The sequence below is a fragment of the Dendrobates tinctorius genome, unplaced genomic scaffold, assembly GCF_039654945.1.
Source record: "Dendrobates tinctorius isolate UK_male_01 unplaced genomic scaffold, ASM3965494v1 ptg000059l, whole genome shotgun sequence".
In the NCBI taxonomy this organism is placed as follows: domain Eukaryota; kingdom Metazoa; phylum Chordata; class Amphibia; order Anura; family Dendrobatidae; genus Dendrobates; species Dendrobates tinctorius.
Genome location: NW_027361727.1, coordinates 18,364,810 through 18,425,757, shown reverse-complemented (window position 1 = coordinate 18,425,757; position 60,948 = coordinate 18,364,810). Strand labels below are relative to the sequence as shown.

The 60,948-nt window shown below is 44.6% G+C and overlaps 2 protein-coding genes across 3 annotated transcripts; one reads left to right on the top strand and one right to left on the bottom strand.

The window, feature by feature from the left end:
- Positions 1 to 5,766: 5,766 nt before the first annotated feature.
- Positions 5,767 to 24,030, top strand: CTSF (cathepsin F). The gene is made up of 14 exons (XM_073578489.1): positions 5,767 to 6,112; positions 7,618 to 7,731; positions 10,414 to 10,495; positions 10,589 to 10,650; positions 10,734 to 10,809; positions 11,891 to 12,004; positions 12,819 to 12,964; positions 13,311 to 13,407; positions 14,644 to 14,724; positions 16,994 to 17,113; positions 17,986 to 18,050; positions 18,859 to 18,949; positions 19,182 to 19,240; positions 19,708 to 24,030. The coding sequence occupies exons 1-14, from the start codon at positions 5,906 to 5,908 to the stop codon at positions 19,780 to 19,782; spliced, it is 1,389 nt and encodes a 462-aa protein (XP_073434590.1). The 5' UTR covers positions 5,767 to 5,905; the 3' UTR covers positions 19,783 to 24,030.
- A 3,077-nt stretch (positions 24,031 to 27,107) lies between these two features.
- On the bottom strand, positions 27,108 to 39,322 carry LOC141092383 (uncharacterized). 2 transcript variants are annotated; one of them, XM_073578490.1, is made up of 2 exons: positions 38,411 to 39,322; positions 27,108 to 30,549 (listed from the first exon to the last, which is right to left on the bottom strand). In XM_073578490.1, the coding sequence occupies exons 1-2, from the start codon at positions 38,870 to 38,872 to the stop codon at positions 30,385 to 30,387; spliced, it is 627 nt and encodes a 208-aa protein (XP_073434591.1). In that variant the 5' UTR covers positions 38,873 to 39,322; the 3' UTR covers positions 27,108 to 30,384. The 2 variants fall into 2 exon arrangements, with proteins under 2 accessions (XP_073434591.1, XP_073434592.1); XM_073578491.1 differs by lacking the exon at positions 27,108 to 30,549 and adding an exon at positions 32,420 to 35,198 and having other exon boundaries at positions 38,411 to 39,317.
- Positions 39,323 to 60,948: the final 21,626 nt, after the last annotated feature.

Genomic DNA, 60,948 nt, shown 5'->3' with positions numbered 1-60,948 from the left:
ACAGCTCATTAGGACTTTTGCCAGGACCAACAGGGACTCGGAGAAATTCTTGCCACACCTCCTGTTTGCCTATCGAGAGGTGCCCCAAGAATCCACGGGGTTCTCCCCGTTCGAGCTGGTATACTGGAGACGGGTAAGGGGACCCCTAGACTTAGTGCTGGAACACTGGGAAGGGGAGGGCCTCATAGAAGGGGTACCTATTGTACCCTATGTGCTGGAATTCCGGGACCGCCTACAGGAGCTGACCCAGGTTGTACGTGAGAACCTGCAGGCGACACAGCGGCGCCAGCGCGTATGGTACGATCGGAGGGCCAGAGAGCGCACTTTGGAAATAGGACAGAAGGTCCTGGTGTTAGAGCCCACTAAGAAGAATAAGTTTCAAGCTGCATGGCAGGGGCCCTACCAGGTAGTGGGGAAAAAATAGCCGACACAACCTATAATGTCGCCGATTGTGACGACCCCAGGGTTATCCGCATGCTCCACGTGAATATGCTTAAGCCCTACCGGGAGCGCCCTGAAGAGGTAGTGGCCATCTGTGCACCTGAAGCAGAGGATTTAGCCGGACTTCCCTTGCCGGATGTCTTAGGGGAAAGGACTCAGTCTAAAACATGGGACCAGGTACACTTGGGTGAAGACCTAGGCCCCCGGGAGAGACAGCAGGCGGAGGCGTTGTTGAGGCTGCGACAGAGGATGTTTTCAGAGAGACCGGGGTACACTCGCCTGGCACAACACAAGGTTGAGACCCAGGATCAGACCCCCCTGCGACAAAACCCCTTCCGCGTCCCTGAGTCTGTACGAGAGGGGATGCAACAAGAGATACAAGAGATGTTGCGTTTAGGGGTCATTGAAGAGTCAGATAGTCCCTGGGCATCCACCGTAGTGTTAGTGCCCAAGAAGGATGGGAGTACACGGTTTTGTGTAGACTATCGTAAGCTCAATGAGAAAACAGTGACGGATGCATACCCCATGCCGCGTGTGGATGAGTTGTTAGACTGGCTGGCGGGGGCAAAGTATTTGACCACCATCGATCTATGCAAAGGTGTTGTGAGTTCATTTTCCCCTTCACCGTCGATGTCTGATGAACTCCCTCTTCTGGTGAAGGAAGGTAGTGAGGCTGATTACCAAACACCTGATCTGGTAGATGATGACTGGGTAACAGGAACTGCTGACTGGATATAAGGCAGCCGACGCCCTTCTGAGTCGCTGGTGATTTCTCTGCTGGATTCATGGAGACCAGTCTGATTCCTGCTTCCCAAAGATAAGTTTTTTGCTCTGCTATTGAACTTATTAGTTTTGTTTTGTTTACCTTGTTTCTTGGAGTTCAGTAATCCCCGGTCGGGGGTGTGCTGAGTTCCATTTTTGTCTCTGATCAGTTTCTCTCTTTGCTCTGTCTTCAGAATTTACCTGAGTGCTGATATAGTCATTTTGAAGTCCTAGCGACTTCAGGGCCTGTTTTTCCTATCAGACGGTTGGGACATTTTTTGGTAGGGCTTTTTGCGGATTGCAGACACCAGCTTTTCTAACCTGTCCTTTTTAGTTAGCTTGGGCCCCATCGTTTGCTCAACCTATCTTTCTATCTGTGTTAGTGTTTTCATCTTGCTTCACCGTCATTATATGTTGGGGGCTGCCTATTGCTTTGGGGTCTGCTCTGGGGCAGTTTAGATTTCCCCTTTCTTTCTTTAGGCCTATTTAGTTCTCCGTCTGTGATCGAGGGGTCTAGGGCATCGTAGGAACCCCCCACGGCTACTGTTAGTTGTTGTGGATAGGATCAGGGGTCTGCAATCCGATAGCTACCAACCTCTCCGGTTTTCTGGACTTAGCTTGTATTTTTGTTTTTTCCTCCTTCGGTGACTCATTCATAACACAAAGGCTACTGGCAGATTTCCCTTAGTCCTGACGCTATTCCCAAGTCGGCATTTGTCAACCCGTTCGGCTTATTCCAGTTTCGAGTTATGCCATTCGGGATGAAGAATGCCCTGGCGACCTTCCAAAGGCTGGCTGACCGGCTTCTGGATGGTCTCCAGGACTATGCTTGTGCCTACCTGGACGACATCGCCATCTACAGTGCGACATGGGAAGAGCATCTAAATCACCTAGCGACAGTATTGGACAGGATCCACCAGGCCGGAATCACCCTGAACCCAAACAAGTGTCACGTGGGCAAAGCAGAGGTTCAGTATTTAGGGCATTGGGTGGGAAGTGGGAAACTGCGACCAGAACCAGCCAAGATTGAGGCCATAGCCAAATGGCCCATCCCACGCACTAAAACTCAGGTCATGGCGTTTCTAGGGACAGCGGGGTATTATAGGAAATTCATTCCCAATTACAGCAGCGTAGCCAAGCCCCTCACTGATTTGACCCATAAGAACCAACCCTGCCAGGTAACCTGGTCCTCAGAGTGTGAGGAAGCCTTCCGCCAACTAAAGGACGCCCTCACCAATACCCCTGTATTGGCCGCACCCGATCCAACTAAACGTTTCCTTGTTCACACAGACGATTCTATGTTTGGATTGGGGTCAGTACTGAGCCAAGTCGGGCCGGACGGCCAAGAACACCCGGTAGCTTACCTGAGTCGGAAACTACTGCCCCGTGAAGTAAGCTATGCGGCCATCGAGAAGGAGTGCCTGGCGGTAGAATGGGCACTCAAGAAATTGCAACCATATTTGTATGGACGACAGTTTTCCCTCCTAACGGACCATAATCCCCTAGTCTGGCTTAATCGGGCCTCAGGAGACAACGCCAGATTGCTGCGGTGGAGTTTAGCCCTACAACCTCTGGACTTCACCATCCACCACAGACCCGGCAAACAAAACGGTAACGCCGATGGACTAAGTCGACAAACGGAACTTGTACCAACCCCATAAACTTCGGTCATCCCCAAACCGATCCGTTGAGGATCAGACTGTGTATGCCGATCGCGTCGCTGAAAAGGGGAGCCGTGTTACAGAACCACTCAGCACCCAGAATACGTTGTGCAGTTATATGTATGTATAATAGGTTCCATGTGAGATGCATGTTCCTAATGCATCAGCCCACAGGCTGCGCCCCTGGGCAGAGGGGACACAATATTCTCCTTTTGTCTTCCCTCCCCCCACCTTTGTAATTACCACAGTAAACATCGGCAGGCTCTGGCCACCTGCGGCTTTTGTAATGCATGTCTGGCCTGCCGCTTTTCTATTGGCCTGCCCTCTGTATCTGTGTGATATATTCTGTGTCCTGTGAGTAAAGTGTTGTCAGACTGGAAATACATGGAGAAGCAGTGATCTTTTATATGCGTCCATGTAACCAAGGAATTCCAGCCAGCGTCATTCATTCAGACTCCAGCCAACGCAGAGCGGACCTCCGAAAACACGGGGTGGTACTGAAAGAGGTACTCCAGCTTGGTAGACCCTGTTACAGCCGCTAATTCACGGCGCTGTGGAGAAAGTGAATAGCGCCCCCCAGTGTCGGATTTTCTCCGGGGTCTCGGCTGCCGGGGTAGCCGTTATTAACCCTATAACGGCGACCGCAAAAAAAAGAAGCCGCGATTGTGCATTAAATTTCTCTTTCCTCTGATGTGATCGCACATCAGAGGAGAAAGAGGGTCCCCGATCCCCCCCGGTACCTCTCCATGGTCCTCTGTCCCCTCCTGGAGATCCTGCGTCCCGCCGACGTCCTCCGGTGGGCGCCGCCATCTTGGATCCGGAGAAAATGGTGGGTGCATGCGCAGTGCGCCCGCCGGGAATCTGCAGGCTCCGGCTGGCAGATTCCATTCATTCATTTTGATCACGATGATAAACCATGATCGTGATCAAAATAAACAAAATAGTACATAACCCCCCCGTTTATCACCCCCTTAGTTAGGCCAACATAACGAAATAAAGAAAATATTTTTTTTTTCAGTTTTCCATTAGGGTTAGGGTTATGGTTGGGCTAGGGTTAGGGTTGGGCTAGGGTTAGGGTCGGCTAGGGTTAGGGTTGGGCTAGGGTTAGGGTTGGACTAGGGTTAGGGCTAGGGTTAGGGCTCGGGTTAGGGCTAGGGTTAGAATTAGGGTTAGGGCGAACTAGGATTAGGGTTAGAATTAGGATTAGGGTTGGGATTAGGGTTAGGGTTGGGATTAGGGTTAGGGGTGTGTTGGGGTTAGGGTTGGAGCAAGAATTGAGGGGTTTCCACTATTTACCAACTTTGGGTGTCTAAAAGTTGGGTCTAAAAAAATCACTTTTGTGGAAATAAAAAAGACTTTTTATTTTTACGGCTCAGGTTTATAAACTTCTGTGAAGCGCTTGGGCGTTCAAAGTGCTCACCACACAACTAGATAAGTTCCTTAGGGGGTCTAATTTCCAAAATGGAGTCACTTGTGAGGGGTTTTCACTGTTTAGGCCCATCAGGGGCTCTGCAAACGCAACATGACGCCCGCAGACCATTCCATCAAAGTCTGCATTCCAAAATGGCACTCCTTCCCTTCCAAGCTCTCCCATGCGCCCAAACAGTGGTTCTCCCCCACATATGGGGTATCGGCCTACTCAGGACAAATCGCACAACAACTGTGGGGGTATGATTTCTCCTGTTACCCTTGTAAAAATAAAAATTTGGGGACGAAGAGATCATTTTTGTGGAAAAAAAATGGATTTCTTATTTTCACGGCTCTACGTTATAAACTTCTGTGAAGCACTTGAAGGTTCAAAGTGCTCACCACACATCTAGATAAGTTCCTTAATGGGTCTAGTTTCCAAAATGGGGGTCACTTGTTGGAGGTTTCCACTGTTTAGGCACATCAGGGGCTCTCCGAACGCAACATGGCATCCGATCTCAATTCCAGCCAATTCTGCGTTGAAAAAGTCAAACGGCGCTCCATCCCTTGCGAGCTCTGCCGTGCGCTGAAAAAGTGGTTTACCCCCACATATGGGGTATCGACGTATTCAGGAGAAATTGTACAACACATTTTGTGGTTGATTTTCTCTTTTAACTCTTGTGAAAATAAAAAAAATTGGTTCTGAAGTAAATTTTTTGCAAAAAAAAAGTTAAATGTTAATTTTTTCCTTCCACATTGCTTTAGTTCTTGTGAAGCACGTAAAGGGTTAATAAACTTCTTGAATGTGGTTTTGAGCACCTTGATGGGTCTAGTTTTTAGAATGGTGCCACTTTTGGGGATTTTCTGTCATGTACACCCCTCAAAATGACTTTAAATATGATGTGGTCCCTAAAAAAATGGTTTTGTAAATTTTGTTGTAAAAATGAGAAATCGCTGGTCAACTTTTAACCCTTATAACTTCCTAACAAAAAGAAATTTTGCTTCCAAAATTGTGCTGATGTAAAGTAAACATGTGGGAAATGTTATTTATTAAGAAATTTGTGTGACACATCTCTCTGATTTAAGGGCATAAAAATGTAAAGTTTTAAAATTGCTAAATTTTCAAAATTTTCGCCATATTTCATTTTTTTTTCATAAATAAACACAAGACTTATCGAAGAAATTTTACCACTAACATGAAGTACAATATGTCACGAAAAAACAATCTCATAATCAGCGGGATCCATTAAAGCGTTCCAGAGTTATAACCTCATAAAGGGACAGTGGTCAGAATTGTAAAAATTGGCCCGGTCATTAAGATGCAAACTGGCTCTGTCGCTAAGGGGTTAAAACAGTCGGGAAAAACGGAAAATGGCTCAGACAGCACGGTAAAATGTGCGCGTATGTATCCCACAAGGAAGGTGCTGCCACCTAGCGACCGAAGGTGAGAAACAGAACTATAAAGAGGTGACCTACTTTCCACGACTACTGCCATCACTCGGCGACCTCCCGCATTGCCCACAACAAACATGTCTGCCGCGCTGCCCAGAGTGATCACATGACCCAGTCACAAGACCCCTGTTTACATCCTCCCTGCACTGACAGCCGGCAGCAGAGCGCAGACCTGTACGGCGATGGCTGCGGGTGGCTGCTGCTCCTCCGTGCTGCTCCTCGCTGCGGCGGCGCTGGTGTGCGGCCTCCCTCCTGGACGGTGGCTGCAGGTGTCACCGGAGGAGCCCGAGGTGCAGACCCTGGTGAGGCTGGCGGAGCGGGAGTACAACGGTGCGAGCGGCCGGGAGGACGTGTACCGGGCGGTGCGCACCAGCGACCTCCGCAGGCAGGTGAGTGCAGTGCTGGCTGTACAGAGGGGCGATACCGGTGCAGTGTGCTGCTCCTTGTACCATCTGGTGCCAGGTAATGCAGGCTAATCCCATACGCCTGGATCCTCTTATTCATGGCCGTCTTATAGGGGAGCTCCTGGAATGTCCCGCCACGCGTACTCCGCCGCCGTCGTGACGCGTACTCCGCCGCCGTCGTGACGCGTACTCCGCCGCCGTCGTGACGCGTACTCCGCCGCCGTCGTGACGCGTACTCCGCCGCCGTTTCCCGCTTTCGACAGTGAGAATAACGTACCATAGTTTACCGTCTGTTTTTTTTCCCCCTTTAAAAGTGACAGCTCTCCCGTGCCTGCAGCTGTACACCACCAAGCGCACTGGCAGCAGCGGATGGAGTGATGTAATGCGCTCGTAATGTTAGTGCATGGGGGTCACGACAAAATTAATTTTTAGAATTTTTGCAACTTGTCGCGGCGGTAACTTTCAGATCGTAACGCCACTCGGGCAGTCACCTAACCCGAGACTGCAATCTAGCGCCATCTTTGGCCGTGCAGTGTAGGCAGCCGCCGTGTAGCCATCTGTCAGCAGGCGATAAAAGTAAGTTGCGGCTCTTGAGTTGTTACCAGAAATCCAAACTGTCTGAACGTCTTGCCCCCTGCAGCTACGTAGTAGTCGAAGGTCTCCATTTCCAAGACGTGCAGCTTGTTTGGATTCCTGGTGACTCTTTGGCTTTCGTTACGGTGCGATGTAGCGCGCTGGGATATTATCTTTTCATTCGTCCCCCCAGATGAAGCTGTTGGCGAAACGCACATTGATTTTTTTTTTTATTTTTTTTTTTATTTTACTCCCTCTATACCACCTTGTTTTTTTTTTTTTTTTATGTTTTTTTTCTCAATGCTCCGCTTATTTTTCAGTTCTTTTAGGCTTCTTTTGGCCTTAGTAACCGTTTTTCTTCAGCTACATTTTCTACGTATTAATATTTTCACTGGCCTTGAACCTGCCATGTACCGCTAGCCTTACCTGTTATATACCCTTCTGTATTTATTCATCTTAGTTGTTCGGCAGCACATTTGGCTCACTATAGGTGCACTATTTATGTTTTGGGTTTTTGTGTTTTTTTTCTGTTTTTTTCTGGGTTTTTTTTATCTGTGTCATTATGTGTATTTTATGTATTTTTCATCAATATCACTTTTTATTTTTTTAAATCCTTGTATACTGCACGTTGTTTATTGGTTTTCTTGCCTGGATACTATCTGGGCTGGGATCAGCAGTGCCCTTCCTCGAGCTCCATGCCGTGGCGTACCTCCGGGTACCTCATACCCTTTCGCAGATCCTACGTGTAAGGGGCAGCGTTCTCCTATCGTTTACTGTTTGTGTCATCGTATTTGACGTTACTTTTGTATTTACATCATTGTGTCAATATTTTTTTTGTTACTTTTTGTTGTTTCCTATATCAGACCAGATCCTTTTATGCCTTTTTTTTTTTACTATTTGCTCTATTTGTTGTGTAGCTGGTATCAGGCATCAGATACGATTTCACCGTCTTCTTGGGGCGCACCTTGTGTAAGAAGGGAGACGAGGAGGTCCTGGAGAACTGCCGTCTTCACAGCTTAGCGACGCTGATGGTAAGTGCCCCCCCCCCCCCCTGATTTTGAGGACGGGACGCTCCCGTCGGGCTGTTTACAGAAAATTAAATAATGGGACTGAAAATGATTCACGGCCACAAACTGGTCACACGGGATTCCGGGATATTATCGGAGTCAGCTGATGGTCTGGTGACTTGTGGAGTCTGAACTTGTTTCCATCTCTGATCTGCTGACATCAGGCGGCGGCGGTGGGGGATCTGCCCTGACTCCAGACATGCTGACAGTGATTATAGAGGCTTCATCATCAGTACAGGGCTGTAGTAATTGCCCGGCAGACACGGCCCGTAGATGAATCACAACTCGCTACAAGAACGGATGACATGTTTAAGGACTAGCATCAGGTTCTGTGGACGTCTGGAGTCTTCACCCCGTTTTTTACACCCATGTTTTTTACATGTACATCAGTGACCTGGCTGAGCTTGCTCCTTACCTCTAACAGCAGCAACTGGAGCTTGCTCCTTACCTCTAACAGCAGCAACTGGAGCTTGCTCCAATTGCTGCTGATCCACCATTTAGGCGCAGATATCAATAACTGACTGCGATGTGTAAATGGTTCTGTTCCTGGGATCCACGCACTTCGGTGACCTTCGCCTCCTGGGATGTTGACAGGTTACCATGTCTGTGCATGGTTTACTGGAGAGGCCCCTGTTGCTTCCATCTGTGGCTATGAAGCCCATCCTATGGCTGGAGCCCAGTAATGTCCCTATATGCTGCAGTATTTTAATATTACTGCGTATAGTACAAGCGATCGCAGGTTCAAAGGGGGCTAAAAAAATAATAAAAATAAAGTTTTAAAAATTAGCGACAAAGTTTAAATAGACCGCCTTTATCTAATTAAAGTAAAGAATAATTTGCTTATGCATTTTTTTTTTTTTTTATATAGCGCCATTTATCTCACAGCGTTTTTCAGACATTATCATCACTGTCCCCATTGGGGCTCACAATCTATATATATATACAGTATATTATTTTTTTTTTTATTTTTTTTTTAAAGCATTCAAATAATTTTTTTACATTTTGATAGTAATAGAAAAAAATCAGATCTTTGCATAAAAAAAATAATTTGGTTTAACAATGGGGAAATTTCACATTTTCAATATTTCCCCGCGATTGGATTTTTTTTCTTTCTCATGTATGGTCAAGTGGACGGATGTTGTTATTATTATTATTATTATTATTATTATCATCATCATTATGTCATTGTAATCTACACATCGTCCTCATGCGGCTGTGTTGAACAGCAAGAACATCAAAAGTTATGAACCTCGGTAGACAGAGAATAAAAGGAGAACGCAAAAATGTAAAAATGTCCAATTTCTGAATGGATTAATGGGAACATGGATGTCAGTGGTGGAAGAGATCCCGTTCTGCCGAGCACTTTATCGCATAAAGTCCCTCGCCAGCTTTAAGTCCACACTCACTGCTGCAAAACAAACTTCTCATCTCTCATATCCTCCCTGTCTCACAACCCTAAACAGCCTTTCAACACTTTCAATTCTCTACTCCGTCCCTAGCACCTCCTCCCTCTCCTCTCATTTCTGCTGAAGACTTTGCCTCTTTCTTTAAGCAGAAGATCTATAAGATCAGAGTAAGCTTTGGCCCGCTGCCCCAGTGTCCCTCCTCTTAACTGCTTAACTGCATGGACAAAACAAAATTCATCATCTTTCCCCCATCTCACTCTACCCCTCCTCCAGTCCTATTCATCAATGTCAGTGGCTGCTCACTTTCCCCAGTCCTGCATGCTTGGTGCCTCGGGGTGACCCTCGACTCTGCCCTCTCTTTCAAGCCAGATATTCAAGCCCTTGCCACCTCCTGCCAACTCAAACTCAAAAACATCCCGGATCCGTGCATTCCTTGACCGAGAAACTGCAAAAACACTTGTGCACACCCTCATCATCTCCCGCCTCGACTATTGCAACCTCCTACTCTCTGGCCTCCACTATAATACTCTTGCACCCCTCCAATCTATGCTAAACTTTGCTGCCCGACTAATCCACCTGTCTCCCCGCTATTCCCCATCCTCCCCCCTATGCCAGGCCCTTCACTGGCTTCATGTTGTCCAGAGGCTCCAGTTCAAAACCCTAACCATGACATACAAAGCCATCCACAACCTGTCTCCTCCATACATCTGTGACCTCGTCTCCCGGTACTTACCTACACACCACCTTCGATCCTCACAAGATCTCCTTCTCTACTCCCCTCTTATCTCTTTTTCCCACAACCACATACAAGACTTCTCCCGTGCTTCCCCCATACTCTGGAACTCTCTACCCCAACACATCAGACCCACCTCTTCAGACAAGCCTACAACCTGCAGTGATCCTCAGTCTACTGAACCACCGCACGACCAGCTCTACCCTCTCCTAGTGTATCCTCACCCATCCCCTGTAGACTGTGCGCCCTCGCGGGCAGGGTCCTCTCTCCTCCTGTACTTGTGTGTGCCTTGTAGTGCCCATGTTTATTGTACTTGTCTATGTATGCCCCATTTTTCACATGTAAAGCGCCATAGAATAAATGGCGCTATAAAAATGACTACTAACACTGTAGGAAGTCCAGGCTTTATCTTCTGGGTACTGGGTTGTTATTGAGGAATGCTGTTTCTTTAGACAGGCGATTGCTATAATAAATCTGCTTATTTTCCTGCACGGTTTTCTTCTGCAGGAAATCCAGTGCCGATATTCCATGCTGGTGTTCCCATGGGTGAACGAGACCAAAGTTTTGGAGCAGAAATGTTCTCCAGAAGGTTCGTGCTGTTGCATGGGTTCATGGACTATTCTCCATGTCTGATCAGTTTGATATTCTTTTTCTTGCTTTGTAATTTTTTTTTTTTCTCTAGGTCTCAGCAAAGAGGTGAATGAACCTTCCTCCGAGCAGGACGTCCTTTCCATGAAGTCGGAGGTAGAGTGTCGTCTTCTTGCCTTGCTTCCCCCATATCTTTATTGTGTTTGCGGAGATTATACCTGTGATTTCCTTTTTTTTAGGACGAACTTCTGGAAACCTTATCATTATTCAAGGACTTTGTGACAACCTACGATAAAAAATACAGGGATGATGAAGGTGAGGGATGTATGGGAAAATTGGCACCAGTGTGACCCAAACCACCTTCCCATCAAAAGACCCCTTTTTTTTTTTTTTTTTTTTTTTTTAGCAAAAACTTAGTTTTGTAAATGGTTTTCCCCAAAAAATTTGCACCGTTTGCCTTCTGTATCCTCTGTGTTGCACTGGCTATTGCTGGCTGGCGAATGAGTTAACTGAGAAACTGTCAGAGAGCACGATTGTTCAATGGGAGGGTTTTTTAATCCATTTGTCTTCTTCAGCTGGTTTATGACCACATCAAAGTTTACTGTGCAGAGAAACTGAGAGCTGTGTTGCACTGTCTATTGCTGGCTTGCGAATGAGTTAACTGAGAAACTGTCAGTGAGATCGACTGTATAAAGGAAGGGTTTTTAACCCTTTTATCTGTTTTTTTTTTTTCAGCGGATTAAACTTTGATGTGGTCATAAATGTGCAGAGAAACAAAGAGCTTGTAAAAGCTGCGTGTTGCACTGTCTATTGCTGACTGGCAAATGAGTTAACTGAGAATCTGTCAGTAAGCACGACGGTACAATGGGAGGGTTTTCTAACCTGTCTTTTTCAGCTGAATTATGACCACATGAAAGTTTAATGTGCAGAGAAACAATCAAATGGTCGAACAGTTTTAATGAAATCAAATAGCAAAAATGATTGTAACGACCAGATACAGGCATTTAAATAACACAAATAAGTGTTCCTTCTCGACATATGATGTATGTAGATGCAGACTGAGTGCCAGCTGTGTCAATCAGCCAGCGCCTGTCTCTTACAGCAGCGACGGGTTGTGATCGGAGGGTGCAGCTAGGCAAGATCCTCAACTGTTCCTCAAAGAGGATCTGTTCTGTCCTGCGTTGTGCAGAAAACCCTGTGATTTAAATGGGCAGCGTGAAATGCTAAATTCCCCCTGCGGAGGTGCTGTGGGGAATGCTTCCTGCCAAGTTGCCCATAGATTGTTAAGGTTTGTCCAAAACAGAGTTCCACTTGCATTTATCGTGCAGATCCGTTTCTCAGGTCCACTGCGTCCATCTGATTCCTCACACCCCCCCCCCCCAATCCTGTTTTTCAGAGGCTTTGATGAGGCTACAGATATTTTCCCAAAATCTCAGGAAAGCAAAGGAGATTCAGGAAAAAGACCAGGGAACTGCGGAGTATGGAGTCACCAAATTTAGCGACCTCACAGGTGAGAATCTGAATACCGACCAATGGAAAAAAAACAATAGACTATAGAGGAAATATGGCAATATCCTCACTACATCCAGGATGGGGCGGGATTGCACATGATTGCCCGGTTATCTTGTATAGGCGTTGGTGCCTTTTTAAAGAGATTATTCCCATTTTCTCCTACGCCTCATTGGGGGACCCATGGTCCTGTGTCCCTCAATGAGTGGCTTGGAGTAAAGGATTTTACGGTGAGTACACAAAAATCCCTGTTTTTTTAAATGGATATTTTTGGATAGTGCTGGTAAAAACAAGCACTGTTGCAATTTGCTTGTTAGAATTTGCAGCCGTTCTTGAGATACTAACACTTTTTTGTTTTGTCAACAGCTCGTTGCCTAGGAGACCGACCACCGCTTCCGTCTAAGCTCTGAAAGCACTGGGATGAAACTGTCCCAGGGATTAGGAGGTAACGGGGCTCTCCAGCAATTTCTGTCCAGCTTCAAAACCGTGCTTTACAAGCATAGAAAATTTTAAGCTTGTTAGCACCCCGTACGTCCTCGTCCTATTGTCTATCAGCGGCGGTCGGTCTCCAAGGCAACAAGCTGCAAAACAAAAGAAGAGAAGTTAATTTATCTCGAAATCGGCTGAAAATTTTCAAAAGCAGTAAATTGCAAAATTGCTTGTTTTGATAAGTCCTATCCAGCCATACCCAAATTATGAAGACGTCAATTTAACCCTTTAAGAGCAAGTTTTAGATCTGCCTGTAAGCAATTTTTTTTTTTTTTTTTACACCGAAACACCATTGTAAACTTCACACAACTATCTGTCACTTTTAGAGGAAGAGTTCAGGACTTTGTTTCTGAATCCGTTGCTCTCCAGCCAGCCTTCTCGACCTATGAAGATGGCTCCGATGCCGTCCGACCCTCCTCCGGCACAGTGGGATTGGAGAGATCATGGAGCGGTAACTGACGTTAAGAACCAGGTGATCGCATTTCTGACACTTTGTATTGGGGTTTATGTCCCACGTTTCTCTTTTTTCTCTTTTTACTTCCTCTTAAAGCCTTTCACAAGAGTCACTTCAGATCGGTTGTGCAAGCGTTGCTTTTACGCTTAGTTATTTTGCAAGCAGGTAGCGGTATTGCCTCCGGTCTTTCGTCGCGATGTCCGTGCAGCTCGTAACAAATGCAAAAAATTAAAAAGTACAAAAAATGATGATTTTTTTTTCAAATGTCTCTGATCACTTCACTGATTCAACTCTATCCGTGTTTTATACTTGTCCGATTCCGTGCGTTTTCGTGGCTCATGTTGCCTCTCTCCTTCCCGTACAGGGCATGTGTGGCTCGTGTTGGGCGTTTTCAGTAACTGGAAATATCGAGGGGCAGTGGTTCTTGAAGAAAAGGTCCCTCGTCTCCCTCTCGGAGCAAGGTAAGAGGGAATCTCGTAACCCAAATCTTCCTATGACTTTTAACCCCTCGGCGATGATCACGGCCGACGTACATGCGCCATCGCTGTTCGCATCACGCTCAGGAGCTGACTCGCTCCTTGCAGCGCGGGTGGCGGATGTTACATCGTCGTCACTTGACAGCAACTGGTACGATCACGGCTAGCGAGCGCTTGTTCAGGTCGACATGGGAAGTTTCAAATAGCGGGGGTCCCCAGGCCTTCAGACCCTCACTGTTCGCTAGAATAAGGGGGTGGAAGTACTTGATGCTCTGCTATTTAGCTGTTTTCCACTTTGTAAAAACAAGAGTTTATGAATGGCTTTACATTTTCTATATCTCGTACATCACGTCCTGGCCTTTAAAGCTTCTGATAGCCAAGGCTCAGAGGTTCCATTATATGGCACTAGTCGCACTTTCAGCTTATCAGCTTCACCTTCATAAGTTTCTCCCCAGATTACAGTTTACTTTTTACAGTCCAGGATCAGGTGACACAAAGTTCTGGTCTCTACATTCTCTTTATTTTCTGTTAGAATCGATTCCTTGGATCCAGTCCAATGTCCGGGTCAGTATTCTGTGACCAATGGACAGGAGCCTTAAGAACTAAATCCACCCTGTCCTCATGCTTGGCTCTTCTTTTGAGTAGCCAACCTGGTGCAACGATGTGTGCGCGTCACGGTTCAACAACGGTAACGATGTGTGCGCATCACGGTTCAACAACGGTAACGATGTGTGCGCGTCACGGAGCAATAATGTGATAGGTGGTGTGGCGAGCACTCTTGCCTGGAGAGTTCCGAGGTGCTGGTGAAGTGGGATGGCAATCCCCGTAGTAGAGAAATGTTCAATCCCTGCACCTGAATTGTGTTTTTGCTGCATCTATACAATAAAATTTTCACATACATCTATCAGGAGTGTGCGGTGATTGAACATTTCTCTACAGTGCAATAATGTGGCAACGATGTGTGCGCGTCACAGGTAACAGTGCAACAATTTCGGAACTGTGTGTGTGCACACGTCACAATGCAACGATGATGATGTCATGCCAGGCCAGCTAATCCAAAAAGTAGCCACAGATGACAACAGGTAGGAGGCGGTTCTCACGACTCTTATCCAGCAGACAGGGAAGGCTGCCCCGGCCTTTGTACCAGGGTCTTGCAAATGTATTCACTCCTCTCTACTGTAAAGAAAATCTTTTCTAAATCCTACAAATTCTTTCTTCCAGAGTTAGTGGATTGTGACAGTGTGGATAAGGCTTGTGGAGGAGGTCTCCCATCAAACGCATATGAAGCTATTGAGAAGCTGGGTAGGTGTCTATGTAACATGCTGGGGGTCTATAAATGGGGAAACTGCAAATGACATCCGAAAGGAAGATTACAGCCCAGGGCTGGATTCACACAGCTGTGTCTCCTGACCCACATATGCCCATGAAGATGTAGAGTGAGTTGGTCCTTAGATTGCAAAACACGGATGTGTGAATCTTAACCAAAAACCTTTTACTGCAAGTCTCTAGAAGCTTCAGATGGGATCCAGGAGCTTTTCTTTGTGTTATCGGTGAGATCCAGGAGCTTTTCTTTGTGCTGTCCGTGAGATCCAGGAGCTTGTCTTTGTGTTATCGGTGAGATCCAGGATGAGCTTTTCTTCGTGTTATCAGTGAGATCCAGGAGCTTTTCTTTGTGTTATCGGTGAGATCTAGGAGCTTTTCTTCGTGTTATCGGTGAGATCCAGGACAAGCTTTTCTTCGTGTTATTGGTGAGATCCAGGATGAGCTTTTCTTTGTGTTATCAGTGAGATCCAGGAGCTTTTCTTTGTGTTATCGGTGAGATCCAGGACAAGCTTTTCTTCGTGTTATTGGTGAGATCCAGGACAAGCTTTTCTTCGTGTTATTGGTGAGATCCAGGATGAGCTTTTCTTTGTGTTATCAGTGAGATCCAGGAGCTTTTCTTTGTGTTATTGGGGAGATCTAGGAGCTTTTCTTTGTGTTATCGGTGAGATCCAGGATGAGCTTTTCTTCGTGTTATTGGTGAGGTCCAGGAGCTTTTCTTTGTGTTATCTGTGGGATCTAGGAGCTTTTCTTTGTGTTTTCGGTGGGTTCTAGGAGCTTGTCTTTGTGCTATCTGTGAGATCCAGGAGCTTGTCTTTGTGTTATCGGTGAGATCCAGGATGAGCTTTTCTTCGTGTTATTGGCGAGGTCCAGGAGCTTGTCTTTGTGCTATCGGTGAGATCCAGGATGAGCTTTTCTTCGTGTTGGTGAGATCCAGGATGAGCTATTCTTCGTGTTATCGGTGAGATCCAGGATGAGCTTTTCTTCGTGTTATCAGTGAGATCCAGGAGCTTTTCTTTGTGTTATCGGTGAGATCTAGGAGCTTTTCTTCGTGTTATCGGTGAGATCCAGGACGAGCTTTTCTTCGTGTTATTGGTGAGATCCAGGAGCTTTTATTCGTGTGATCACACTTTTCACCTGTCATCGATTATATGTTGCCTCCACTTGTCATGTTTTGTTATGATATAAGCAGTTGCAGACAGTTTGTCCACTCCGTGACGCCAATGTTTACTGTCATGTGGATCGTGGAAGTTTGTTTTGTTTGCTCTTTAGTTGTAGTAAGTATGTAATATGTCCGTGTTCAGCTCGGTGACCTTTTCATTGTCGCTTGCTCGTTCTGGTTGTGCTCTCTTGTAAAGGTCGCTCTCGATTTGTGTTATTTGCACGTACTGCAGCGGTTCTGTATCCTATGCTTCCTGGGCTGAGGCCACCATTGTGTTTGTCTCTACTCTTTTTTTTTTTTTTTTTTTTTTTTTTTTTCCGGTTACATAATATTTTCAGAATACTGTAGATAAATATTTCTGGTAATGTCCCTGTGCATGTATTATTGGTCATAGTTACACCAACCAGCGGTTTTCCTTGTTCGTCAACCTGTTTACACAACGCTTGTTCTCGATTATCTGCTCATCTAAATGGGTCTTAATGACTTCCGCTGTCCTGCATTGTACATGTCCAGGTCATGTACTTCTCTTCATTTTCAATAACAGAAGGATTTTTAATTTTTTAGCTAACGTTCGTTGCTCAGCTCACCGGCTACTTCTGCAGAGGCGCTTAATGGCGGGTCTCCGAGGCAAGGAGCGCACGCTTGCAAGCTGTTTATACAAGCGCTGTTCTGAAGCTGGCCTGATCGCTGGATCTAGCCTGTTAGTGTCCCCGCGCTTGTGCAAGGCAGCAGAGGCAAAACTGCCTGTTCTTGCAGCATCAGAGAGTGCACACTTCAGAGCAGCGCTGCAGCCATTCCTGTGTTCTGAACTGTCAATCATCAGGAGCAAACTGCGCCTTGGCAGGAAGGAGGTAGGGGGAGCAGTGCGCTCTTGAAGACATACAATGGTTTTTGAAGGCTATTTAATAGTGATGAGCGAACGTGCTGGGATAAGGTGTTATCTGAGCATGCTCTGGTGCTACCTGAGTGACTGCAGTGTGCTCGAATACTATGTTCGAGTCCCCGCGGCTGCATGTCTCGCGGCAGCGATTGCCTGAAAACCCTTCTTACAAACTGCGTTGGGTTGCATGACTTTTTTTTATCTTGTAGGAGGACTTGAGTCAGAACAAGACTACAGCTACCTTGGCCACAAGGAACGGTGCAGCTTCTCCACCACCAAAGTCTCCGCTTATATCAACAGCTCCGTTGAGATCCCAAATGATGAGACGCGTAAGTCCAGAGCGCCCCTTGCTTCTTTGTAGGAATAGGATGTCTTACAAGCTTAGACCTTAGGTTTCCAGCTTCACAGAGCAGAGCAATTTGCAGAACTCCATTATTAATTCATTTGCACTTCACTTAGAGGGTTTTATGGATGAGTTTACACCAGGGTTCCCCAACTTCAGTCCTCAAGGCCCACCAACAGATCATGTTTTCAGGATTTCCTTAGTATTGCTCAGGTGATAATTGCTTCACCTGTGCAATACAAAGGAAATCCTGAAAACCTGATGTGTTGGTGGGCCTTGAGGACTGAAGTTGGGGAACCCTGGTTTACACCATCCATTCATAGACGACGTAAAAAGATTAACCAATAGAACTAGCGCCCCCTATGCCTTGTGTGGTTGTGCACCAGATATTAGTTATCGGACGTCATTCATCAGAAGGTTCTTGTGGTACTAAGGGGTGAAATTGAACAATGTCTAATCAACTCAAGGGCCCACCAAAGTGTGAAAGTAAACAGTGTCCTACAAACGCCAATGTCTTAGGTAAACTATTCCCGACCAATTCATCTCCCTCAGCTGTTACATTTGCAATTGTGTATTTTTTCATTTACTCATACGAGATCAGAATAGTCACTATTTTTTTCAGGCATAAAAATCTTTTTGCATTAAATAATTTGACCAAATTGCCCTTTTTTTTTTTTTTCAAAAATGTTTTTATTTTTTCACATACGTCTTGCATTGGAGACTGTGTTTATACTTCTGTGGTGGAAGCAAAGCTGAACTTTGGGATCCTGAAAAATGCAGCAAAAATCCAATGTGCGAACATAGCCTAGCCGTGTTTTCTGGTTGTACGTCTGGTTTCATCATGTTATTTCTTTTTAGAGATCGCAGCCTGGTTGGCACAGAACGGACCAATATCCATAGCTCTTAATGCTTTTGCAATGCAGGTAAGACCCTCCAACTTCTGCGAGTCTCATTATTATTTCTCCCTGTAGCTCTTCAATCTTCACTTTCAGCTGCCAACTCCTTCTCCAGATCTCCCAAGCTGATGGTCTCCCTCGGGACTGGAAGTGAGAACATCATATTCAGTCACCTGACCCCGCAATCAGCCAGTGGCTGCAGTGGTCAGATGATGGAACGGATGGGACGCCATCACTTTGTAAATGGCTATTCCATCAACTCCGATGATGCCATACTTGGTTGTTCCTTTATTCTTTGTGATACTGTTTGGTAATTTCCACCGGATGTTGACGCCATCAGTGTGCAATCATTGTAAGGGCAGGTGCAGACAGCCGATCTGATCGAATCGGGTCAGCTATGCTAATCGTATTCTGATTAGAGTGAGATCTGATTTTCTCGAATGTGGAGAAGAAGAAGAAAAATGTCTCCATCTTCTCCATTGTGTCGGTGCGGGAAAATCTGAGTGTAGTCCATTGGTTTCCTCGAAGTCCTTGACTCGCATGGAATATCGGATCAAACTCGGGCATGAGCATGGCTCCACAGAATAACATTGGTCTGACTGCGATCCGATATTTTGTCGAGTCGCACTTGAAAAGAAAATACGCTCGTCTGCACCTGCCTTTATTGGTTAGGAAAAGCTTTGTACATTTTTTTTTTTTTTTATCATACAAGAAAAATCACTGATGGTAGAAATGAATTATCCACAATCCGGTTTATGAGTGATCTGCTCCACTACTGAATTACTAGAACCATTTATTGACTCATTTCTTTTTTTCCTTGTTTGGTTTTTTTCAGTTTTACCGTAAAGGGATATCTCATCCGTTCCGAATTCTTTGTAATCCCTGGATGATCGACCATGCTGTCCTGTTAGTGGGTTATGGAGATCGTGAGTTGTAATTTTTACCTCTTAAGGCGCAGCCCAGACGGTAACGAGATCAGGACGCAGTGCCCGGACTGGCCGGCGGATCTTGACTTATTCCTATGCAGCTGTCAGGCTCCAGTCGGGAGAGCCGCCGGCCAGTCCGTCCACTGTGTTGCGATCTTGCTCCGATTTATGCGTCCGCTCTTAGTCTGATAGTGATAAAAGGCCCTTATCACTTTTATTTCTTTTGCCATAGGTGATGGAAAACCTTTCTGGGCCATCAAGAACAGCTGGGGCAAAGACTGGGGAGAGGAGGTAAATAAGGAATAACCTCTCTGACAGTGCTTGCACATCTCACACTGGGAGCAGGCTCAGGTGCTGTTCCCACACCATAGAGATGCTTGGCTCAAGTTGCTGCTGCTTGACCATATAAATGCTGCTATCAGTCTCTGAGGGCGGTATTTAGATGACATGATCCGGAAAGGGCATCTGCTCCGGTGCCATTATTAGGATTGTTGAGGTTTCTAACAGTCGGACCGCCACGGATGACATATTTATCACCGATCCAATGGCTGGATGATTGTACGGTTCGTACGACCACCTGTCTGAGATGGTTCAGTGACTCCTCCATTGAGCAGGGGTTTGGACACGATGACCCTTGAGGTTCCTTCCAACTCCAATATTCTATGGTTCTCAGACCCCAAAATTGTTTGGCTTCTAAGGTTCCCCCCCCCCCCTTTTTTTTTCACCCAGAGTAATTTTGACCATTTCTGTTTTTGTAGGGATATTATTATTTGTATCGAGGAACCGGAGCTTGCGGGATGAACACCATGTGCAGCTCTGCGGTAATAGACTAGAGTCGTCTTCAGAGGAAATCCTGCAGTCCATGCACTGATCTTTAAGTATTAAGTGACCTCTCTCCTTACATGGGTCCGGTCGTACTGTAGATTCTTACCAACATTCAGATTTTAACGGAAGATATTTCTCCCCGGATGCCGCTAAATGAACTGATCTACTAGATAGGTTTTTAATGCTCATGTTTGTCTTCTGCTGACTGAGCTTCCTATAGGTGTATTTCACTTTTAATTTATGTTTTTAGGGGAACTTAGGTGTCATATATTGATTGCGAGATTTGTTTGCACCTGTAGAGCTCCTCCGTACCATCCGTTTTTATCTATGATCAACATTATGGAGCGATGCACATAGATGTCATGGAATTACTTGAGAAAATCCGTTTTTTGCATGTCAGATTTTATATATAAAAAAAATATATATTTTAGAGCCGTTGGGTTTGGAGATAGAAATGTAGACGGGTGCAGCCGTATGCACAATCTCTTGTGGGTTCACTTATTATTTTTTTTTTTTCTCATTATTAGGGGATGTTCACACTGAGATTTTTTTTGGAGGCAGAAAAGTTAGCTAGGTTATGAAGTCTCATGCGGATTTCGCAGGCAATCGAACTCAAAGTGAAATGCAAAGGTCTCAAAACCGTGCCAGGAGAAAACATTTAAACAAAAAAAAAAAAATAGACAACGATTTTCCAGTGAAATTCATAGGAAGAGCAGTCAAGGAGTATTCAAAGGGGTTTATGATGTGGATTTTGGGGAGGATCTGCTTGGTGTTAACTCAGCCTAAAGCCCTCATTTAAATTAGATAACCGCCTGCCTAACGTTTACTAGGTGGACAGCCATCTCGTCCATCTCCCCATACACAGGAATTCTCGTCTTGGCTAAACACTCCTGTGTTCTGTATGGAAGAGCTGCTGCCAGGCTGTTCTGGCAGTGGCTTTATCTTCAGGAATAACAAAAGGATAGTTTGCTGAAATTCAGTAGTCCGAATCCTTCTCTCCTCTGACATTATCTGAAGGGTAAAGAGTGGCGGAAGTCCTGACACACATGTTGTCCGGTCCTACCTATATTAGCAGGTTCGGCTGACTTTCGCCTAATCGGTATAAGAGGCCTTTGGACTTTTGCGTCCTGCTATGTCATTGGAAGAGATGCCAGGGTTGGATATTGACCTAATGAGTAGCTGTTTCCAACATGTGCCACTAAAGGGTCAGTGTTCCCTTTCCTAGAGCTGAGCTCATTTGCATCGTTTTCCCAAACTGCATTGCATGGCCTGTAAAATTTCCTACAATAGCTTGCAGTCTCCACATGGGGAAAGAGTGCATCATAGGCACACATCCATTACTCTGCAGTACACCAAAGAGGGGCAAAAATCTTTCTCTTTCCTTGGGAGGGGACTCTGGTTTTGGTTTATATCCTTAAAGAGGACCTGTCACTTGCTTAAAAAAAAATGAATTGTAAAAATCCCTGATTTCTCCTGATTTTAACACTCTTTTCCATTTTACGCTATGTCGCTGCATTGCAGAGTTATTCACATTTGTTGCTTCTGGTGCGCAACATGTGAAATCTCTCCTTGTGGTCCAATTGGGCTTTCACTCTTCCCTCCTCTGTGCTGCCAATCACAGCTCAGCAGCTGTTTTAGCAGTCGAGCTGTGATTGGTAGCGCCTGGAAGAGAAGACTCTGAAGAAACGCCCATTTTTTTATGGAAAGGAGAGATTCCACATGCTGCGCTCCAGAAGAAACCAATGTGAATATCTCTGCAACGGAGCGACGCAGCAGAAAACGGAAAAAAGCGCCAGACTCAAAGGAGCTCAGGGAATTTTACAAAGTAATTCAATTTTTTGAACAAAGCCCCCTATACACATCTGATGAAAGTCATCTGAGCCCAATTTTAATGAGTCTGTCAAGGGAGAGAAATCTCATGAACACTTGGCCATACGCTCATACGTACGTGGGGAAGTCGGCGGAGAGAACTTTTAGATGATCGGGCATTCTGCACACAGTTTTCTCTTCTATGGGTCAGCTTTTTTTTTTTTTTTTTTCCAACGATCCGTCATTGAATCATAGGGTGATGAGCAATCATGTTCCGATAAGGTGTTATCCGAGCATGCGCGGTCATCACTAGTGGTGACCCTACAGAAGGTGGCACCAGGGACTTGGCCTTCAGAAGAGCCGACGTGCATACAGACGATCAAAGTTCTCGTCGCTAGTCCCGTATTGTGCGTGACTCCGCAAGTACAGATACGTGACCCAGATCTGTCCGGCTCGTTCACATCGCCGTTCCACTACCCAGCAGATTCCGACGTAACCGCGGCCAGAAGCTGCTTGTAATTATACACAAAGGAGACGCGTCCATTATTCATCCTTCGATGTAACATGTGGCGCCCATTTTCCACCGCAATGAATCACAAGAAAGGTTCGGCCGCTCTGAACGGTTCAGCTCCAGTCATTAAAGCGTTTTGCTGGTGCCAGCATTAATTCATTACAATGCTTTTTATTCATTAACGCATATCGGAGACACGCAGCCATTCCCCACCGGTCCAATTATAAATTACATCCATGATCAGCGAGGCATTGAGGAGACGACGAAGCATCTTTCCTGAACAAATAACCATTAAACAGAACACGTTTCGGGAGGGGAGAGCACCCGTCCTGGGAACAACGGACCTCATTGCTCACGGAAGGCCATTTTTCAGGTTCTTGTTGCTGTCTCAAATATGTGATAAGTGAGGACTATAAGTCCTAATGAGGAAATTTGTGCTGAAGTCCTCTATCTGATAGGCGGCCTCCCTGATAAATCCACAAATGACTTTTGTAGTTAAAAAAAAATGATTAACAGGGATGTCTAGCTGAAAACAAATTGTCCTTCCGGTTTGTGTTTGACCTAGGAACAAACCTGTGTATGAAGGGGGCTGGCTGTCTGACTGCACATTTTAATAGCTAAGCCAGCCCTCTTTATCACAGTCTATGTAAAAAACAGAGAAGGGGGCTGGCTTGGATGCTGAAATGAGACAGCCAGCCCCCTTCATACACAGCTATGGTCACTTACCAACACAGAAGACCCTGCTCTATGTTGGACTCAAATCAGAAAAAGACCTGCTGGGATCGGGTTTAACCAGATGTAAACTATATTATTAGTAAGTTGCTTAACCTACTACATTAATGTAACAATTTTATAGATTTTTTTTTTTGTAACTGGAAACCCCTTTAACACTTTTAGAAGCAGTTCTCTGGTCTCTTCTTTTTTTTTTTTTTTTTAAAGTCAGCTGTAGGAAGGATTGCTGATTAAATGAAGCAGCACCCCCCAAAAATCTGCCCTTACCTCCATTGCTGCTTTGACTGCCTACATCGGGCTGGAGAAGATGGCCTCATGACTATTGATTAGCTGCATGGTCGAGTGATAGGTGGTCTGGACTCAAACACTTACTGGGTGGAAAATGTCGAAGCAGAACGGGTGGCTCGTGGCAGGTTCCCGTGGCAGGTTCCCATGGCAGGGGAGCGAGGGGAAAATATCTAAAGTCTTATGGAAAGCAGAAAAAAACAGGCTATTTACAAAGAGAAAATGGAAAGGAAATAAGTGCAGGATAGAAGCTGTGATGATACACAACAACAAGTGAAAACACTGGAGCTCATATCCAACCTGTATTACTGGGAGAGATACTCCTATAAGATGAAAAAGAAGGGTTAAAACTGCTCTAGACTCTCTTTAAAATCTGACTTGTATTTCTGAGTTTGACCCTACTGTGCGCACAGCAGATCCACGAGAGCAATAGTTCCATTGCGGATTTGCAAAGCAGATTTTTTTTTTTCTTTCCTTACATGTGACCGGTTTTGTGGGAATCCCATTCGCATGCATGGAGAGCAGATCGTTGCTGAGGTTTGTCACGATTTTGGCACGGAATCCACAGCCAAATCCTTGTCAAACCTCCCTCGTGAGCGTTGCCTAAGCATGGTGGGTTTGACTCTCGCATGTTAAAATAAACTTCCTCCAAAAATGGTCTTCCCCTCTCAGTTGTGTACTGTCCATTCGCACAGATGTTACACGGAGGATTAGTCCATGATCCAACTGTAATAAAGCTATAATTTATGCCAATGAACGAAAATCTCGGACTGCACAAAACGGGTATGAAAATTGTACGATATAAGCTAAAGTCTGCTGTTTACCTCGAGATTGTACCGACTAGATGCTATTACTAGTTATTGTAGTAAATTGTCTATATTTCTCCCTTTACATTACAATAAATACGTTTTGCCTCTTGGTTTTGGTTATTTCGCTTTTCAGTAGGGGTAACACCATACCTTTTTTAAAGATGTTCTATAAAATTTTGGTGTAATGGTAGCTTTACATGTGGCAAAAGAAAACCATTACAAAATTTTGGTGTTGTGGGCGAAAACTTGAGAGAAGAGCCCCTTTCCCCTCTCAAACACCTTTAGATGCTACAGTTGCTTTTGATCACTAAGGGGTTAAACTTCAGGACCAACTTTTTGAGTTTCTGAACAGTTTTTTTTTATGCCCAAGGCTATTAGCAGTCGTCTGGATATCGGGCTTGTAGAGGGCAACGCTCAGGAATCATTTTCTTGATGAGGGGAATTTGACGACTTGACGTTGACATTTTGGGAGGTCAAAGAGTCGACAGCACTTCTCAGAAATACCAAAAAAAAAAAAACAAAAACGGATCACATCAAACATCTATCTTAGGACCTTGGAGGCTTTCTTTGCCTATTTTTTTTTTTTTGGCGACGAAAGCACTAAGCTAAGTTCCTTCCCATGATGGGTACTGATGTCTGCTTGGGTGGTGTGTGTTTAGCAGGTATCAAGTACCTTTCATATTCTAATTAAAAGGTCACATTCTTGATACCTGCTGAACATGCACGAGACCTGTCAGGTAGCAGTAGGTGTGACATCACCTACCATGTTCACCTCCGATGTGACAGCAGAGCCGGAATACCCCTTAAATGGTTTAACGACCTACGACATACATTTTCATCAATGGTGGCTAAGTAAAATATGAAGCTGGCTCAAGAGCTGAGACTGCTTCATACCAAGCAGACGTAGGCTGGGTTACACAGCCGGTATCTGCAGGGCCAAGACGCTGTAGCTTAACAATTTAAGTGCTGCTGTTGATTTCTCACAGTAGCATTTAAATGGCATAATCTACAATGGGATTGGAAACCGATGACTTGCCATGATACTTAAGGCGCTGCTGAAAGCTTCTGTAACTCCCATATTAGTCCTGTGAAGCTCAGCCACGGGCTGAGCTTCATAAGAAAACTACAGTTTTGCTACACTGGAATACTGTGCTATTGCTGAATATCACATTATTAAAAAATATTGGTATCATAGTGTCTAAAAAATTCCAATAGATCAAAAACTAAAATTATTTAAACCCTACGTTAATTTGCCGAAAATAAAAATTCCACCCCAAAAGAAATGCAATAAAAAAAAATAATTGAAACATCATATGTATGACAAAAACACCAGCTTACTGCTCAAACAGCAACCCCTTGGACTGACCCGAAGAATCATGGAGCCATGTCATCTTTTAACAATGAAAGCTTGAAAGACAAAACTCATGAAACAAAGTTGGCATCACATTATTTTTTGTAATTTCACCTCACTTGGAATTTTTTTTTTACCGCTTTCCATTACATTACATGGTGAAATGAAACTCTAGAATTCATCCTGCAAAAAACAAGCCCTCATACGGCTATGTCAGCAGATAAAAAAAAAAAAAAAAGAATATGGCTATTGGAGCAAGCGGGAGGAAAAAAGGTTGAAAAGGAACTCCATCTATAATTATTTTTAATCATAATGTAACAGAGGGGGCGAACTAAAGAAAATTTGTAATGTACCTAATTAGAGAAAAATGCCTCGTTCCCTACTTGTCAGTCACTACTGTCCCGCACAGATTATTCACTCAAAAATGATCAGATCTGGCTACAGCTCTGTCTTCAGGGAGGGGTCAAATTTATACCTGTTGACTGTAAAAGTCTGCAACAGTGTTTTGGACTGGTGAGTAGAGATGGGTGGACGCCTGGATGTTCGTGTTCGGCCGAACTGTTAGGCTATGTGCACACGTAGCAGAAAATTTCTGCTTAAAAACCGGACTCCTTTCCCAGAAACTGCGCGTTTTTTCTGCGCGTTTTCCTCGCTGTTTTTATGCGGTTTTTTTCCGTGCGGTTCCAGACCCATAGAAATAGCCAGAAATGCGGAAAAATCCGTGAAATTAATGAGCATGCTGCGTTTTTTCGCGGTAAAAAACGCATCAATATGCACAAAAAATTGAAAAATGCATAGAAATGAATGGGAAGCTTATTTTTAGCGTTTTTATAGCAGATTTATTGGCAAATCCGCTAAATTACAGAAAGTTCGGGGGCCATCCGGTGTCATGTGCATGACAACACGGCAAACACGGCTTCTGATCGGTGGTGAAACCATCCCGGCCAGTCAGACAGCCGCATTTCCCACACTGTCAAAAGACAGCGTGAGCGCTCAGCTGTGATCGGAGGTCTTAAGTTTCCCTCCGGTCAGTACAGCTCCCATCATCTGACACCTGCTGCCCCTAATAACAGCAAGAGCAGGAGCTGCTGATGGGTGCGTTCATTATCCGGGTCCTGAGCTCTAAATAAATTTTAAAAACACCGTGGGTTCCCTCCTATTTTTGATAACCCGCCAGGCAAAACTCACAGCTGGGGGCTGCAACCGTCAGCTTCAGCAAGGCTGGTTATCAAGAATAAATGGGTCCCCACGCTGTTTTTTTTAAAATTATTTAAATAATTTAAAACAATGGCGTGGTGTCCCCCCGCCCTTCATTTTTGACAACCAGCCTTGCTAAAGCAGATAGCTGGGGGCTGGTATTCTCAGGCCGGTAAGGGGCCATGGATATTGGCCCCATCCAGCCTAGAAATAGCAGCCTGCAGCTGCCCAGAAAAGGCACATCTATTAGATGCGCCAATCCTGGCACTTTACCCAGCTCTTCCCACTTGCCCTGTAGAGGTGGCAAATGGGGTTTATGTTTGTGGGGTTGATGTCACCTTTGTATTATCAGGTGACATCAAGCCCACGGATTAGTAATAGGTGTCTAAGACACCTATCCATTACTAATCCTATAGTTATATGGTAAATAAAGAGCAAGAATAAAGTCCTTTATTACAAATAAAACAGCGCACTTTTTTTTTTAAAACACAGTTATACGCACCAAACACCTATTCCACTGAAGTACTCGTTCTCCTGTAATAAAACTAAAAAAGAACAACAATATACCATACCTAAGATATTGATCTTACAGTCTATTCAACATATCAGGATCAAGAAGTGTTTCTCAAAAACAATCAATAAAATAAACCAATTTTATTTATACAACTAAAAATCAATACAATTCAACAATAATAAAAGACTGGTGCCTCAAACCATACAAAAGAGGTCAGCTGAAAATGGAACACATAAAATACCCATTACATAAATACCCAGTTACCATACAATAGGATTAGTAAGGGATAGGTGTCTTATAGACGCCTCTCCATTACTAAAGGTACTGTCACACTTAGCGATGCACCAGCGATCCCGACCAGCGATATGACCCGGTCAGGATCGCTGGTGCATCGCTAAGTGGTTGCTAGTGAGCTGCCACACAGGCAGATCTCACCAGCGACATAGCAGCAGTCGGTGGTCGCTACTTACCTGTCAGACGAGGCGATCCTGACGTCCTCCCGCCTGTGTCCACGCGTCGCTTGTCGGCGCCACAGGAAGCGGCCGACGAGAAACGGTCCAGGACGTTCTCGCGCGATTAGCGCTAATCAGCGGGGGAGCCGGTCAGAGGTAAGTATCACACAGCGATATCGCTAGCAATATCGCTGCTACGTCACAAAAACCTGACGTTATAGCGATATTGCTAGCGATATCGCTTAGTGTGACAGGCCCTTAAGAGGTGGGCTTGATGCAACCTGATAATACAAAGGTGACATCAACCCCACAAATATTAACCCCACTTATCACTTCTACAGGGCAAGTGGGAAGAGCTGGGTAAAGCGCCAGACTTGGCGCATCTAATAGATGTGCCTTTTCTGGGCTGCTGCGGGATGCTACTTTTAGGCTGGAGGGGGGCCAATATCCATTGCTCCTTACCAGCCCCCAGCTGCCTGCTTTAGCAAGGCTGGTTGTCAAAAATGGGGGGGGGACCCCCACACCGTTTTTTTTTTTAAATTATTTAACTATTTTTTAAAAAAAAAAACAGTATGGGTGTTCGGTCAGCCGACCTCGAACAGTAACACGGACTTCCTGGTGAAGTCCATCTTCGGTGTCTGTGTCCGAACATTAGGTGTTCAGTACGGGGACTGATAAGGAATAAAATCATACCTGATGCTTATAAAAGACTATGGAGGTGGTGGGGACTGGTGAGGGCTCAAATGATACGTTTTGCCTATAAAAGTCTATGGAGGTGGTGGGAACTGGTGAGGGATCAATTGTACCTGCTGCCTATAAAAGTCTATGGAGGTGGAAGAGACTGCCGGGAGAAAGTAGCAGAACACAAAACAAAGATAACAGCTTCTAGTGCTAGATTATACAGGATACATGTCATATAATTGCCAGAAATGCAGTTATTCAACTTGTACACAAATAACTTTTTATACTAAAAGTCTCCTGAAACAGTTGACAGACAAAATTATGTCTCCGTGCCAGAACGGAAGAGGATAAATCCTCTTTTTTTTTTTAGACCAAGATTCTCTCTGAAATTCCTCTTACACATCTTTTTGGCCGGTTATCACTCGGTTCTCATGTACTGGCTTCTTCTGGTGAAACAGGCAGGTTTGTTGTCCGTGACTCTTCAAGCTCCATCCCAATAATTTTCAGCGCTTGTTATTCTCACAGCACATAATTATGTAACATCTTATAAAGGTTTTGTCCTCTGGCTCATCCTATACTTGTCCATTTCTAGCTAATTGCTGTTTTCATTTCCTGCCTTGTTGTTACTTGGCGTCTTGTTGCAATTATAGTCCTGTGTTTTATGCTAATAGGAACATAAGAATTGTGCAGTCATCTTACACAATGTTCTCTGACATCTGCTGCCTCCTACAGTATTGTAACCCGCCCAGCCATAACAGAACGCCGTGGGCTGAGTGCGCCAAGGGTGTCGCATCCTGGACGGTTTCACCAGTACGTTCCGGGATCATTGTTCTGTCCAATGTGCTTTGTTTAGGAACACTACTGAAATAAACCTACTGGGCTACTCATCTTAGTCATTGAATTCATGTTCTACTTTCAGTCCTATTGCCGTGGTGTATAACATCCCCCCCGCTCCCCCGGTGTATAACATTCAGCCATACGCCCCCTCAGTATATAACATCCGGTCCCTCTCCCCCGTGTATAACCTTCAACCACCCACCAAGCCGCCTGCCTTTCATAACGTGACAGAACGGCCGGTGGTGCAGAGCAAACTGATACCTGCGCGGTCCTGTAATGGGAGCCACCGGGGTAACAAGTCCTTCCATGACATTTATTCCTTCTAAATCTTCCTCCATCACCTGTGAGTGATATTAATGAGAAGAGTAAGGAACCGCAGCAATTCAGCCACAAAGTGGAGACCCCATAATGTTACAAAGCGGGGGGCCGAGTGATGAGGAGCAGAGAGCAATAAAGTCATCAACGTTCTACTGACTCCATAGCTGCAGAGTCCAGATCTCCTCTGGTATTAACATCAGCACAAATACTGTGCCCCCACCGGCAGCTTCATGGCCGAGCAGCTGCATGCAGCCTTACATCACCAATCACAATGCCAAGCGTCGGATAGAGTGTTGTAAAGTCACTGGACTCTGGAGGAAACGTGTTCTGTGTGGTGACCAATCACATTTTTCTACCTGGTGTTTGGTTAATGCCAGGAGAACGTTACCTACCTGACTGCATTGTGCCCCCTGTACAGTTTGGTAGAGATGGGATAAAACTATGGACTTGTTTTTCAAGGGTTGACCTCCATCCTTCACGTCCAGTGAAGGGAAATCTTGATACATCAGCATACAAGAAATTTGGACAATTGTAGCTTCTACGTTTGTGAGAATAGCTTGGTTAAGGCCCTTTTCGGTTCCCCATGACTGTGCCCAGTGCACAAGGTCCATAAAGGCCGTGATTGGGAGAGTTTGGTGGAAGAACATGACCTGACGGACAAGAACCTTGACGTCAACCCCATCAAACACCTTTGGGATGAATAGAACGGAAATTGCGAACCCAACCTCTCCTCCAACATCAAGATCTGACCTCCCAAATGGTCTTCTGGATGAAAGGGCCAAAATTCCTACATCTTTTAGAAAACCTTAGGAGAGTGTAACTGCAGAGAAGGAACAACTCCATATTAATGTCTATGGGTTCAGAATGGGAGATCATAAAACCTCCTGGAGGTGTAATTTTTAGCTGTCCCAATACGTCTTTCCGTATAGTGCACATTTCTATGTGTACATGGGTTTTTAGAGACATGGCACATCTCAACAACCAGCACAATCCTTGCAGCTATGCTCTGATCTCGCCCAGAAAACTCCTGTAAGTTTGATTGAAAGGAATAAGCGGTACAATCCTTAATGATATGATTCGCAATATGGGATAGACTCAATTTAGATTAATTTAATTAAGATTGTCGTGGTAAGTCTGGTCCATGTAACCACGATGGTGGAGCTGAGGAGCGGGCTGTTGACATCTCTATGGGGTTGTCACTTACACAAATACTCAGACTCTCGTTTCTTTTGTACCAGCAGATGGCAACAATTCTCTCCGGATGATCACATTTTCTTTCCTGTAATATAAAATCACATCTGATATTGACGAGCGAGGAGGACACCACCGAAGCACAAATTAGTTTACAAGACATTCAGGACAAAGGTTGAATAATGACCTGGGTTCACTAGAAATTATGATTTTCTCTTGTAATAAAGTTTAGAAAAACTAGTTTTTATTACATTCGTAGGGTATAAGATATAATAGACTCTCAGGTTACGGAAGTTTCAAGCTACAACACGTCCAATTTACCACCACCGTCGTAAAGCGAAACCATGTTCCGTCTACAATAGACAATACCACAGACCTCGAATTACCTAGATCACCGTAATATCAATATGGCAACTCTATAAATTGAGCACTTCTGGGAATAAGAAAACGAGAGTCGTACTGAAGCTTACTAATTACAAGCAAGCAAGAAAAGCTCAATGTCAGGCAGCAGCTTCTAAAGCAAATATGATTTTATGATATGTAGTAGAGTGAAAAACCTGTGATCCACCTGTACAGTTGCTTTTGTTTGGAAGACCACCTATTGAATATGGCGTTCAGTTTTATAAAATGTATATAGAATAGCAGGAAATGGTTTGAAGGCAAGAGAGTAGATTAATAATTTGGATGGAGTCTCGAAATAAGACCCTGGAAAAATAAGTCTTGCTCACCTTGGAAAAAAATGGTCTTTCTGCTAGTGATCAATTGGGCTCAGTGCCAACACCATCATCTTTGAATGAATAGTAAGTCAAGGTTGCCTTAATTATATAAGACTAAATATGAGCGAGGCAATTGTAAGCTAATAAAATTTCCACAAATTTCCCAAAATTTGGAGAATCTATTTAATTTGAATTTTGGCAATTTATGAGATCCAACCATACCACCGTGGCTCCCCGCCAGTCCTTTGCTGGCTTCCAAATCCCCTCTACGGCATTGATCTCCTTACCAGTGTCAGCCAGGCCTCAACGCACGCTCTTTAGTTATGAAGTCACGGCATGCACCCCTCCCTCCATGAGAACAACATGGGGCAACACACACATATTGTGACTTCAAAATGTGAATAGAAGTCTATCTGGTGCAGAAAACAGAGCTGCTGTTCCCTCACTTCCTCCAGAGGTATGTGATTTGTTCGAGGACGGGGAGAGTGAAGCTAATGCAGATTGGCAGCCGGGATTGCGTGACATAATGTTACGCCATCCCTCGGAGAGCCAGTGCCTATACTGCACCAAAGGGGGTATGTGTTATTATTAAACTCAGGATAAAAGTAAAATAGACCGGTCATAAGGAGCGCAAGTGATGCAGTTCAGCTGGTATTATTAAACTCAGGGATTGAGAAGGTGGACAACCTCTTTCACAGGGACCAGTCTGTGAATGACATTATTATAGATGGAGGTCACAACTGATTTTTTTTGTTTTATTCCCAAGGAGGAACTTACAAACTGGTGCCACAGGGCGGATTCCTGATCACCCGCTCCAATATTTCTCTACTGGGCTACCGGAAAAAGCTGAGTGCGGCGACATAGGGAATAAATGGAGCGATGGCCGAGCATGTGCACTAAGAGCGGAAAAAAGTTCCCCATTGTGCCGATCTTTGCGGGTCCCAACTCCACCGATCAGTAAGTTGCCATCCATCCTGTAGATAGATGATAACTTGCTTTCTCTGGCGATCCCCTTTAAAGTGTTTTTCAATAAAGTATTGATTTTAATGAAACGTTTGATCTAACGGTATGTGACGTTTAGCGAACTTTTCCTGCTATTTCTGATATAGCGGGTTTTTTCCCTGACCCCATATATATTTGCACAATAGTCCCAAGCAAAAAGATTCCCTTTAAACTAAGCAACTACATTTCAATCCCATCCCCCCCCCACAAAAAAAAAATAAAAAAAATAAAAAGCAAAGGTGGATTTAAATGCCATTCTTTATTTTGCACATTCAGCACGTTCTCATATTACATCTAAAGTAATTTTCATACAATGCTGAAAAAAAAACCACTTTTTGGCGGTAATCGCTGTGTCTTAATCCAGATACTATAATGAGAGAGGTCGATTCTTCAAAGCTAATTCCAGTGCTGTTGCGTCCTTTAGGATGCGTTTCACTGCCCATGGGGGGTGACCAGACCTGTTTTTAGCTCAGAATGATCCCTCATAATACCTGATTTCGGCGTACCCCATTCTTTTTCTTATTCACACAAGGACATCAGTAATGTTGCAGTAGTGCAAATATCACTATAATAATACTAAGGCGGCATTTTCTTATGTGGGAGCGTTGCTAATTTACATTTCTGCCTATGCACAGTGTATACACATTTCTGCCTATGCACAGTGCACACAGAAAACTGCCAATTAGTGGCGTTATACAGGATGATGATGCCTTCCTATGTACTGTATTGTGGAGTCAGATAAATCCTAATTCTTAGGTTTCAAGAGGCGTAAGGCCTGATATGCAGAGCGGCTGTGGATACACTGACCCGAAACTCAACAGCCCGATATGTTCAGGTCCGAACATTTGGGAAGCATAAAACTGACCTTCCATTCTACACTATCGGGACTTTTACCACGTCCCAGACTATAGTCCTACCACAAACTACACTTCATTTTCAGTCCTCACAACCCACATACTTATTTTTTTTTTTTCACGTAAAGTATTCAGTGGCGTACCCTTAAAATAATATACCACGGCATACTATATTAATTCTAAAAAAAAAAAAAATAATAATAAAGTTCTCATTTAAATTACATTACATGAATTCCATAACTATAACACAGTTTACGGCAGAATAAAATTAAACATTTCATCATTTACATCTTTAATATTAAATTAAATTACAAAGCTAAGACGGCACATTTTAATAAATCAATGACAATACAATTATTGAAGAAATAAATTACTTGGTAGAATTGCAAATGCTGCTGCTTTGTTATGAACGATTCCAGCTCTGGAAATCTAATAACTGCAAGAGAATAGTTTTCATAGGCTTAGCAATGTACATGGTCGGGGATCTTCGCACCGGTGTCGGTGCACTTACGTACTTCAGTCCAGGCTCATGTACGTTGCACGTGGTCAGGGGTCTTCGCACCGGTGTCGGTGCACTTACGTACTCCAGTCCAGGCTCATGTACATTGCACGTGGTCGGGGGTCTTCGCACCGGTGTCGGTGCACTTACGTACTTCAGTCCAGGCTCATGTACGTTGCACTTGGTCGGGGATCTTCGCACCGGTGTCGGTGCACTTACGTACTTCAGTCCAGACTTAAGTACGTTGCACGTGGTCGGGGGTCTTCGTACCGGTGTCGGCGCACTTACGTACTTCAGTCCAGGCTCATGTACGTTGCACGTGGTCGGGGGTCTTCACACCGGTGTCGGCGCACTTACGTACTTCAGTCCAGGCTCATGTACGTTGCACGTGGTCAGGGGTCTTCGCACCGGTGTCGGCGCACTTACGTACTTCAGTCCAGGCTCATGTACGTTGCACGTGGTCAGGGGTCTTCACACCGGTGTCGGTGCACTTACGTACTTCAGTCCAGGCTCATGTACGTTGCACGTGGTCAGGGGTCTTCACACCGGTGTCGGCGCACTTACGTAATTCAGTCCAGGCTCATGTACGTTGCACGTGGTCAGGGGTCTTCGCACCGGTGTCGGCGCACTTACGTACTTCAGTCCAGGCTCATGTACGTTGCACGTGGTCAGGGGTCTTCACACCGGTGTCGGCGCACTTACGTACTTCAGTCCAGGCTCATGTACGTTGCACGTGGTCAGGGGTCTTCACACCGGTGTCGGCGCACTTACGTACTTCAGTCCAGGCTCATGTACGTTGCACGTGGTCGGGGGTCTTCACACCGGTGTCGGCGCACTTACGTACTTCAGTCCAGGCTCATGTACGTTGCACGTGGTCGGGGGTCTTCACACCGGTGTCGGCGCACTTACGTACTTCAGTCCAGGATCATGCACGTTGCACGTGGTCGGGGGTCTTCACACCGGTGTCGGCGCACTTACGTACTTCAGTCCAGGCTCATGTACGTTGCACGTGGTCAGGGGTCTTCACACCGGTGTCGGCGCACTTACGTACTTCAGTCCAGGCTCATGTACGTTGCACGTGGTCGGGGGTCTTCACACCGGTGTCGGCGCACTTACGTACTTCAGTCCAGGATCATGTACGTTGCACGTGGTCGGGGGTCTTCACACCGGTGTCGGCGCACTTACGTACTTCAGTCCAGGATCATGTACGTTGCACGTGGTCGGGGGTCTTCACACCGGTGTCGGCGCACTTACGTACTTCAGTCCAGGATCATGTACAATGCATTTATCCCTGTCTAGATTTTTTTGAACCCGTAACTCAGTGATTATCTTAGAATGACGGCTGATTGTTATCGTTAAGGGATCTTTTCTTCCATGGGAAAAGTTAGTGCCAGAATTTTTGGTGTCTTCTTCATGTGGTTCATTGTCCTTGGTTGGGGCATTTCCTGTGCGGAAGTCTCTTTTTGGACACAACCTGTAGATTCATACAGCTGTATAGGCTTCAGTCTTTCCACGCCCGTGGGGTTTTGATGTTGGTAGATTCTGGCGGCTGCGCTTAGCAAGCCTTAATCAGATGGGGGGCGTCCTGGGATGTTCTTGTGAGCGACATAGTATAGAGGTTAGAGATGAACGAGACCCATCCTCGGCGGAACGCCCGGTCGATTGTCTGCAAACATAAAAAAATATATATATAAAGCTTAGGAATGTGCTGATTGTATCATCGGCTCGTTGGGTACATAGGTCAAAGTTTCTGTTATGATAAAGTGACAACTATGTCACATGAAATATATATTTTTTTATATATGTGTCTAGGGATTTATAGGATAAATACAATTATTAGGAAAAAATGTATAAAATTTGATCTCAAGATATATGGCATGAATGCGCTGTTGTGGCTTTCTTGAAAAAAAAATAGTTCTGTTGTGACAGGGGGAATGTTACTGTATTATACAAACCCTTCACTTTTTTTCAAAGAGAAGAATATACAAGTTAAAGGGGATTTGGCATCAGGTCAAAAGTGGCCAGTTTTTCCACTTAGTTTATTTCTACTGTTTAACTGAGTTTTCCATTTTTATTTTTTTTTTTAAATCCGCCATATGGTTCCAGAGATATGAACCTTTGTATTTAGTGCAAATTTTTATGGCGTTTGCAAAGGGGTGTGTCTCACGAGTTAATAACGCGGAGCAGACTAAAGACACACCCCCAGACGATCCTGTGAGCCACGCCCCCGAGGTGAATACCGTAAAAATAGGCACTAAATAAAAAGGCCTGTAGCTCTTGAACCCTGGGGAAAATTTAATAAAAGCAAAAAACACAATTCTCAAGGGAGCAGCGAGAATTAAATAGGAGAACAATCGGAACACTTTTGATATGGTGACCTGTCCTCATTGAAGTGTTACTCCCATCTTCAGATGTTGTGAAAAGGTGGTGAGCACTGATGTCACCTATTGTGTATGGCGGATGCTGTGTAATCTACTGTATATAGAGGTGTTACCAGTCATTATACAGGAGGAGGTGAGCTGTGACATCACCTATTGTATATGGTGGATCCTGTGTTATCTACTGTATATAGAAGTATTATCAGTCATTGTACAGGAGGAGGAGGTGAGCTGTGACATCACCTATTGTGAATGGGGGATCCTGTGTTATCTACTGTATATAGAGATGTTATCAGTCATTGTACAGGAGGAGGTGAGCTGTGCCATCACCTATTGTGAATGGTGGATCCCGTGCCACATACTGCATATAGAAATGTTACTTTTCATTGTAATTCTGTCTGTTATAATTACCATAAATGTCTTCTCTACAGACATTTGTTGGAGTTCTGATTATTTTTAAATGTTCGGAGTGATGTGAATAATTGGAAAAAAAAAGTTATATATATATATTTTTTTAAATACATTGAACATAAATACCTGAATAGAACAACAGGCCATTTTCTGATGACACATTCTATTTAAACACAGCCTTGGACATATGAGGAGGAGTGCCATCATGAGGAGAGCATAGTGTTTGGGGTGAGGAGCTTTCAGCTCTGATATTCCACCATTGTGACAGATGGGGGAGAACCTCAAGGCCGTGTTCACACTACATTAATGCAGTGTGTCCGGGGGCGTGGGGGGCTACCGACAATAACTTGCAGAGACGACATCTATTTGATCACGAGGCTGAAATGTTTGATCTAAATACGTGTGGGCGAAATGAGACAAGTCCCTGTTAATGTTTCATTAGTTAATAGGACAAAGTACAAATTGAGTTAATAAAAATCAATTTTATTTGAGCTCAAGGGTCATCGAGCTTCTCCCAGATAGGTGGCAACGAGCTCAGAGGTCAAAGATGAATTCTCATCAATTCGACCAACTAACGTAGGAAATAGATTCCATGGAAGAGGATATCATAAAAAATGCTGACGTGAAATAGTCATAAACCGCAAGTAATGTGCCACATATACATGGCATAGTTTAGATAAATGTATACTTTTACTTGAAAGCCTTCTGTAGGGGAGGAATAAATGTGCTATTGTCTCCCAGATGTCTGGAAACTTTGCCCTTTTCACTACAAACTTACTTTCAAAGCCAGCTCTATGTACACTGCATATATTGAGCGGGTTCAGGAGCTGAGCCCGCTTCATACATTGCAGGTACAGGCTGTGCTGTGCAGTCGGCACCTGAGTTTAACGACTGCAACAAGAGCTATCTCCGAGTACAACAGTATAACCCCTTAGATGAAGTTGTAATTTTTGACTGCAGCATTTAGGAGGCCGGAAATGAGGGGGGTCTCTCTTCCAACGTCCATCCCTTCCCCCCAATGAGATTGTGAGTTGCTGATGGCATTGTTACAACAGCAAGACGCCTACTAATACCATCCGTCTTTGCCATGAGATTAATAATTTTACAATACATTGAAATCGCAGTGTATTATTCCAGTAATCACAAGTGGAAGACCCCAAGGGGGGACTACAAAAGAAAAAAAAGAAAAAGAAAAATATATATAAAAAAAAAATACAGAAACATATATAAAAGTTCAAACAATCCCCCTTTAGTATTGTATTTTTACATATGTTTCTGTAAATAAAATCTAAAAATAATATTAGTGTGTGTAAGTATGCACACTAATAAAATATAATATTTGTCCCGTACGGTGAACCCCAACAAGAAAACAAAATCTAAATGACAGAATTGCTGTTTTTTAGTCACTTTGCCGCCTAAAAAAAGTAATAAAAAGAGATTGAAAGTCATATTTATTGTGTTTTGCTTATATAGCGATATCTTAGCATCACTCTCCCCATTGGGCCTTACAATCTAGATTCCCTATCAGGATGTCTTTTGAGTGTTGGAGGAAACCTATGCAAACTCCTTGTCCTTGGAGGGATTTGAACCCAGGACCCCAGCGCTGCAAGGCTGCAGTGCTAACCACTGAGCCAACACTACTGAAAAAAATACAAAGCTATAGCTTTTTGATAGCAAGAAGGACAAATTGAAAGAGAAGTGGCGCTCACTGGGGACTCTGTCACTCTACAGCCTTGCTGAACCCAGATCCGATGTTGCTTAATTTGCACCTATACCGTTTGCCTGCAGCCGAAGTTGAGTGTCCTTTTGGCGCTCAGCCTATATGTCTATATGCAACCTCCAGTAGTCAAGCACAAAAAAAATAAGGGAAAAGTGCAAAACATAACTTTAAGACGCAGTCAAATGGCTGTATAAATCAGAGATCGGGCTGTAATGCCCGAACTGGCCGGCGGCTCTACTGACTTGAGCGTCACAGCTGCATATAGTCCAAGCATTGCAGTCCGATCTCAGTCCGATTTATATGGTCAACTGCGCCCCTTAGTCTGATTAATATTTTTTCCCATATATCAGAGTGGTGACAACCTCTTACCTTTTTGTACTGTTTCATCTTTTTGCTCTTCTGCCTCTGTCCTTCATTTTCTGTTTCCTTATGGCTCTCATCGTCATCTGACAACCTCCTCCCTTCAGATGAACTAGGTCTTTCCGTTTCTTCGATCGAATCAAAAGTATCTTCTTCCACTTGCGTCGCCTCTTCTGTTGGACATGTCGGGAGTTCTACTTCTGCCGGTCGTGACTTGGGTAACCGTAGACTCTTAGAACTCCACTTCTTCCTGCAGTAATGAAGTTTTGGTGCATCGGTGATCAGAGGAATTTCCAAAGAGAAGCTGTTATTGTCCTTAATTCCTAAGGCTTCATTTTGGCCTTGGTGGTCATCTTGAAATTCTGTATCATCAAGACGGTCATAAAATCCAGAAGGGTCCAGAAATGTTGCGGGTTTCGGAGACCTTGGGATTCGGAGAGAATAGGCTCTTCTGAATTTATTCGAGGACATTGTTTCTCCCGGAAATGTTTTAGATTAATTTTTTTTTTTTTTAAAGACAAGAATCACAAGTTCTGATTCTAATAAATGTTAAATTAAAAGCTAAGCGTGCGCATTTCTTTTGACTGGTTGGTTGTCTTCACAGTCAGTCCTTGTGTTAATTTCTTGATGCGTAGTCTTTGTTACCTTCACCTTTCAGTAGATTCTGTCTCGCTTCCTTGTGTGTTCTGTTCGTGAAGCGTCCAAAGATATAATGAAATGATCCTCCTACCTTTCAAGGTACATTTCTATCAGAAAGTTTCTCTTTGTTGAAGACAAGTGGCTTTTCTTCCTAGACCGTAAAGAGTTAGTTGGAAGTGACTGCTTCCTCTAAATACTTTTCTGGCCAGCCTTCTGATTATTCGCCTCGCAGGAATGTTTTATGAGTCACAACTTTGCATGCTGGAGCCTGTGTGTGAAGTGATCATTGCCACATCTCACTGTTCCCTGGACTACGGTTATCAAACGCTGATATTGACGGTCAAAGGTTGCCAGTGCCTGGAACTTGGAACAGCAGGCATTAAGGGACCAGAAGAAAGGTCAACACATACTCCATCTTGGACCTCACAAATAAGAAAAAAACTACAAACGAAGCATAGCTTGTCTTTCCCAGATATTCCAGGTCCAGTTTGTATAAAATGTCTTCTCAGACAACAAAGATCATAAAGATGCCACCATAGGTTCCTACAAATCAATCACGCTTCCTTTCTAGATTGACATTGGCCCTGCAGGTATACCATCTCATTGCTGAGCTTCAGAAACACCCGAGAAAAGCTATGGCCTACCATACATTTCCTTTACGTCAATGTGGACTTGGTCCACGTTGGAGTCATTTTTAGGGTTGGAAGTGAACCATTCCTATTTAGTTGGTTTTCAATCGGCTAGGTTCATACATGCGTGCCAGTGTTACCATCTGAGAGAAACAGATCAATTTTTTTGTTTTAGGTGTCATCTTAGTAGCATCCGATTTTTTTTTATCCATTGACTCTTAACTATGGATCAGTTAAAAACGGATAAAGCTCAGATGGAACTCTGAACTTCAAAGACTGTCTTTCCAGTTCCATCCGTATAGCCTTTATTGGTCAAGTCTGATCCGATCAGCTGTTATTACAATTATTATTCTATGAGTCTATATGAAACAGGCTTCCACGAGAGGTTGTGAGTACTATTTCAATGGAAGTCTTTAAACAGAGCCTGGACAGACATCTGTCTGAGAAGGTTTAGTGAATCCTTCATTGAGTCGGGGGTTGGACACGATGACACTGGAGGTCCCTTCCAACTCTAACATTCTAGGATTCTATAATTCTATGATTAGCTCCGGTGGATGCTGGATATAAACACTTTAAACTGAGTTCTTTTCAATGTGTAGCAGCTGCTGCCGGGCGCTGCAGAACACTCCCACTGATCAGTGATATTCGTTGTTCTGCAGCATACGGCGGCACCTGCTACACATTGAATGGAGCTGCTCTTTGCAGTGTTCAGACGGTATACATCAGACCACCACCGGAGCTTGTAATAGCTGATCTCACATGGATCTCCAACATCTCACCACGGGTTCACGCAATTTTCCATTTTTGCATTGAGTCTTCCTTTATGATCAAATTATAATCTGCAATGTGTACAATATATTCTCCCTGCTACAATAATAAAGACAATTAGTGTCCGTATATACTAACAAATATAGAAAAGTCTATTATGTGTGGACTTTTGCGCACTGCCTTCTGTTTTATTATAAGAAAGGATTTGATTCCGGGGATTTTTGCATTACTCAGCACATGATACTTTAAGAAGTCTTTTTTCGCCTGATACACGTCACAAGTATTTCGATCTGCAATTAACGTAAATTATTCAGACGTGTATGAGAGTGTGATGACAAGTCTGACGCTTTACATTCCAGGTGGATGAGAAATATCAACCTCGCCCAATCTTTTAGGATCTTCCATAAGGGTTGCACCATGTTGCACATCAAGTAATACGGTTATACGAAACTATCTAAGCTGATTTTCTATGTTGGAGAGATAAATAATTATAGGTGATCATACCTTGTGACTTATTACACTTAAAAGGGTTGACTTTAACATTGATGACCTGTTCTTAGGATAGGTCATCAATGTCTGATCGGTGGGGGTGTGATACCTGGCACCCCCGATGATCAGCTGTTCCTGGTGTTTGTGGTGGACAGAAGTTCTCAGTTGCGGAGCTGCACAACAGAACTCCGTCAACGGAATGGTGGCCACGGTCGGGTACTACACATCCACACCCTATTGATTTGAATAGGGTGAGTATCTCTAGTGCCCGACTGCAGCCACTACGCAGTCGATGGAGCTGTGCAGCTCTGCAACTGAGCAGGTCTCGGCCACTGGGGACACTGGGAACAGCTGAACTGTGGTGGTGCCGGGTGTTGCACCCACACCGATCAGACATTGTGAACTGTGGTGGTGCTGGGTGTTGCACCCACACCGATCAGACATTGATGACCTATCCAAAGGATAGGCCGTCAGTGTTAAAGTTCTGGATAACCCCTTTGAGAAAAGCATCTCAACCATGGTTTCATTGCTCATATATTGTGTTTTTCGTAACTCTTGAAATGCCTGATTTAGTAAAGATGTAAATGCCTTTACCAAATCACTTAGAGTGGACAGTATGAGAGCGTTTATGGACACATCCCCAGCTGGTAACACCCATTTGTGAATTAATTCATGCATTTCTTGGAGGACTAAAAGCAGAACATCACAATATCCACAGCCAATAATTTACGGGGCTGATGTGTTCCAGTTCCAGCCACTGACGAGGTAGTTATCAGCAGGTCGATTTGTGTGGCGGGTGTCAGATAGGCCCTAAATTGTTGAAGGGTTTGTGCACTGTCAAGAAAGTAGACCCCAAAATGCTCTAAAATACCAAATTGAGCAGTTAATCACCTTCTCAAGGTCCATCACCGGCGTCCTGCCGCTGCTTTAGCTTCGGGGCTTTGGTGTTCCGTCATCAACGTGCATCACCACAGTAGCTAATTACGGAGCTTAGCTGCTTGTGTTGACTACCTGAGCTCAGTGATTGGCAAAATAGGTGATGTGGCGTCACGGCTGCAGCCAAAACACCGAGATCAGAGCAGCGGCGGAGAGTCGGCACTGGACCCAAGGAGAGTGAGCACCTGCTTGGTTTGTTATTATAGGCATTTTAGAGCGTTTGGGTTCCACTTTCCTGAAGGTGGTAAACCCCTTTAAGTTCTGATCAACCACTTTTAATTGTCATTTGTAAGTTACAATCCTATACTAGAGCCTTCAGAACTCATGTCGTTACGGAAGCAGTTATGCATGAGTATACTGTCAAGAAATTTACGTCCCTAGTAAAATGGAAGCTAGTACCACAAGTAATAATCCTCCGCATACAGTGCATCCTTTTACTACAGCACATAGGATCCTTTATCAAAGAACATATTAAAATAGTGATACGACTTATTCACCAAGACGGTCAATGACGTGTGCCAAGACTGCGCCGGTGTGACGGCCATGAGTGAGTAACTTTCACTGCTGCTTACTTAGTGTCTATTGGGATCAGGAAAATAGTGTCTGGTTGTAATTGGCCGACTACTTACCATATTTATCATTATTTTAAATGCATTTATTATTAATAGGACAAGTTAAGTACTAGCAAAATCTTAAAGGGGCAAATTGATTGCGTATCACTACCATCGCTAGAACAGTGGTAGTCTCGGAAAAGAAAGCGTTGTACCATCTTGTCTCCTGTCGGCTGCACTTTGCTCGTTCTAGAGGGCTCATTTTAGTCAAAGGGCAGATTGTTCAATTTCTGGAGAAAGTTGGGCCAAAATGCGTGATGGAAGCGGCATGGTGCTTTCCTAGCACAATATGTCTTTCCTGAGAGCATTCGCAGCCGTTGTGATCTAGAATTTGGCAGGAGGACCTAGTGAAAGGTCATCAACACCTCTTCTGAGACAACCACTGTAACATAATGGCGTACTACCCAATGGTGAAAGACTACGCCGCTGCCCATAACTCAAGGAGGACTGGAACCAAATGGTTGCGCTCTTTGCGTTGTATGAAGCCGACTCGCATCCGCCTGTAACTGCCGTGATTGGAGTTAGCTCCGATCTCCCATCTTAGGCCTGGTTCACATTTCCGTTTTTTGACGTCAGTTAAAATCCACCACTTTTTGAAAAAAAACGGATCCGCCCTTTTTTTGGCGGATCCGTTATTTTTCCCCCATAGACTTACATTAGCGGCGGATTTTGACTGACGGTCGTCCGTCTCACCCATTTTTTGACGGATCCGTCAGAATTTTAGCGGCTCCCGGGCGGAGGAGACGGACTCTGAAACGTTTTTTCAGAGCAGCGGGCCGCTATTTTGTATTGCGCATGCCCGGAAGATTTGCTCTGGCATGGATTTTAACCCTGCTGGCATGGATTTTAACCCTGAATAGCGTTCTCTCTCTCTCCCTCCCCCTCCCCCTCTCTCTCGTTTTTCCAGCGGATCCGTATACATAACGGATCCAGTGTAATCAGTTTGGTCCATGACGGAGACGGATCCGATTTCTAACCGCCTGGCGGATTTTGACTGACCTTGAAAGACGGAAATGTTCAACAGGCCTTAGATGGGGTGGTGAGCAGTGACTATGGACTCTAGGTGGTTAGACTGAGGTGTTGGATCTTGGTCTCCACCACAATGTGATTTTGGAAACCTGATTTTCTTTTTTTCCTTATGGCGGCCCATTTCGGACCTTTGCTATGGGACCTTCCATGTACATCTATGCATTATCAGATCCTAATAATGCATTGATACAGGAATTGTTCTTGTGTCGAGTAGGGGAGGACGATATCACGTTGAACGGGCTACGCTGCCATAAATGAGAAGCCTTTCGTGTTCCAAAATGGTCCCAAAGCATTTTGGTGCCTTTCTCAAGATAAAACAAATATATTCTTATATCTAAATATTCCTATTATCCAGGCATAAGTAGGGAAGTCTGCCATTCAGAGATCCAAGAAGGGTGGAGCAGATGGAGAACAACCACTGTGTGTCACTAAAAAAAATAGTCTGGTTTGATTTTTTTTATTATTGACTTAACAGAAGAGGAAACCACAAGCTCAAGCGATGATACAACAGTGTGACAGATCGTCATTACCAAGAATCACAAGTGTGAAGCCGCACGGTCAGGTGATTATTACACTCACGCTATCGCATGATGACTGTGAAAAAATGTGACATTTATTCCAAATTTAGATAAAATCTAACATTTTCCAACCAAGGAACCTAGTCATTAATTAAAATACTTCTTTCTGTATTCCCTTCATTTGGATATGGTCAGCGGCACAGATAAGTCCCAACCAATTTCCTTTGGTGTTTTATGTGAAATGATGTCCAATTTGCCTTTATGTCTCTGTTATTATTGTGTTGTTCCAATACACACAAAGGAAATAAACATGTGTATAACAAAACGTGTTCTTGCAATAATTTTCCAAGAGAAATACTTCATTCTCTGGAACAATTTTAAGGGTGCCAACACTTTCAGTCATGACGGTATCTTATCACAGAAATGTGATTCTTTCTCCACTTATGAGCCACTTCTTACTCCTACCTCCTAAACTCATCATTCACACTGAAAAAAAAGCACAATTTGTCTTGGTCAAAGAAAGACAACTGCCAGTACAGTGAGGTGTCAGGTTACACCTCCTATTATATTCTATGGGGAGGGGAGAGGAGGAGTGATGAGCACTCAGTACAGTGAGGTGTCATGTTACACCTCCTATTATATTTTATGGAAAGGGAAGAGGAGGAGTGATGAGCACTCAGCAAAGGGAGGTGTCAGGTTACACCTCCTATTATATTTTGTACAGCGGGGAGGGGAGAGGAGGAGTGAAAAGCACTCTGCACAGTGACATGTCAGGTTACACCTTCCAGTATATTCAATGGGGAGAGGAGCAATGATGAGCACTCAGTACAGTGAGGTGTCATGTTACCCCTCCTATTATATTTTATAGAAAGGGAAGAGGAGGAGTGATGAGCACTCAGCAAAGGGAGGTGTCAGGTTACACCTGCTATAATTTTCTATAGAAAGGAGAGAGGGAAGGAGGAGTGATGGGGGTTCATCAGGATATACCTCCTATTATATAATATAGAGATAGGAGGAGAGTGAAAAAGTGATAAGCAATCAGCATAGTGAGGAGTCAGGTTACACCTTTTTTTTTTAAAGAGGGAAGGAGAGAGAAAGAGTGATGATCAATCAGCACAGTGAGATGTCAGCTTTCTCCTATTATATTCTATAGATACCGTGTTTCCCCGAAAGTAAGACAGGGTGGGGGTTACGGGGGGGTCCTTCAATGTAAGGCCTCCCCCGAATGTAAGGCAGGGTTGGGGGCCCTTACCGTTGGGCCGCCGCTGTCCCCCATTGGGTCCCCAGGCTCCAGAGGTGTCCTCAGGTGCAGCTGGGCGGGTCCAGCGCTCATGGGGTTAACTCGCCGTGTTAACCCCGCAATCCGCCCAGCTCAACAGCTCATTGGCCGCCCCTGTTCCCCACGTCACCGCCGGCCCCCGGCTCGAGCACTGATTGGTCCAGCAGCTCGGGCTGTAATTGGCCGCCCCAGCCCCACGTCACCGCTGTTTCCCTGCTGATTGGCACAGCGTTCCCTGCAGCACAGGCCTTCCGCACCCACAGCCGCACCGCAGAGGAAAACGTCCAGCATTTAAAAACCAAGTAGGGAAACATGTACTGTATAGGGTATGGGGCTGTGTGCAGTGGGATACGGCACTGTTATGGGGTGTGGGGCTGTGTGCAGTGGGATACGGCACTGTTATGGGGTGTGGGGCTGTGTGCAGTGGGATACGGCACTGTTATGGGGTGTGGGGCTGTGTGCAGTGGGATACGGCACTGTTATGGGGTGTGGGGCTGTGTGCAGTGGGATACGGCAGTTATGGGGTGTGGGGCTGTGTGCAGTGGGATACGGCACTGTTATGGGGTATAACAGCATGTTAATAAATGTTAATTTATTGGTTAAAAAGAAATTGTCATTTTTTTTGGCTAATGTAAGACCTCCCCCGAAAGTAAGACAGGGTGGGACTTTTTGGGGTAAAATTAATGTAAGACAGGGTCTTACTTTCGGGGAAACACGGTAGTAGAGGGGGAGGAGTGATGAGCACTCAGCACAGTGAGGTGTCAGCTTATACCTCCTATTATATTTTATAGCAAGGGGGATGAGGAGTGATGATGATTCAGCACAATGAGGTGTCAGGTTACACTGCCTATTTTATTATATAGAGAGGGGAGAGGAAGAGTGATAATCACACAACACAATGAGGTGTCATGTTAGACCTAATATATTTTATAGAGAGGCGATCAGAAAGGAGGAATGATGAGCACTCAGCAAAGTTAGGTGTCAAGTTACACTTCCTATTTTATTTGATAGAGAGGCAAGGAGTAATGAGCACTTAGCATAGTGAGATGTCAGTTCACATGTTCTATTACATTTGATAGGGAGGCAAGGAGAGTGGAGGAGTGATGAGTTCCTATTATATTTTGTAAAGAGGGGAGGGGGATGAGGAGTTATTATCAGTCAGCATAGTGAGATTTCAGATTATACCTCCTATTGCATTTTATAGAGAGGTGAGGAGGGAGGAGGAGTGATGAGCACTCACTGGGAGACCAGGCAGACATAGGCAGAATGAGCTGCAGCTTCTAGCAAATTTATCTCCCCCCAATAACTGGATTCACAGCCACACAGTCAGGTACAGACTGGGGCTGAAATTCAGTCCTGGCATTTGAAATCACACAGGCCCATGTTGTCCCTGTCCCCATGAACCAGATGGAGATATATTACTAATATTACCCTGAATGGAGGAAAGGAAGGAAGATTTTCTACAAGACCAAAATTTCTAATGATACCCGTGGCCTGCTGGGGTAAGTGACGGAGTCACCGACTTTGTGCTCCATCACAACTCTTAACAGTATGGGTGTCTTGAGAGCACAGATTCTGTTAACAATGTAGCAGACAAGGCAGCCCATGACGATACAGGCCCTTCTGGCATTTGCCAGAATTGCTAGATGGCCAGTCCGGCCCTGTCCTGGATGGAGGAAAGGAAGATTTACTACAAGACCAATATTTCTAATGATACCCGTGGCCTGCTGGGGTTACAGGCCCTTCTGGCATTTGCTAGAATTGCCAGATGGCCAGTCCGGCCCTGTCAGTATTGCTGTATAATATCCTCCATGCTGCTGTTTTCTACAGAGAAGAGCAGAATCCATCTTTATCTATGCTAAGTGTATCAGAGAGATCATAGCATCTAGTCTCGACTCATTAGCTCAGAGTCAACTGAAAATTAGTTCTAGAGCTAGCATAGGTGAAAATTGATGAAATATGCAGATTACAAGTCACAATATGTCGAGCAGTAGTGTTACGCCTCACGTACACACAACAGCTTATTCTGAAAAATCACCTGAAACAACAAGTACTCATTAAGCCTTCTATATAAATTCCATGTAGCCTTCTATAGTAAAGTACTGTGCAAGATAAGACAAATATGTAAAAAAATACCTTTCTGTACCAGATTAGAACTAAGGTCTATTCGTACATATTATTGACCTAAGGATAGTTGGGTCAATTCATGTTGAGTATATTCTTGGGCCTCTTGATACAATCTCATACATCCAGTAGGGTTTACTTTACATTGTTTTGAAGGTCATATACATATTTAATTCTTCATATACACGTCATTGCTGTGGATGATAGTGATACCTTGTTCCGGCACACATTGTACTATGTGTTAACAATAACATCAAATTTCGGAATTTATTTTGACCCTTTACTGGCAAGCCAAAAATATTTCAGAGATCTTCTATTCCCATGGTTTAAATAAATATTTGGAAATTAAGGGTTAAGTCTCACTAGTAAAACACCCGTTAGTTACGGTTATCTACGTCCAATAGGAAAATCTATTTGCTTGCAGAGGTGGCTCTGTTTGTGGGATCCCTATTGGTCAGGTTACCAGTTACCGTATATCTACACTACGGTACAATGCACTCATCAGGTTTGACGTCTTTGCAAAAATACCCACAGAATATACAGTACGAAACCACTTTACGAAGTACCTCGCAATACTCTGATGACTTGTAGTCACAACTTGGGCAAAGGTTTCATTGATATTTGTTAAAGTGATCAAAATATTGTGCGGCTTTCAATTAGATAAACACATTTATTGCTCATTTTATACAGATATGGCATCTGTCTAGAGAAGTGGCACTGACCCAGGCCATTGACAATGGAGAGGTGGTCAGACTCCACGTATCATGCCCCTATGCTTGAAATCAATCCGGGTCCTATTGTTGAGTGTTGCATACTGCAGGCTCACCAGGTGAGATGGATCCCTTAAGTCCAGGGTCTGGGTGGGCACATGTGCATCGGTGCAGCACCTAGGTGGAGTATGCGGAACATGGACAGCTGAGGGACTGGAAACTACATGTAGACGGGTGGAATTTTGGAAACTGCAGGCAAGTGGGAAACATCCAGGAGAGCACAGATAAGCCGGTGGACATGTAGAAAGTAAATAAGAAGTTTTAATAATGTCCTGAAAAACACTAGTGGAGAGGAGACATTCTGGAAGCCACAGGTGGACACATAGAAGGTGAACTGAAAGTGTTAATAAAATCCGGAAAACAAAGACAAGCAGGAGGGATGCTGGAAACCGCAGGCAGGCGGGAGATGTCCAGGAGACGGCAGGCAATCAGGCGGGATGCTGGAAATGGCAGGTAAGCAGGAAATGTACAGGAGACTGATGGCAAGAATGCGGGATGCTGGAAACAGCTGACAAGTGGAAAATATTCAGAAGAGCACAGGAAAGCAGGTGGAGATATAGAAGGCAAACTAAAAGTTTTAGTAAAGTCCTGGAAACCGCAAACAGACAGGTGACATGCTGGAAGTTGCAGGCGAACAAATAGAAGACAAACTAAAAGTCTTAATAAAATCCTGAAAACCACAGACAAGCAGGAGGGATGCTGGAAACTGCAGGCAGGTGAGAGAGGTCCAGAAGACCCCAGGCACGCAGGAGGGAAATGTACGCGAGACCACAGGCAAGCATGTGGGATGCTGTAAACTGCTGGCAGATGGGAGGCATCCAAGAGACCACAGACCAGCTGGCAAGTTGCTGGAAACTGCTGGCAGGTGGGAGATCTACCAAAGATCATAGGCAGATTGAAAAGTTCCTGAAGACCTTAGATAGATTGCAAAGTTACTGAAGAACACAGGCAGACTGGAGATTTAAGGACTGGTACCCGAAGGCAGACAGAATGCGTCATGCAGAAGAAGACAGGTAACAGACAAAACTCCTGAGTAACAAGGTCAAAATACCATGGAAGCCGCAGGTGGCTAGGAGACATCCTGGAATATGCGGACATGCAGCAGAGTTACTAGACTGCCAGGAATAGGTTACAGACTGTACTTTGGAGTAACTAGAAAATCTGAGAACCATGGAAGCTGCAGGCAGATAGGAGAAGCCCTCCACTGACAGGTAGCAAGGTTACTGCAAACTGAAGACAAGTAGCTCATAGATGGGAAACCATGGACAACCAGGAGACATCCTGATGACTGTGGACAGAAGCTGTGCACATAAAACAAACAAAGATGCTAGAAAGTCTAAATACAATTCCAAGATACAATTTTGAGTTCTGGGAGGCCTTGTATAAGCCCAGGAGGAAATACAACACATGGGAGCACGCCGGGCTACTTACAAAGCCCAGAGTAGAGCACCAGAAAATCTAACGGACCAGCGCATGTGCGTAACATTGTGAGGCACAACTACACCACATTTATGACCTATTCCATAAGTGTACAAAATGGAAATACCCCCTCAATAAGTCATAGCTTACATGCCTTCAATATGACTCCAATTTACTGCTGGAGATCAGCTACGACAGGATTCAGAAGCAACCTAATGGCCATGGAGTCTATGATGTCCTCAGTCCCCCAAACTGCAACTTTTTCAATCACTCTGTTGGCTGGAAAGTAGTAAGCGCATGTCCAGATCAATCACAAAGTGTCAGAGTGACCAGTGTTTCCCCCCACTACCAAGGTCAAAGCTTGTGGAAATTTTTTGGAGCAATCGGTACAGAGAAAAGGGAATCATTTGGGCTTTTATAACTGTTATATGTTATTCACACTTATGCCGGCATAGGTTTTCTAGAGTTTCGTGCTTCGTGAAAGGGACGAATACAGCAGGATCATCACTTCCAGAACGCCTTGTTCTTCTTTACATGGAAGATTACGAGTAAAATAAAAGATGTTCTTCTTCAAATAGTTATCTATAAATCAGTGTAGCCAGAACATAGAGTAAAGCCGTCAACAAATATTTATTCTAGAATACTCACAAAAAGAGCATAGGATAGTCACCACATCTATATAAAGCCTTGATTGACCATAACGTCTTGGTCAATCAAGAGTTTCGCTCTTATGGCTTCTTCAAGGGGTTTGTTATATAATGGTATTTTAAAAAGGGATCTACTGAGAACAAATGCCAAGTATAAAACCGTTTTCTCACATGTATCTTGATGGATGCTGCCGGATTAAAAGATCTGCTTGAACAATTCATTAATGCGAAAGCTGATGGTATGTGAACATTTTATGACACCATTCAGACTGATAGTGTTGAGCATAGCTAATCTTGCTTTTTTCAGCCTATTGAATAGTACTCTGGTGAGTGAAAATTCACACAGCCTCTACATGTGTAACATTTTGGGACTTTATTTTTTCGGACTTTTTTGTTTGTTTGTTTTAGCTCTTTTATATTGTTCTTTGATTATTTACAATCAAACTTTTTATTTTTGTAGTTCAAGAAAGAGCCAAGATGGCTTCAATAAATGTGCATGGATGAACATAGTAAGGAGGATGAATAACACCTAGAAAAATTGCTGGGCAGTTTCCATTTCTCCGGCTGAAAGACAAGAAAGCGTGAGAGCATAATGGATGGATTCCTGCAGCCCTTAAGTTTAACATTTGCATATTTACCTTAAGAAATGGATCTTGGAAATGGATATTGTTTGAAAAAAAAAAAATGCTAAAAAATATTGCAAAAATCTCTTTGAGCGTTTTGAAATAGAAAAACAATTGATTAAGTCACTCGGGAATCTTGTTAGCAGATTTCACAATACAAACTGCAAATATTATCAACTAGATCTATCGGACCTTCCCAAAACGGCTGTAAAAAAAAATCCCATTTTAAAATTTTCATGTCCGACATTAAAAAAAAATATTGTATGTGTCCGGTTTTAGCTGTACTCATAAATTGCCCAGCTTCTGGTATGGATTGTAGAAGTAAGTATACCAGCCTCATCAGGACTGAGCTACGTATTTATAAATGTATACAGGTACAGTATTGTGAAATTGGGTAAAAAAAAAAAAAATCTTTTATGATAGATTATGCAAGACAAAGGGATTGGATGGGAAAACCCGGATCGAACATTGAACTGATGGCTAAAAATACTCAAAAAATAGAAGAATGTGGCAATAAAATCAGTTTACCGTGAAGACCTAAACTAATCCACCAGATCATTCCTATCCTTTAGAATACATGATAAGATATTTCCGGTAGAGCGTGAAACCGCAGAAAGATAGGGACCGCTCACAAAGCTCGTGATTCACAAGTCATGTGCTGAGCTAATGAATAAAATTCAGGAAAATTCAAATTCAATGGTGTAAATCAATCAGACGTGGTGGAAAGACAAGTGCTCTTGAGGAACCCCAAGATTTATGTCAGTTTATGTGCATAAAATATATCGGATATGAAGTAGTGATGAGTGCCATTTTGATATAGTAGTAGTGGTTATTTCCCAGATATTTAGAAAACATTTTCAGGGTGGGCCATTTATAAAGTTGGATCAAAAATGGCCGACTTCAAAATGGCCGCCATGGTCTCCACCCACCTTGAAAAGTTTTCCCCCTCCCATATACTAATCAACTTCCTGTTTGTGGCAGATATCACCAACCATTCCCATTTTATTTAGGTGTATCCATATAAATGGCCCACCCTGTACAATTAATTGACAAACCACATTACAGCAAAAAGTATATATTTGAACACAAGTTAACTTAATTCAATCGGAGACGCATGGATTCATACAAAGCATTGAAACGGTAACTGAACGCTCATATAATCTTTCCAAACAAGCTGCCCTGTGGTTTGCATGAGGGATAGCCCCATTTCGCCCATTATAGGACTTGTATCCTGCATTCTCACCAGCTTTTCCATCTACAGTCTTCACCTTTTTTTTATTTGCAATTGACTCTGAGCTAGTTGGGAGGTGACTAGTTGCTATAATGTCTTCCATGCACAGAGAGAGCGATTAATGCTCTTTATTACTTTTTTTAGCACACAAACATAAGGAAAATTAGTATTGAGGACAAGTTACAGTAGCACTAAGCTGCATAGATGTGACTCATGCTTTGAAGTGAGGTAAAGTACTTGTGAGAAAGCTCAGTGCTATTTTTCAGTGTCTCCCTCTGCTTGTTTCCTCACTCCGCTCCTCTCCCACTTCCTCCCCTCTCTATAGAGTGTAATAGGAATTGTAATCTGAGTAAGTCGGATTTGAGTTTTTTTCTTCTGAGTGAGTGATGTGTTCAGAGGGCAGGGAAGAGGAGAAGAAGCAGGGAAGAAAACAGAATTCTCTGATAGGATACATTACAAAGTTTCATATATTTGCCTGTCCTATAGAGTTATACAAAGTTTGTTGAAAATGCAGTTCCGATTTCCCCTCTGAAATGGTGTTAGGCTCACCGGGAGAGGTGGATCCTACAAGCCTCAGGGTCCAGGTGACCACATGGACCTTGGGCGATGATGTGTTAAGCAGGAAGGAACATAGGAAGCGAGGACTTGACACACTCAGGAATCTCAAGAGAAGGACAGATGAAGAGAAACTCAGCAGGGATGGAAGCAGGGCGGAGTACAGAAGATGGAGTACTCCAAATATTGAGGTCTAGAGTCTCAATCCCAAGAGTCTTAAATGGCCTTACATACGTCTAGCGCAGTGAGGGCAAACCTATGGCACGTGTACCAGAGAGGGCTTGCAGAGACCTCTCAGCTGGCACGCGGCCTCGCCTCACTGCTCCGGAGCTGCAGCTTCCTGCTTCTCACACACTGAGCGGCGCAGCCGTGGAGCTGAATGATGATGTCATCCAGCCGCGGCCGCGCCTCTCAATGTGTGAGAGGAAGTGAGAGCCGAGGAAGCTGCCGGCGTGCGGAGAGGTGAGTGTGGACGCTGGTGTGTGTGTGTGTGTGTGTGTGTGTGTGTGGCGGTGAGTGTGGCCGCTGTGGTGTGTGTTTGTCAATGATGTGGAGAGGGGCACTGATGGGAGTGATGGGGAGGAGGAAATGATGGAGGTGGTGGAATGGGCAGTTTCTACATGTAGGGGGGATCATGATGGGGCATATTTCTACATGAAGGGGATCATGATGGGGCATATTTCTACATGAAGGGGATCATGATGGGGCGTATTACTACATGAAGGGGATCATGATGGGGCATATTTCTACATGAAGGGGATCATGGTGGGGCATAATTCTACATGAAGGGGATCATGATGGGGCATAATTCTACATGAAGGGGATCATGATGGGGCATATTTCTACATGAAGGGGATCATGATGGGGCACATTACTACATGAAGGGGATCATGATGGGGCACATTTCTACATGAAGGGGATCATGATGAGGCATATTTCTGCATGAAGGGGATCATGATGGGGCATATTTCTGCATGAAGGGGATCATGATGGGGCACATTTCTACATGAAGGGGATCATGATGGGGCATATTTCTACATGAAGGGGATCATGATGGGGCATAATTCTACATGAAGGGGATCATGATGGGGCATATTTCTACATGAAGGGGATCATGATGGGGCACATTACTACATGAAGGGGATCATGATGGGGCACATTTCTACATGAAGGGGATCATGATGAGGCATATTTCTGCATGAAGGGGATCATGATGGGGCATATTTCTGCATGAAGGGGATCATGATGGGGCACATTTCTACATGAAGGGGATCATGATGGGGCACATTTCTACATGAAGGGGATCATGATGGGGCATATTTCTACATGAAGGGGATCATGATGGGGCATAATTCTACATGAAGGGGATCATGATGGGGCATATTTCTACATGAAGGGGATCATGATGGGGCACATTACTACATGAAGGGGATCATGATGGGGCACATTTCTACATGAAGGGGATCATGATGAGGCATATTTCTGCATGAAGGGGATCATGATGAGGCATATTTCTGCATGAAGGGGATCATGATGGGGCACATTTCTACATGAAGGGGATCATGATGGGGCACATTTCTACATGAAGGGGATCATGATGGGGCATATTTCTGCATGAAGGGATCATGATGGGGCATATTTCTACATGAAGGGGATCATGATGGGGCATATTTCTACATGAAGGGGATCATTATGGGGCGTATTTCTGCATAAAGTGGATCATGATGGGGCATATTTCTGCATGAAGGGATCATGATGGGGCATATTTCTACATGAAGGGGATCATGATGGGGCATATTTCTGCATGAAGGGATCATGATGGGGCATATTTCTACATGAAGGGGATCATGATGGGGCATATTTCTGCATGAAGGAGATCATGATGGGGCATATTTCTACATGAAGGGGATCATGATGGGGCATATTTCTGCATGAAGGGATCATGATGGGGCATATTTCTACATGAAGGGGATCATGATGGGGCGTATTTCTGCATGAAGGGATCATGATGGGGCATATTTCTACATGAAGGGGATCATGATGGGGCATATTTCTCCATGAAGGAGATCATGATGGGGCATTTGGCACGTGTTGGCACTTCGGCATAAATAATTGGGTTTTAGGTTGCAGTTTGGGCACTCGGTCTCAGAAAGGTTCGCCATCACTGGTCTAGGGAGACGATGCAACTCACAACGTGGAGCAACACAGAGGGCAGCAGACCCTGGGGGAAGGAAGCGGAGCCGGGGATACACTGGACAGATCTGTATAAAAGGGAAGCAGTTAATTTTCCCATCCATAGAAAAAAGTTGGTTATGAAATGTATAAGACTAGACAGTGAATATCCTGACGTAGCTGTGACAGCGCAAAGCAGTAGAGCAAGTGCTGATATTCCCCGATGCCAAAAGACACCTGAATGTTAATAAAACTAGTGAAAGTGTTCACATATTGCTGCTGGGTCACTATTTTTGGCTGAAATTAAGGAGGAAAAAAATGCATCATGTGAACACAGCCTTAAAATATCTAGGAGACTGTATAGCAAAGTGTCTACTGCTGACACGGGAAAAAACATGACAACGAAGTGAAGGAAGAGTGACTGTAAGTGACAGCATATTATAGGGCGCCACACGTCGGGTACTCCCCAGAGTACAGAGTATAAATAGCGCTGGGTGGAGTGATTTTCGCTTCAGCATATAGAAATATTGACGTCCTGCGTAATATCACGGTGTTACATTTATAGGTTATTACGGAACACTCCGGTTATAAAGTATCAGAGTCCATTACATAATGTTCACAGCTATTAATGTCAACCCGAAATCTGCCGGCTCACCGCTTAATTTGCAGCCGATTCATCCAACTATTTTATCTGGAATTTTGCCATAAAAACGAGTTCAAATTTCGGAAAGTTTCGCGCAACAATGGCAACTTTTGTCAGATTTGCGCCAATCCTGGCCAACTTTCTGAAAAGTGGAAAGTTTTAGCTGGAGGCGGAGTGGCCGAAAGTGACCAACAAAAAAAGTGGCGCAAATCGCGAGGTCAAGCTCTAAAGAAAGTACTCGTGTAATATAATACTATATCACGCTATTGGATGGTGCACATTACAGATATGAGACCCAGTGGATATTATGAATGCCGATCGCATGTATTACCTAGAAGAAATGTCATTAAAATTTTTGCAGCATTTATCTTCTATAACCTCTGTATCTATTGATGGCTGCAGAATGAGTTAACTGAGAATCTGTCAGTGAGCTTATTCAGATTGAATGACAGGAGAGTTTGGAATTTTTTTTTTCTCTGTCTTTTTCTGATCTCCTCTCAGCGACTAAAAGAAGATAAATAACCCCCCTCCCAAAAAAGAAAAACCTAAGAAAGTTTTCATCACCAACCTTTTTCTATACCCAAGTATATATATATATAAATAGAAGGTAATATTAAAATAAAAAATCCTACTTGATATCGTCACATCAGTAAAAATCTTATCTTTCAAAATATGCAATTATTTAGCCCAGACAGTGCAAAATTGATGTAAGATAGATGCAAAACGAATGACACGTGGAAAAGAAACGTTCCATTTTACAAGGATGTAAAAACAGAAATGGATGTAGATGGAAGTTAGCTGCATAAGCGCGTATAGGGGTAGTAAGCTTAGAGCAACTTAGAGCAGGCAATCGTAGGAAACAGAGATGTAAGTATATACTGTATATAAAATATAATGTGACATTGGCTGTCGGATCTCAGGACGATGTTATCCGCACAATTTCACATGCATTAATATTGTCAATAACCCGTGCAGCGCCACCTGGTGTCAGGAAATATGCTATGTCCTCACAAGCCGAACTGTCTGGACTAAGTGTTTTTCATCCAAAGGAATTAACTGCTTGGAATTTTTCTAATTTTCTGCCTATGTACATTTTCAAAAGGGTTTTACAGCATTTTTTTTTATTTTTAATTTTATTTTTTATTTACCATACTGATAAAATATTAAAGAAGAAGCTATAACCCAGAGATCTGCTACTCATTTCAGAGCTGTTGCTCATCCAGAACAGAAGCAAAGACATCCCGACCACCAATCTCTTAGTGCAGGTTCTGTCACTCTCTACCAATCCTCCATGTGTAGTGTGGGGTCTGTCACTCTCTACCTGTCCTCCATGTGTAGTGCGGGGTCTGTCACTCTCTACCTGTCCTCCATGTGTAGTGCGGGGTCTGTCACTCTCTACCTGTCCTCCATGTGTAGTGCGGGGTCTGTCACTCTCTACCTGTCCTCCATGTGTAGTGCGGGGTCTGTCACTCTCTACCTGTCCTCCATGTGTAGTGCGGGGTCTGTCACTCTCTACCTGTCCTCCATGTGTAGTGCGGGGTCTGTCACTCTCTACCTATCCTCCATGTGTAGTGCGGGGTCTGTCACTCTCTACCTATCCTCCATGTGTAGTGCGGGGTCTGTCACTCTCTACCTATCCTCCATGTGTAGTGCAGGGTCTGTCACTCTCTACCTATCCTCCATGTGTAGTGCAGGGTCTGTCACTCTCTACCTATCCTCCATGTGTAGTGCGGGGTCTGTCACTCTCTACCTATCCTCCATGTGTAGTGCAGGGTCTGTCACTCTCTACCTGTCCTCCATGTGTAGTGCAGGGTCTGTCACTCTCTACCTGTCCTCCATGTGTAGTGCGGGGTCTGTCATTCTCTACCTGTCCTCCATGTGTAGTGCGGGGTCTGTCACTCTCTACCTATCCTCCATGTGTAGTGCAGGGTCTGTCACTCTCTACCTGTCCTCCATGTGTAGTGCGGGGTCTGTGACTCTCTACCTGTCCTCCATGTGTAGTGCGGGGTCTGTCACTCTCTACCTATCCTCCATGTGTAGTGCAGGTTCTGTCACTCTCTACCTGTCATCCATGTGTAGTGCGGGGTCTGTCATTCTCTACCTGTCCTCCATGTGTAGTACGGGGTCTGTCACTCTCTACCTATCCTCCATGTGTAGTGCAGGGTCTGTCACTCTCTACCTGTCCTCCATGTATAGTGCGGGGTCTGTCACTCTCTACCTGTCCTCCATGTGTAGTGTGGGGTCTGTCACTCTCTACCTGTCCTCCATGTGTAGTGCAGGGTCTGTCACTCTCTACCTATCCTCCATGTGTAGTGCGGGGTCTGTCACGCTCTACCTGTCCTCCATGTGTAGTGCAGGTTCTGTCACTCTCTACCTGTCCTCCATGTGTAGTGTGGGGTCTGTCATTCTCTACCTGTCCTCCATGTGTAGTGCAGGTTCTGTCACTCTCTACCTATCCTCCATGTGTAGTGTGGGGTCTGTCACTCTCAACCTGTCCTCCATGTGTAATGCAGGTTCTGTCACTCTCTACCTGTCCTCCATGTGTAGTGCAGGGTCTGTCACTCTCTACCTATCCTCCATGTGTAGTGCAGGGTCTGTCACTCTCTACCTATCCTCCATGTGTAGTGTGGGGTCTGTCACTCTCTACCTGTCCTCCATGTGTAGTGCAGGTTCTGTCACTCTCTACCTGTCCTCCATGTGTAGTGTGGGGTCTGTCACTCTCTACCTGTCCTCAATGTGTAGTGCGGGGTCTGTCACTCTCTACCTATCCTCCATGTGTAGTGCAGGGTCTGTCACTCTCTACCTGTCCTCCATGTGTAGTGCAGGTTCTGTCACTCTCTACCTATCCTCCATGTGTAGTGCAGGGTCTGTCACTCTCTACCTATCCTCCATGTGTAGTGCAGGGTCTGTCACTCTCTACCTGTCCTCCATGTGTAGTGCAGCGTTTGTCACTCTCTACCTGTCCTCCATGTGTAGTGCAGGGTCTGTCACTCTCTACCTGTCCTCCATGTGTAGTGCAGCGTTTGTCACTCTCTACCTGTCCTCCATGTGTAGTGCAGGTTCTGTCACTCTCTACCTGTCCTCCATGTGTAGTGTGGGGTCTGTCACTCTCTACCTGTCCTCCATGTGTAGTGCGGGGTCTGTCACTCTCTACCTATCCTCCATGTGTAGTGCAGGGTCTGTCACTCTCTACCTGTCCTCCATGTGTATTGCAGGTTCTGTCACTCTCTACCTATCCTCCATGTGTAGTGCAGGGTCTGTCACTCTCTACCTATCCTCCATGTGTAGTGCAGGGTCTGTCACTCTCTACCTGTCCTCCATGTGTAGTGCAGCGTTTGTCACTCTCTACCTGTCCTCCATGTGTATTGCAGGTTCTGTCACTCTCTACCTATCCTCCATGTGTAGTGCAGGGTCTGTCACTTTCTACCTGTCCTCCATGTGTAGTGCAGCGTTTGTCACTCTCTACCTGTCCTCCATGTGTAGTGCAGGGTCTGTCACTCTCTCTCCTCCATGTGTAGTATGGGGTCTGTCGCTCTCTACCTGTCCTCCATGTGTAGTGTGGGGTCTGTCACTCTCTACCTGTCCTCCATGTGTAGTGCAGGGTCTGTCACTCTCTACCTGTCCTCCATGTGTAGTGCAGGGTCTGTCACTCTCTACCTGTCCTCCATGTGTAGTGCAGGGTCTGTCACTCTCTACCTGTCCTCCATGTATAGTGCAGCGTCTGTCATTCTCTACCTGTCCTCCATGTGTAGTGCAGGGTCTGTCATTCTCTACCTATCCTCCATGTGTAGTGCGGGGTCTTTCATTCTCTACCTGTCCTCCATGTGTAGTGCAGGGTCTGTCACTCTCTACCTGTCCTCCATGTGTAGTGCAGGGTCTGTCATTCTCTACCTATCCTCCATGTGTAAGGCGGGGTCTGTCATTCTCTACCTGTCCTCCTTGTGTAGTGCGGGGTCTGTCACTCTCTACCTGTCCTCCATGTATATTGCAGCGTCTGTCATTCTCTACCTGTCCTCCATGTGTAGTGCAGGGTCTGTCATTCTCTACCTGTCCTCCATGTGTAGTGCAGGGTCTGTCACTCTCTACCTGTCCTCCATGTGTAGTGCGGGGTCTGTCACTCTCTACCTGTCCTCCATGTGTAGTGCAGGGTCTGTCACTCTCTACCTGTCCTCCATGTATAGTGCAGCGTCTGTCATTCTCTACCTGTCCTCCATGTGTAGTGCGGGGTCTGTCACTCTCTACCTGTCCTCCATGTGTAGTGCGGGGTCTGTCATTCTCTACCTGTCCTCCATGTGTAGTGCAGGGTCTGTCACTCTCTACCTGTCCTCCATGTGTAGTGCGGGGTCTGTCACTCTCTACCTGTCCTCCATGTATAGTGCAGCGTCTGTCATTCTCTACCTGTCCTCCATGTGTAGTGCGGGGTCTGTCATTCTCTACCTGTCCTCCATGTGTAGTGCGGGGTCTGTCATTCTCTACCTGTCCTCCATGTGTAGTGCAGGGTCTGTCACTCTCTACCTATCCTCCATGTGTAGTGCGGGGTCTGTCATTCTCTACCTGTCCTCCATGTGTAGTGCAGGGTCTGTCACTCTCTACCTGTCCTCCATGTGTATTGCAGCGTCTGTCACTCTCTACCTGTCCTCCATGTGTATTGCAGGTTCTGTCACTCTCTACCTATCCTCCATGTGTAGTGCAGGGTCTGTCACTCTCTCTCCTCCATGTGTAGTGTGGGGTCTGTCGCTCTCTACCTGTCCTCCATGTGTAGTGTGGTGTGTGTCACTCTCTACCTGTCGTCTATGTGTAGTGTGGGGTCTGTCACTCTCTACCTGTTCTCCATGTGTAGTGCATGGTCTGTCATTCTCTACCTGTCCTCCATGTGTAGTGCAGGGTCTGTCACTCTCTACCTATCCTCCATGTGTAGTGCAGGGTCTGTCACTCTCTACCTATCCTCCGTGTGTAGTGCAGGGTCTGTCACTCTCTACCTATCCTCCATGTGTAGTGCAGGTTCTGTCACTCTCTACCTATCCTCCATGTGTAGTGCAGGGTCTCTCACTCTCTACCTGTCCTCCATGTATAGTGCGGAGTCTGTCACTCTCTACCTGTCCTCCATGTGTAGTGCAGGTTCTGTCACTCTCTACCTATCCTCCATGTGTAGTGCAGGGTCTGTCATTCTCTACCTGTCCTCCATGTATAGTGCGGAGTCTGTCACTCTCTACCTGTCCTCCATGTGTAGTGTGGGGTCTGTCACTCTCTACCTGTCCTCCATGTGTAGTGTGGGGTCTGTCACTCGCTACCTGTCCTCCATGTGTAGTGTGGGGTCTGTCACTCTCTACCTGTCCTCCATGTGTAGTGCAGGGTTTGTCATTCTCTACCTGTCCTCCATGTGTAGTGTGGGGTCTGTCACTCTCTACCTGTCCTCCATGTGTAGTGCGGGGTCTGTCACTCTCTACCTATCCTCCATGTGTAGT

Bases quoted from the DNA above. Each gene is read 5' to 3' on its own strand.
- CTSF (XM_073578489.1), top strand. From the start codon at position 5,906: ATGGCTGCGGGTGGCTGCTGCTCCTCCGTGCTGCTCCTCGCTGCGGCG. The intron at 10,496-10,588 runs GTTCGTGCTGTT...TTTTTTCTCTAG, and splicing joins GCAGAAATGTTCTCCAGAAG to GTCTCAGCAAAGAGGTGAAT. The intron at 17,114-17,985 runs GTAAGTCCAGAG...ATTTCTTTTTAG, and splicing joins GATCCCAAATGATGAGACGC to AGATCGCAGCCTGGTTGGCA.
- LOC141092383 (XM_073578490.1), bottom strand. From the start codon at position 38,872: ATGTCCTCGAATAAATTCAGAAGAGCCTATTCTCTCCGAATCCCAAGG. The intron at 30,550-38,410 runs GTAAGAGGTTGT...TTTATATTACAG, and splicing joins AGATGAAACAGTACAAAAAG to GAAAGAAAATGTGATCATCC.